The 72,089-nt window shown below is 45.7% G+C and overlaps 2 protein-coding genes across 6 annotated transcripts; both read right to left on the bottom strand.

The window, feature by feature from the left end:
* Positions 1-14,034: 14,034 nt before the first annotated feature.
* DNAJB5 (DnaJ heat shock protein family (Hsp40) member B5) lies at positions 14,035-37,845 on the bottom strand. 4 transcript variants are annotated; one of them, XM_073553124.1, is made up of 5 exons: positions 37,690-37,760; positions 28,354-28,584; positions 26,358-26,606; positions 24,307-24,899; positions 14,035-14,780 (listed from the first exon to the last, which is right to left on the bottom strand). In XM_073553124.1, the coding sequence occupies exons 2-5, from the start codon at positions 28,490-28,492 to the stop codon at positions 14,547-14,549; spliced, it is 1,215 nt and encodes a 404-aa protein (XP_073409225.1). In that variant the 5' UTR covers positions 28,493-28,584; positions 37,690-37,760; the 3' UTR covers positions 14,035-14,546. The 4 variants fall into 4 exon arrangements, with proteins under 4 accessions (XP_073409225.1, XP_073409226.1, XP_073409227.1 ...); XM_073553125.1 differs by lacking the exon at positions 28,354-28,584 and having other exon boundaries at positions 37,690-37,845; XM_073553126.1 differs by lacking the exons at positions 28,354-28,584; positions 37,690-37,760 and adding an exon at positions 37,540-37,674.
* Positions 37,846-38,684: 839 nt separating this feature from the next.
* LOC141056367 (uncharacterized) lies at positions 38,685-47,023 on the bottom strand. Of its 2 annotated transcripts, none has more exons than XR_012221624.1 (2): positions 38,996-40,130; positions 38,685-38,859 (listed from the first exon to the last, which is right to left on the bottom strand). XR_012221624.1 is itself a non-coding variant. In XM_073553123.1 (2 exons), the coding sequence occupies exon 1, from the start codon at positions 45,327-45,329 to the stop codon at positions 44,379-44,381; it is 951 nt and encodes a 316-aa protein (XP_073409224.1). In that variant the 5' UTR covers positions 45,330-47,023; the 3' UTR covers positions 38,685-38,859; positions 42,707-44,378. The 2 variants fall into 2 exon arrangements, 1 of the variants encoding a protein (XP_073409224.1); XM_073553123.1 differs by lacking the exon at positions 38,996-40,130 and adding an exon at positions 42,707-47,023.
* Between the last annotated feature and the right edge of the window lie 25,066 nt (positions 47,024-72,089).

Here is a 72,089-nt window from a genome sequence, read left to right as displayed (position 1 = left end):
AGGGAGCCGTGTCCCAGTTCTATCTGGCGTCCTCGACGCCTCAGCCGATGATTTACCGTCAGGCATCAGCAGGTGCGTTTAACCCTTTCCCGCTGTGGTTTATGTCAACTCTGATGATTTTTTTTTCCACTTTATAATCTTTCCTAGAGATGGTAACAAAATGTCTGAGGGAGGGGATTAGGGGGTTACAGGATGTTGCTGGCGGCCATTTTATTGCACTTCTGAGGTCTCGGGTGAATAGATTGTATTTACTGGGCCTCATATATCTAATATACAGGCCTTGTTGTCCATAGCAAACAACCAGAGCAGAGCTTTCATTTCTTAATCTGCTCTGGAAAAATGAAAGCTGCGCTGTGATTGGTTACTATGGGTGACAGGACAATTTATTTTGTTCGCTTTATTGAGATATTTTATCTTGTATTTCTCCATCGACAGAACAGGGAGGAGGAGAGGGACAACTCCTCCTCCTCCCTGCTTTATCTGTGCACACTGGTTTGTCATTCCCGCTACGAGAGATGCCCGCCATGTGCAGAGGTGTGACAGCCGGCGCTCCTGGGGACAGTAGTGCCAAGATTCAGAAAAATCCCATAACACATTTCTAATAATGACACAAAAGTGGTTGGGAGGGCAACACCGCACTCCTAAGGCCTTATTCACACCAATTTTTTTTTTTCGATCAGAGTGTGGTCCGAATGTCATCCGTTTTTCTCGTACATTGACATAGGAAAAAAAACAAACAATTTCCCCACCTTCTCCTTTGAGACAGTCCATGAAAATCCGACCCGTGAAGTCCCAATTTTTTTTTCATGGACCTATAGACTTGCATTGACTCGGGTCAACATCGGACACGTCGCCAAGATTTTCCGCAGACACGTGAATGGCCCCAAAGATTATCACGAGTGCTATGTGTGGAAAACAGCCCTAATATGAGAAAATCGGAGGTCTCAGGCCTCGTTCACATGGTCAGTATTTTACATCAGTATTTCAGGAGAGGAACAATCGGAGGAACAGTATCAGGCTCGGACTGGCCCATAGGGGAGCAGGGGAATCACCCGGCAGGCCGCTATGCAAACACGGGCCCCCAGCCCTAATATATGGAACTTACTTGGTATAATTCACGATTCACTCTGTACAGAAAAAAGTAGCACCTCATCATTCATTACGCATACTACCTAGTTTATTAAAATATAGAGATATAGCTAAATTTGTGAACGAGGGCAGTGTAATATTTGTATGCAGGTGAAAAGAGGGCCCCCAAAGTCATTGTTACTGGTGGGCCCTTGGCACCCCTGCCCGACACTGAACAGTATAATAGAAACACGTCTCCAACTCCTGATTTTGGCTTACAAATACTGATGTGAAATACTGACCAAATACTGAATGTGTGAATGGAGCCTTAGGCCGGGGTCACACTCGCATCAATACCCCGGTACTCGGGACCGGAGTGTGCGGCTGCATGTATTTCTATGCAGCTGAGCGCTCCGGGGTCCCGAGTATCGGCAGCAGTGCCGGGTATTGATGCGAGTTTCTTGCATTGCAGTTGTGTGACCCCGGCCTCACACTGTCTATGGGAGTAGATCCTGCTGACAGTTTCCCTTTAATAACAGGTAAGTGATGCATGAAAATCACTTAAATTCTTTGCAATTAGTAATCTCTAAGATTATATGTGAACCCGGTGTGTTTTTCGGTAGGTAGACACTTCAGAACACACCAGAGCTTTTCCGGACTTTTTTTTTTATTACTATTTTTCTTTTCTAGTGAGCTGCTTCCAAGCTGCCTGAAGAATGGTCAGGACACTTCTTTAACTGTTTTGCAAGGTAGCCTAGGAAAACAAAAGCTCAAAAGACTGAACATAAACACAGCGAGTCGATTTCACATTGCAGTACATATGTTCACTACTTTAAGTGTTTGATTAGCGCATCTTAAGGCGGACTATGGAGCGTTTCCACCTGAAAAAGACGCTGGTGCACGAATCCCCAGTGTACGCTCACATGAAAATTTTGGATGGTTTTTTTGTGTTGATTTAGTGCCTAAATGCTCATTAAAAAGAAAACCGCTTCAGACTTGCTTGCATCAAGCCTCCCTTTAATTTGAAGCAGAAAATGCGCTTTAAGTGCACGTCGCTTTTTTTTTCTGCGTGTTTACCACGTCTAAAAAAAAAAAAAGTAAGCAGCATGTCAATTCTTTTGAATGTTTCCAGAATGGGTTTTTGCATCAGAAATGTGCCAAAACCTAAACCATATTGTTACACCCAAAATTAAAAATTTCTCAAAAACCACACAGAAAAATATGCCAAAAAACGCATTTTAAAACCTCACCAAAAATCCCACACTTTTTAGAAGCAGTTTTTATGTGTGTTTTTCTGGCTAAAAATATCCAGATCAAAATCTGTGAACATACCCTAAAGGCCACTGTGCCAATCCGGGGCTTTCTCCCCTCTGCAGGATGGAGACTGAACTGTTGCCTGGCACTCAGGGTAATGCTGGGCTGTGTTGGCAGAGGCCTCCCTGCTTCTAATCATATTAACTAAAGAGCTGTCATGTTCTCAAGTGCAAAATGGAAAAAAAAGTCAGCACAAACAGTTGGTGCTATTCATTGCATGTGACTCATACCTCACTATCTATGGAGCAGCCAAGGTGTCAGCGGTGATAAAGAAACTGTCTCTGATGCAGGATTCTAACAGGACCATAATAGGCGTCCTACTGCCAGTCACATATGAAAAGTCTTCTTCAGATTCATATTCTTGTGCATGGGGCAGTTTTATAGCAGTTACATTCTTGTACATAGGAGCAGTATTATAGTAGTTATATTCTTGTACATAGGGGGCAGTATTATAGTAGTTATATTCCTGTACATAGGGGCAGTATTATAGTAGTTATATTCTTATACATAGGTGGCAGTATTATAGTAGTTATATTCTTGTACGTAGGGGGCAGTATTATAGTAGTTATATTCTTGTACATAGGAGCAGTATTATAGTAGTTATATTCTTGTACATAGGGGGCAGTATTGTAATAGTTATATTCTTGTACATAAGGGCAGTATTATAGTAGTTATATTCTTGTACATAGGTGGCAGTATTATAGTAGTTATATTCTTGTACGTAGGGGGCAGTATTATAGTAGTTATATTCCTGTACATAGGGGCAGTATTATAGTAGTTATAGTTGTGCTCAAATATTTACATACCCCGGCAGAATTTTTCCTTTCTTGGCCTTTTTTCAAAGAATATGAATGATAACACCCATACTTTTTCTCCACTCATAGTAAGTCTTTGGGTGAAGCCATTTATTGTCAAACTAGTATGTTTTCTCTTTTTAAATCATAATGACAACCCAAAACATCCAAATGACTTTGTTCAAAAGTTCACATACCCCATTTCTTAATACCGTGTATTGCCCCCTCGAACATCAATGACAGCTGGAAGTCTTTTGTGGTAGTTGTGGATGAGGTTATTTTCTCAGATGGTAAAACTGCCCACTCTTCTTGGCAAAAAGCCTCCAGTTCCTGTAAATTCCTGGGTTGTCTAGCATGAACTGTGCGCTTGAGATCTCCTCAAAGTGGCTCAATGATACTGAGGTCAGGAGACTGAGATGGCCACTCCAGAACCTTCACTTTGTTCTGCTGTAGCCAAGGACAAGTCGACTTGGGCTTGTGTTTTAGATCGTTGTCATGTTGGAACGTCCAAGAATATCCAATGCGCAGCTTCTAGGCTGATGAGTGCAAATTTGCCTCCAGTATTTGCTGATAATGTGCTGCATTCATATTTCCTTCAACTTTGACCAAGTTTCCTGTGCCTTTGTAGCTCACACATCCCCAAAACATTAGCGATCCACCTCCGTGCTGTTAAGGGCTGGCGGAACACACCAAATAATAATATGGTGTTTAGGTGCGTTCGCAGCCCGGGGTCCACCGTGCAGAGGTGTTAACTGCTGCTCGGTAATGGCGGACGCGATATGGCGGTGAAATAATGGCACACACGGGGTTAACCTCACCCAAGGTGTACCGAGGCGAACTCTTATGACTTAGAACCGCACTACCGCAAATAATAGATGCCGTAGCCTGTTTTCGCTCACAGAGCTCGGCAGAGTAAGCGCTAGCGTAACGTCACAGAACTCAGCCCTTAGACAGCAGGACTGAAGTCCCTCTAGACCGCTAGCGCCCGGTACCGCGACTGCGATACCAACAGGGATCAAATAAATGGCGTGTGCAAGTGTGCAGACGGCCGGTATGCACTGTGGCCTACAGGCTAGCCACTAGCAGGCGCTGACTCAGTCTCTAAACCCTAACAACAGACGTATCAAAGGGTAGGGGTTTCATAATGAGTCAGACACCAGATACATGCATCCATCATCATACACACCAAACTATTTGAGTCTATCTTAGCGCATGGCCGAGCGGCCATGCAAACCTTTTATAGCCGCAGGCGTCCGTGATCCTCCTTGCTTCTCGGATGGGCCAATCCGAACACGAGCAGGACCTGAGCACATGACCTTTGATCTCCAATGGGAGATCACTCCACAGGCATGCTCAGTGGCCCGACATGAGGACTTAGTCCCTGGAGGATCTTGCTGCTGAGCAGCATGCATTGCCAAAGCTGAACCAGGGGTGGCAGCAGCAAGCAAACCCACGGAGCTGGTCTGGACAGAGCGCCGGGACCGACGAGTTTGCTGAGCAAGCTCCTCTGCGGCTGGGAAGGAATGGGAGACCGTCGGAGGCAAGGCTCGGGATTCCCGCTGTGCAGCGCCGGAAATCCGACGCCTAACATTACCCCCCCTCCTCTCTGAGCCTCGCTCTGCTCAAACTCTGCAATGAGAAGAGGAGCGTGGATATTCTCCACCAGGTCTGGGCCTCTGGACCATGACCCTTCCAATCCACCAAGTAAAACTTTTTGCCCCGCATCACCTTGCATCCCACGATGGCATTGACCTCAAACTCGTCAGATGACAGATCTGATGTTCTGGCAGCTGGCTCAGAAAACCGAGACATGTGAACTGGCTTGAGGAGAGACACATGAAACGTGTCCGAGATAGCCAAGTGTGGTGGAAGGGCTAGACGGTAGACCACAGGATTAATCTGCTCGAGGACCTTGAAAGGACCGATGTAGCGTGGTGCGAACTTAGCGGATTCCACCCGCAGTCTGATGTTACGGGCAAAGAGCCACACTAAGTCGCTAGGGGCAAAGGTCAGAGCAGGGCGCCGGCGGGTATCAGCGGAGGACCTCATTCTCTCCTTGGAAACCCGGATAGCATCCGGCGTGCGGTCCCAAATGTCACGTGCTTCCACCGCCCAGTCTGCCACCCTAGAGTCGGTGGATGACACGGGCATGGGCACGGGGACGCGCGGATGCTGACCGTAATTTAAGAGAAATGGGGTCTGACCGGTGGAATCGGCTACCGCGTTGTTCAAGGCAAACTCCGCCCACGGCAGTAATGATGCCCAATCATCCTGCCTAGACGAGACAAAATGTCGCAGATATGTCACCAGGGTCTGGTTGGCTCTCTCCACCAACCCATTCGTCTCGGGATGATAGGCCGAAGAGAGATTTAGCTCAATGCTGAGCAGAGAACAGAGCTCTCTCCAGAACCGAGAAGCAAACTGGGGACCCCGGTCGCTGACAATCTTATCCGGCATGCCGTGTAGGCGAAAAACATGTTTAATGAACAATGCTGCTAGGCCTCGTGCCGACGGTAGCCGAGAGAGTGGTACTAGGTGCACCATCTTGGAGAAATGATCGGTGATCACCCAGATGACGGTGCTGCCACTGGACTTGGGCAGACCCACCACAAAGTCCATACCAACCATCTCCCAGGGCCTGTCTGCAACCGGCAGAGGATAGAGTAACCCAGCGGGCCGCTGCCGAGAGGGCCGATTCTAGGCGCAAGAGACGCACGCCTGAATATAGTCCTTGACGTCACGGGCCATATGCGGCCACCAGTACGTCCTCGCCAGTAGTTCAGTGGTCCGTTTGATCCCGAAATGACCTCCCACTCTGGACGAATGAGCCCACGAGAGGACCTCCGGTCGCAGATGGACAGCGACAAAAGTCTTGCCCGGAGGTACAGACTCAAGAGCAACCTGAGCCACGGTCCTCAGGCTCTCCGATGGGACTATCAGTCGAGGCTCCTCCTCCTCCTCCTCTGATGACACCACAGAGCGAGAAAGAGCATCGGCTCGGACGTTCTTCTCCCCGGAGAGAAAATGTAGTGTGAAATGGAACCGGGAGAAGAACAAGGACCATCTGGCCTGACGAGAATTCAGCCGCTGAGCCGTCTGCAAATAGACCAAATTTTTGTGATCGGTGAACACCTGGAAAGGATGGCGAGCCCCCTCCAGGAGATGTCTCCATTCTGAGAAGGCCAGCTTCATTGCTAGCAACTCCCTGTCCCCGATGGAATAATTCCTCTCCGCCGGTGTGAAGGTCTTGGAGAAGAAGAAGCATGGGTGCTTCCGACCTTGCGAGTCCTTCTGGAAAAGGACCGCCCCAGCACCGACGGAGGAGGCATCCACTTCTAGAATGAATGGCTTATCTACATCAGGGCGATGTAGAATGGGAGCGCTAGCAAAATGGGACTTAATGGAGGCGAAGGCCTTGGAGACAGTCTCCGACCACAGTTTGGGGTTCGCACCCTTCTTGGTGAGGGCTACCACGGGTGCAACCAAAGTTGAGAAATGGGGAATGAATTGGCGATAGTAATTTATGAACCCCATAAAGCGCTGCACCGCTTTGAGAGAATGGGGTTCCTGCCAATCCATCACCGCCTGTAGCTTGGCAGGATCCATGGCCAAACCCTGGGCTGAGATGATGTAACCCAGGAAGGGCAAGGACTCCTGCTCAAACACACATTTCTCCAATTTGGCATAGAGGGAGTTGGCCCGCAGGAGATCGAAAACTTTGCGAACATCTCTCCGGTGGGAGTCAATATCTGGAGAAAAAATAAGAATATCATCCAGATAGACTACTACCGAGGTGGCAAGCATATCCCGGAAGATATCGTTCACAAAATCTTCGAAGATGGCTGGGGCGTTACATAGCCCGAAGGGCATCACCAGATATTCATAGTGCCCATCTCTGGTGTTAAATGCCGTCTTCCATTCGTCCCCATCACGGATGCGAATCAGGTTATAGGCTCCCCGCAGATCAAGCTTAGTAAACACTCTCGCTCCCCGAAGCCTATCAAATAGTTCCGATATCAGGGGCAGAGGATACTTGTTCTTAACGGTTATGGCGTTAAGTCCCCTGTAATCGATGCACGGACGTAATTCCCCATTCTTCTTTTGGACAAAGAAGAATCCCGCTCCCGCCGGGGACACCGACTTCCTAATGAATCCCCTTGCCAGATTCTCCCTGATATACTGCGACATGGCCTCTGTCTCTGGGAGAGATAGGGGGTATACTCGACCCCGGGGAGGCTCAGCGCCGGGCAAGAGGTCAATAGGACAGTCGTAAGGGCGGTGCGGCGGAAGGATCTCCGCCACCTTCTTGGAGAAAACGTCTGCATACTGCCGATATGGCTTGGGAAGCGAGGAGAGATCTGCAGGAACCTCAGAAGTAGCGACCTGAATGCAGTCCCTCAGACACCTACCCTCGCAGGACTTACTCCAAGCAAGGATTTTCCCCGAGGACCAGTCTATGTGGGGAGAGTGGGCCCGTAACCAGGGAACCCCTAGGAGGACCTGGTCGATACCTTCTGGCATCACAAGGAGAGACAGCATCTCCTGATGAGACGGAGACAGTGAGAGTCTCAGTGGAGCCGTCTGGTGGGTGATTTGGGACGGGAGTGTCGCCCCATTCACCACCCTAATGGTGACTGGCTGAGGTAGCAAGACCAGAGGGACTGCGTGTTGTTGAGCGAAGGCAGATGACATAAAGTTGCCCTCCGCCCCAGAGTCCACGCAAACCTCCACCATCAGAGTGGAAGACTCAAACTCTAACGCCCCTTTAAACAGGAGCTTGGAGGAGAAATTAGCTGTGTCTAGTAGGCCCCCTCCGATAACCACTAGACGGGGGCGTTTCCCGGCCGCTGTGGGCACTGGTTAGCGTGGTGCCCAGTCTGCCGACAACGGAAGCAGACTGGGGGTACCCGCACGGACCGGGCCCTGAAACCTGTGCGGGACACCTCCATGGCCTCTGGAGGCTCAGGCGGTGGGCCGAGGGGTTCCAGCGGTCTGGCAAAATTTGGAGCCAACTTATAGCGTTGGCGGGACCTGGAGCGCTCCAACCCTCGCTCAGTGAAGCGAACGTCAATCCGGGTGGAGACTGTAATGAGCTCCTCTAGGGTGGTGGGCACCTCCCTGGTGGCCAGGGCGTCCTTGAAATGATCAGCCAGGCCTCTCCAGAATATGGGTATGAGCACCTTATCTGGCCACTCCAGCTCAGAGGCCAGAGTTCTGAAGAGGATGGCATACTGGCTGACCAAAGACGAACCCTGGGTTAGCGCCAGCAACTGGAGTGCCGTATCATGTGTGACCTGAGGTCCCAGGAACACCTGTTTCAGAGCGACCAAGAAGTGGGTGGCACTCTGTACCAGGGGATCCCCACGCTCCCACAGTGGAGTGGCCCATTCCAAGGCCCTGCCCGACAGGAGGGAGATGATAAATCCCACCTTGGCCCGCTCAGAGGGAAATCGTGTAGCCAGCAGCTCTAGGTGAATGGAGCACTGACTCACGAAACCCCTACACGAAGCACTATCCCCTGAGAACTTCTCGGGCAGCGGGAGGCGGGACAAGGTCGGGGCAGGACTGGCCGTGGAGACACGAGCGACAGCCCCTGTAGCTGCCTGAACGGCAACCGAGGTAACATCCGCAGCTGAGGTGGAACGCTCTAGCGCTGCCAATCTACCCTCCAGCTGCTGGATGTACCTATGCAGTCGTTGTTCATCCGCCATTATCGGCCAGACCCTGGCGCTAAGATAATGTTAAGGGCTGGCGGAACACACCAAATAATAAGATGGTGTTTAGGTGCGTTCGCAGCCCGGGGTCCACCGTGCAGAGGTGTTAACTGCTGCTCGGTAATGGCGGACGCGATATGGCGGTTAAATAACGGCACACACGGGGTTAACCTCACCCAAGGTGTACCGAGGCGAACTCTTATGACTTAGAGCCGCACTACCGCAAATAATAGATGCCGTAGCCTGTTTTCGCTCACAGAGCTCGGCAGAGTAAGCGCTAGCGTAACGTCACAGAACTCAGCCCTTAGACAGCAGGACTGAAGTCCCTCTAGACCGCTAGCGCCCGGTACCGCGACTGCGATACCAACAGGGATCAAATAAATGGCGTGTGCAGACAGCCGGTATGCACTGTGGCCTACAGGCTAGCCACTAGCAGGCGCTGACTCTGTCTCTAAACCCTAACAACAGACGTATCAAAGGGTAGGGGTTTCATAATGAGTCAGACACCAGATACATGCATCCATCATCATACACACCAAACTATTTGAGTCTATCTTAGCACATGGCCAAGCGGCCATGCGAACCTTTTATAGCCGCAGGCGTCCGTGATCCTCCTTGCTTCTCGGATGGGCCAATCCGAACACGAGCAGGACCTGAGCACATGACCTTTGATCTCCAATGGGAGATCACTCCACAGGCATGCTCAGTGGCCCGACATGAGGACTTAGTCCCTGGAGGATCTTGCTGCTGAGCAGCATGCATTGCCAAAGCTGAACTAGGGGTGGTGGCAGCAGCAAGCAAACCCACGGAGCTGGTCTGGACAGAGCGCCGGGACCGACGAGTTTGCTGAGCAAGCTCCTCTGTGGCTGGGAAGGAATGGGAGACCGTCGGAGGCAAAGCTCGGGATTCCCGCTGTGCAGCGCCGGAAATCCGACGCCTATCACGTGCTTTACAGTAGTAATGGTGTTCCTTTCATCATAGGCCTTGTTGATCTCTTTCCAAATGTAACATTTATGGTTGTGGCAAAAAGTTCAATTTTGGTCTCATCACTCCAAATTACCTTGCTCAAGAAGTTTTGAGGCTCGTCTCTGTGCTGTTTTGTGTATTGTAGGTGAGATACTTTGTGGCATTTGCGCAGTAATGGCTTTCTTCTGGCGACTCAACCATGCAGCCCACTTTCTTCAAGTGCCTCCTTCTTGTGAATCTTGAAACAGAAACAGCCACACTGCTAGTTTTCAGAGAGTCCAGTATTTCACCTGATATTATACAGAGTTTTTCTTTTTATCCCGAAGAATTTTCCTGGCTGTTGTGGATTAAATTTTTCTTGGTCTACCTTACCGTGGTTTTGTTTTTACAGAGCCCCTGATTTTCCATTTGGTAATCACAGTTTGAACGCTGCTGACTGGTATTAACAATTCCTTAGATATCTTTTTGTATCCCTTTCTTGTTTTATACAGTTCAACTACATTTTCCCATAGATCCATTGACAATTCTTTTGCTTTCCCTATGACTCACAATCCAGAAACGTTAGTGGCTGGATGAAAGGTGCAAGAGTCTGTCTGGATCCCAGAAACTCACTCAGCTTTTATGCACACACACTGACTACAAGCAAACAGGACACAGGTGAGGATGTTACCTTTAGTAGCCATTAAAATCCATTTGTGTCAACTTCTGTGCATGTTATCTGGCCAAAATCACCAGGGTATGTGAACTTGTGATCAGGGTCATTTGGATGTTTTGGGTTGTCATTATGATTTAAAAAGAGAAAACACAGTAGTTTGACAATAAATGGCTTCACCCAACCACTAACCATGAGTGGAGAAAAAGTATTGATGTTATCATTCATATTCTCTGAAAAAGGGCAAAGAAAGCAAACATTCTGCCAGGGTATGCAAACTTTTGAGCACAACTGTATATTCTTACACATGGGAGCAGTATTACAGTAGTTACATTTTTGTATATATACAGTAACTAGGTAGCAGTATACCCTTGTACATAGGGTTCAGTATTATTGTAGCTCCATTCTCCTCTATAGATTTTACTAGCAAAATTCAGAAGATCCATCATAGAAAACAGCACCAGGTCCGATGGCCGCTCTTCTCCCTATCACGTGGCAGCAAGTTGAGCTCTGATTCATGGCCAGTGTTATAGTTGGATGGATTTCATACTTCTGCCCCAGCATCTAAAGATTGATGGATTTATACTTTTAATCTTTTAATTATGTTTACTGCTACAATATTTAAAAGCGCAGACTCCGTCTATACAAGTGCTTTGCGGTGCTACCTGTTTGACATCTTGTCACATACATGCTTATTTTAGGAGCCTCCCTTACAATGAGGTACTGTATATGAATACACCCACGCAAGCCTAGTGTATAAAGAGGAAAATCTAGGTAATAGTCTTTGGGGACCTGAGTTTTAAAGCTATGCAAAAGATGAACTCCAACTACAATAAGACAACCTAGCAGATCGGTATCTGCCCCACTCTCAGAAATCCTGATGACCTTTATATGGCGCATATGGATTGGATGGCATTTGTGTGTCTGTGCCACATCCATTATCTACTACCCAGAGGGAGCAGTTTCTTTAAAAATACACCCTGCAAATTACATTCAATGAATACAGACCACAAGTAATATGAATAGCCAGGGAGTGACATTACTATTGATATAGAAGAGTTAATGGTTTGCTTTATATCCCTTTAATTACCTTTAAGACTTCAACTGCCTTTTGCCTATTATTGCTATGTGTTCTTCTTATGTAGACTAGTAGTCTCTGTCTTCAAGGAAACTATACTTGTTATCATATTTGTTCTCAACAACATGTTCTGGGTACATTGTAAACAAGGTACGACCCTGAGGTGATGGTGGGGGCCAAATGAGCTCCATAAAGTCACATATTGTTGTAAATGGTATAAAAACATGTCTTATATTTCATTACGTCAGATAAAGTGATTTGACCATGGCTTGTGTCTCTGTCTCCAAGCGCTTGCAACAGAAGGGCGGAAAACCTCACAATCCAGACTCACTGGTGATCTGGCATACCTGACACTTGGTCAGAACAAAAAGCAGCTACGACACTATCTTGCTCCTCCTGCAAGTCATTCTTGGGAGTGACCTCACTAGCTACTCGTACAAGTCATTCTTGGACTTGACCTCACTATCCAGCTCCTCCTACAAGTCATTCTTGGGAGTGACATCACTAGTCCTCCTACAAGTCACTCTTGGGAGTGACATCACTATCTAAACCTCCTACAAGTCATTTTTGGGAGTGACAAGTGGTGTTTACCCACGTCCAGGAGGACCAGGCTGCGCTGATATTTTCAACTATTAAGATTATCCTGCGTTACAGCAGCATTCTGACCATTTGATTACTGGCGTTATCAGTGAATAACATAAAAAGCGCCCTCCTTCAAGCTACTTTCAAACATACTAGCACGTAACTGATGAAGGTCTATATTGACCGAAACGTTTTCTGGTACTACAATAAACTGCCTCACCAAGCATTAAGTTGAGTGCCAGGTTTTCATTTTACCATTTTTGGGAGTGACATCACTAGCTCCTTGTTGTGAATTCGCTTTCTGGCCTCCCTCTGGTTATTACTGAAGGTAGTGGAGCTGGTCAGATCGACAGAGGGGTTGTGAGTTCTCTTTCTGGGCTCCCTCTGGTGGTTACTGGAGGTAATGGAGCTGATCTGATTGACAGAGGCTTGCCACCTGATAATGATGATGATGATTGGAGATCTGGGGTTTCAGATTGGGATTTAAGACAGCCGACTCCCTCTATCCCTGCTGGTGATTTGCTTCCTGTTCCTCCTGAGATCTGATTTCTCCAGCTCTGTCCCTGCATGCTCAGCCAAGTGGTTTATTTGCTATTCTGTTTGCATTTGATCCGGTTTTGTCTATCTCTTCTTGGTGCGGGTCAGCCAGCTCCGGCTGGGGCAGTGCTGAATCACCGCCCATGTTACTGCTTGTGCCTGTTTGTTTTATCCCCTATTAGATTGGTCTCTTTTTGCTCTGCTTTCAGAATATACCAGGGTGCTGATATAGTGGGGGGCAAAGTCGTGTGACTTCAGTGTTTTTTGCATCAGACGTGTTGGTCTTTTTGCAGTGTTTTTTGCGTGATTGCAGACAGTGTCTTTCCTTTCCTGTCCTGTCTAGTCAGTGTGGGCCCCATCATTTGCTCAGTCTATTTTCCCGCCTGTGTTTGTGTTTTCATCTTGTCTCACCGACAATATATGTTTGGGGTCTGCTCTGGGGCAGTTACAGTTGTGACAATTTCTGGTCATGGTGGTGTCACTTGGTTATGGTGGGCATTTGCTCTGCATCTGTTTTCTACCAAGAGAGGCAGTTTCTGTAAAACTTAACCCTGTAGTCCACGTTCAATGATGACAGACTGCAGGTACTATGTACATGTTTCTCTTAACAGGAGCCAAGAATTACATTACTATCGAGCTCCTCAATCAGTTTTTGGAAGAGACATCACTATTCACCGTCTCATTCAAGTCCCTTTTGGGAGAGACAACCCTATCCAGCTCCTTCTACAGGTCCCTCACGGTAGTCACATCACTTTTGACCTACAACTACAAGTCCATCTTGGGACTGCTCTCAATGTCAAACTCATTCTACACGTTCCTCTTGGGAGTGATCCATCAATCTCTACCTACAAATCCTTCTTAGGTGTGATATCTCTATCCAGTTCTTCCTACAACTCGATTTTGGGAGAGACATCACTGTTAGTCTCTACCTACAAGTCCATTTTAAGCGTGACATCGCTTCCGATCTACACCTACAAGTATGTCTTGGGAGTGCCTCACTATCAAACTCCTCCTACACGCTCCTCTTGGAAGTGACCTATCAATCTATTCCAACAAGTTCCTCTTGGGGAGGGGATGCCTCTATCCAGCTATCCCTACAAGTCCATTTTGGGAGTGACATCACCATCAGTCTCCACCTCCAAGTACATCTTGGGTGTGCACTCCCTATTGAACTCCTCCTACTCATTCCTCTTGGGAGTGACAACTATCCGGATAATTAGCCCTACAGTTGTAAGGGTGTCCGATAGTGGCGATGTCAGGACCACAATCCATCGGGTGAACAGTTTTAACAATGTCAGATCACCCGTACATACAACACATGGATCAGTCTTTCTAAAATTCACAATTTTTACTTTTTATTTCTGCCCAGTGTGTAGAAATGTCAAAATCATTGGTCACATTAAATTATATTTACAATTATTCTCTTTTTACTTAAAAAAACGTATTCTAAAAGTCCCATAGTTCATTTTCTGAGGCTAAAAATACTGATAAATCGGATTATAAAGGGAATCAAATTACAGCTGTAAGTCCAGAATTCATACATGTTAAAATACAAAGAACTAGTATAGTGCCCGCATAACAGTACACATGGATGCCAGGGCCTGCCCTCTGTGCCCTCAATCATCGTCCTTTGTCACACGGAGATGGCGGGCTCAAACTTTTTTTTTTTTCCAAAGTTTATTGTTTTTATTTTGAGCTTTATAAGTTGTTGTCTTCTGCATAGAATGTGGGTTATAGACTGGTATTCCAGGATTTAGACAATGGAGGTCTCAATTGCAAAACTCTTGGCACAAATCTGTAACTTATTGCATGGGGCCCCGGGCCCCTGTGTACATATAATACTAGGAACATGGCAGGTGTTGTTTGAGGAGTTCACGGGTTGGTTGTGGTATTCTGTCTGGAAATCGTACTTGAAACTCTACTATAAGGTCGCCGCGCTGGGTGGGGACTTTGGGGAAAGGTAATCCTTCACCTCGTAGCCTTTTGACCGTTCCTGGTTTGATGACGTCGCTGCATGGTAGCGGGATGACCCGGCCGTCGATGGTGGGAATGTTGACGGTGCAGCCACACAGAGCCTGGAAAAAAAGAAATATATTGGGTCAATAAGAGGTTAGGGACAGAGAGCGAACTCATTATAAACTATAATAATACAGTAACTTTAAAAATGTGCTGATCTTGTTATAGCAAAAAGATGGTTCGCAGCAGCACAGAGTATTTCAGGGCAAGACAATGCATAATGATTGGCATCATTGACGAGATGGAGATGGCAGGACAGTTGTTCCATACTTAAGGGTGGACTACACTGCAGATGGTGCCCGATGCACCAAACTGACTATAAATGAGGAATATAAGTTATCCAACACGTGAAGAATGAAGTCATGGGCATTCAGTTCCTTTGGTTTTGGCATGTGGAACTGGCCCTTAAATGGGTTGTCCGGCCTTAGGCTCCAAGTCTACAGTCACTCTATGTGAATTCTCAGAGCACACGAATGGGAGGGCGCAGTCATTTGACTGCAAGTAAGTGATCTGCATACTTCTGGCCACATTCTGACTAGACGTGTTTGACCTGACTAGGCCAAGCACGTCTAGTCAGCATGTGACCACATGTACGCAAATCGCATACTTTTGGTCACACGCCTGATGCTGGCGAATCCTGACACGGTCGGGCAACCCATTTTAAGGCTCTGCCTACATGGCTGTGACACAGATCTGTGGGCAGAGATTGCTACAGCAAGGGTGAATGGGTTCGCTCGGCTACCCACAAGGTACCGTGACTGTAACAAGCACCTGACCACATGCCATACAACGATCTTTGGCCGGGTGACCTATGCAGCCAGAGTTGTCTTGTCACCTAAGCTGAAATCTTTGTGAGTCGCCCCATCTGCATGGTAAACTCCCTTTATATCATGATGATGGAGATGCAGCCATTCCTTACAACCTGCGAGTTTTATAGAGGAAAATCAGAAATGAAATGCATCATTACATGTAATTATTTCCAACTACACTCTGTCACTTATGATCTCAGCTCGGCTAATCCTTCTTGTGCCACTCCACCCTTATTAATAACGCCTGCGTAGTCTGTGAATGTTAAAGGTTTAATGCCATATCTCTAGAACATGTCATCACTATCATTAGGATATGCCATCACTTCATGATTGGTGGGGGTCCACCTCATAAGCATAACGGAAAAGTTTAGATCTTTGGCCCCATTAAAGTTTCTCCTGTAGGAAACTGACCCTCACTGACCAAAGATCCTAGTAATCGGAAATACCCCTAATTCACAATATTACACCCCTGTGCACTCAAAGTACTAATTGGCTGTTTCTACATAGTAAATTAAGTTGATGACAATATAGGATTTTATGGTGGCCTTCACTTTGAAAGTGTATTCCTATCACATAAAAGATCTCAGGATTCCTACTGATCCTAAGGACAAAGCTGAGTATTTCCCAGCCCAGCGGCACTCTGTGTAGGAAACTACAGCTCGCCCATTCTCCTAGCTGGGCCATTCTGCAGTTGCCCTGCACAAAAGGGAGGCTGGAGCATCAATATCAGGGCTGTTGAGTGGGTAAGCCAAACCTCCGATTTCTCGACCCCACAGCACTGGTCACAACTGAGCATGTGCATAAAGTGCAGCACAGATTCATCTCCACTCCAACTCCACAGCACTGGTCACTACTGAGCATGTGCATAAAGTGCAGCACAGATTCATCTCATCTATGACCCCACAGCACTGGTCACTACTGAGCATGTGCATAAAGTGCAGCACAGATTCATCTCATCTATGACCCCACAGCACTGGTCACTACTGAGCATGTGCATAAAGTGCAGCACAGATTCATCTCATCTATGACCCCACAGCACTGGTCACTACTGAGCATGTGCATAAAGTGCAGCACAGATTCATCTCATCTATGACCCCACAGCACTGGTCACTACTGAGCATGTACATAACGTGCAGCACAGATTCATCTCCACTCAGACTCCACAGCGCTGGTCACTACTGAGCATGTGCATAGAGAGCAGCACAGATTCATCTCCACTCAGACTCCACAGCGCTGGTCACTACTGAGCATGTGCATAGAGTGCAGCACAGATTCATCTCCACTCAGACTCCACAGCGCTGGTCACTACTGAGCATGTGTATAAAGTGCAGCACAGATTCATCTCCACTCAGACTCCACAGCGCTGGTCACTACTGAGCATGTGCATAGAGTGCAGCACAGATTCATCTCCACTCAGACTCCACAGCGCTGGTCACTACTGAGCATGTGCATAGAGTGCAGCACAGATTCATCTCCACTCAGACTCCACAGCGCTGGTCACTACTGAGCATGTGTATAAAGTGCAGCACAGATTCATCTCCACTCAGACTCCACAGCGCTGGTCACTACTGAGCATGTGCATAGAGTGCAGCACAGATTCATCTCCACTCAGACTCCACAGCGCTGGTCACTACTGAGCATGTGTATAAAGGGCAGCACAGATTCATCTCCACTAAAAGCCGAGATCCTTACATCAGGAACAGAACAGACATTTATAGGACATTTCATAACTCTCCCAAATTCTTATGAAAATATTTACAGCACATCCTTCGTTGCACTACTGTACCTAATGTTTTAGATATTTTAGGAGTTGGAGTAGATCCATTTTATACCGACTCCACCAAAATGGACACAGACTCCGACTCCACAGCCCTGGTCAATGTGCATGGAAAGATTGAGAAGCATCTCTTTAATGAGGGCTTAAAAGTCCCCCCCCCGGTGATAAAATAGTGGCATATCCAATACAACGAATTTAGGAAAGTGATACATTTTTGAAGAAGATTTCTACCAGCTAACACGCTTTACCTACATTAGACTAAGGGCAATTATAGCAAATAATCATTCATGTGAAGATCTGCCACTAAACTACAATTATAGACTATTTTCACCAACTCAGAAGTGTCAGTCTTCACTGTCATGCTGCATTCTAATCATGGACAATAAAGCGCAGGATAAAACTCATTTTGTGGTGCCTGGATCAGTAAGTTCCTGTATCCGATGACAGCCATCTATTAAGGTCCCTAGTTTAGAGTTTTAGCATTATTCCCTCCAACTCTGAAGCTCTCCTTCAAGGCCGCAACCTTCTCCCTACCCCAGATTCAGAGTAATCCCGCCACAGAGGACACAAGATGTAACTGTACAGGGAGACTGCGCCTATCACCAGCGAGGAAAGAAAACTCTGCCCTCCTTAAAAATTTACGTGCCTGGAGCAGAATCTGACCCTGACTATTCCTGGAACTGGAGAGGTGCTAAATATGGACGATGCTGCGACAATGTCCACATCACAATCCCACGGGAGCAAAGCGATCGCTGCTCTGAGGCTCGCACCTTTAATGGTGCACAGTTATTCACCTTGGCATGTTTTCAGGACATGGCTTCATGCAGCTACACAAAGATCCATTAGCTTGCTGGTTAACCCCTGCAACTCAGAGCATGACCGAATCAGAAAAAACGGAAATATGCTAGACAACAATAGTGTGAAATTGTGACCTATTATAACACGGCCCCCTACATATAAGAATATGACAACTATAGGACTGCCACCTATGTACAAGAATATAACTATAATACTGCCACCTATGTACAAGAATATAACTACTATAATACTACTCCTATGTACAAGAATATAACTACTATAATACTGCTCCTATGTACAAGACTATAACTACTATAATACTGCCCCTATGTACAAGAATATAACTACTATAATACTGCTCCTATGTACAAGAATATAACTACTATAATACTTCTCCTATGTACAAGAATATAACTACTATAATACTGCCACCTATGTACAAGAATATAACTACTATAATACTGCTCCTATGTACAAGAATATAACTACTATAATACTGCCCCTATATTCAAGAATATAACTACTATAATACTGCTCCTATGTACAAGAATATAACTGCTATAATACTGCCACCTATGTACAAGAATATAACTACTATAATACTGCTCCTATGTACAAGAGTATAACTACTATAATACTGCTCCTATGTACAAGAGTATAACTACTATAATACTGCCCCTATGTACAAGAATATAACTACTATAATACTGCCCCTATGTACAAGAATATATCTACTATAATACTGCCCCTATGTACAAGAATATAACTACTATAATACTGCCCCTATGTACAAGAATATAACTACTATAATACTGCCCCCATGTACAAGAATATAACTACTATAATACTGCCCCCTATGTACAAGAATATAACTACTATAATACTGCCCCCTATGTACTAGAATATAACTACTATAATACTGCCCCTTATGTACAAGAATATAACTACTATAATACTGCCCCCTATGTATAAGAATATAACTACTATAATACTGCCCCTTATGTACAAGAATATAACTACTATAATACTGCTCCTATGTACAAGAATATAACTACTATAATACTGCCCATATGTACAAGAATATAATTACTATAATACTGCTCCTACAGTCATATGTTAAAGTTTGGGCACCCCTTCTAATGTTAACCTTGTTTCTTTATAACAATTTTGGTTTTTGTAACAGCTATTTCAGTTTCATATATCTAATAACTGATGGACTCAGTTATGTTTCTGGATTCAAATGAGGTTTATTGTACTAACAGAAAATGTGCAATCTGCATTTTAACAAAATTTGACAGGTGCAAAAGTATGGGCACCCTTATTTTTTAAATTTGAACTCTAACTACTTTTTACTGACTTCCTGAAGCACTAAATTGGTTTTGTAACCTCATTGAGCTTTGAACTTCATAGCCAGGTGTATCAAATCATGAGAAAAGGTATTTAAGGTGGCCGCTTGCAAGTAGTTCTCCTATTTGATTCTCCTATGAAGAGTGGCATCATGGGCTCCTCAAAACAACTCTCAAATGATCTGAAAACAAAGATTATTCAACATAGCTTTTCAGGGGAAGGATACAAAAAGTTGTCTCAGAGATTTAACCTGTCAGTTTCCACTGTGAGGAACATAGTAAGGAAATGGAAGAACACAGGTACAGTTCTTGTTAAGCCCAGAAGTGGCAGGCCAAGAAAATTATCAGAAAGGCAGAGAAGAAGAATGGTGAGAACAGTCAAGGACAATCCACAGACCACCTCCAAAGACCGGCAGCATCATCTTGCTGCAGATGGTGTCACTGTGCATCGGTCAACAATACAGCGCGCTTTGCACAAGGAGAAGCAGTATGGGAGAGTGATGCGAAAGAAGCCGTTTCTGCAAGCACGCCACAAACAGAGTCGCCTGAGGTATGCAAAAGCACATTTGGACAAGCCAGTTACATTTTGGAAGAGGGTCCTGTGGACTGATGAAACAAAGATTGAGTTGTTTGGTCATGCAAAAAGGCGTTATGGATGGAGGCTAAAAAACACAGCATTCCAAGAAAAACACTTGCTACCCACAGTAAAATTTGGTGGAGGTTCCATCATGCTTTGGGGCTGTGTGGCCAATGCTGGCACCAGGAATCTTGTTAAAGTTGAGGGTCGCATGGATTCAACTCAGTATCAGCAGATTCTTGACAATAATGTGCAAGAATCAGTGACGAAGTTGAAGTTACGCAGGGGATGGATATTTCAGCAAGACAATGATCCAAAACACCGCTCCAAATCTACTCAGGCATTCATGCAGAGGAACAATTACAATGTTCTGGAATGGCCATCCCAGTCCCCAGACCTGAATATCATTGAACATCTGTGGGATGGTTTGAAGCGGGCTGTCCATGCTCGGCGACCATCAAACTTAACTGAACTGGAATTGTTTTGTAAACAGGAATGGTCACAAATACCTTCATCCAGGAACTCATTAATAGCTACAGGAAGCGACTAGAGGCTGTTATTTTTGCAAAAGGAGGCTCTACAAAATATTAATGTCACTTTTATGTTGAGGTGCCCATACTTTTGCAGCGGTCAAATTTTGTTAAAATGCAGATTGCACATTTTCTGTTAGTACAATAAACCTCATTTGAATCCAGAAATATAACTGAGTCCATCAGTTATTAGATATATGAAACTGAAATAGCTGTTGCAAAAACCAAAATTGTTATAAAGAAAAAAGGTTAAAATTAATAGGGGTGCCCAAACTTTAACATATGACTGTATGTACAAGAATATAACTACTATAATACTGCCCCTATGTACAAGAATATAACTGCTATAATACTGCTCCTATATACAAGAATATAACTGCTATAATACTGCTCCTATGTACAAGAATATAACTGCTATAATACTGCTATGTACAAGAATATAACTACTATAATACTGTCCCCTATGTACAAGAATATAACTACTATAATACTGTCCCCTATGGACAAGAATATAACTACTATAATACTGTCCCCTATGGACAAGAATATAACTACTATAATACTGTCCCCTATGTGCAAGAATATAACTACTATAATACTGCCCCTATGTACAAGAATATAACTACTATAATACTGTCCCCTATGTGCAAGAATATAACTACTATAATACTGCCCCTATGTACAAGAATATAACTACTATAATACTGCCCCCTATGTACAAGAATATAACTACTATAATACTGCCCCCATGTACAAGAATATAACTACTATAATACTGCCCCCATGTACAAGAATATAACTACTATAATACTGCCCCCATGTACAAGAATATAACTACTATAATACTGCTCCTATGTATAAGAATATAACTACTATAATACTGCCCCCATGTACAAGAATATAACTACTATAATACTGCCCCTATGTACAAGAATATAACTACTATAATACTGCTCCTATGTACAAGAATATAACTACTATAATACTGCCCCTATGTGCAAAATAAGGAGAATTTTCATGTCTAACTGGAATGACACTTGAGTAGTATAACTGACTGTGTGTGAAGGTAAGAGTAGTAACAATCAGGACCACATATACACCAGTCATTGTACAGTATGTGTTGAGGCTGCAATGTTCCAGACAGAACACTTAAAGGTCAAAGATCACTTGTCTGGTGTCAGTAACAAGTTACTGATATGTTCCCACTGTCTGATCCCTTTTCCACAAATGATACATTAACTGATTTTAAACTGAAAAAAAGAAAAAATATTTTCCAGCACTCCAAAGCCTCGCTGCACATACATGTGATCGCTTGTTACTCTGGGTATTAATACACATGTGGCTTTTAATAGCTTCTCTGGAAACTCTGCAGTGACCAGGTGGAAGCAAAAAAAAAAAAAAAAAAAAAAAAGGGCTGCCACAGGCAAGGGAATTTCCTTGAGCTGCATTGTGGCGCTGAAGCAAAAGGGTTAGGGACGCACAGAACGGGCAAAGAGAGTAATAATAACCAAACAGAAAAATATGAAGATCAGTATTAGGCAAGTTCCAGACAAACAGGAATACGACACATTGCTACAGTTTTCCTACAATTTTGTATAAACCATTGTGTTTTGACGCAGCTTTGTGGCAATTACAATGAAAAAGCAAACCTGGAAGCAACCCTTACTAGTGAGTAACCACTAACTAAACCCTTGTTAGACAGTAACCTCTGAAGAAGCCCTTACAAGATAGAAACCTCTGAAGCAACTTTACTAGGCAACCTCTGAAGAAGCCCTTTTACTAGAGAGCAACCACTGGAGATGCTCTTATTTGAGCGCAACCACTGAAGCCCTTCCTAGAGAGCAACCACTGAAGAAGCCCTTCCTAGAGAGCAACCACTGAAGAAGCCCTTACTAGAGAGCAACCACTGAAGAAGCCCTTACTAGAGAGCAACCACTGAAGAAGCCCTTACTAGAGAGCAACCACTGAAGAAGCCCTTACTAGAGAGCAATCACTGAAGAAGCCCTTACTAGAGAGCAATCACTGAAGAAGCCCTTACTAGAGAGCAATCTCTGAAGAAGCCCTTCCTAGAGAGCAACCTCTGAAGAAGCCCTTCCTAGAGAGCAACCTCTGAAGAAGCCCTTACTAGACAGCAAACTTCTGTAGAATATCTTATTAGAGAGTAACCTCTGAAGAAGCACTTATTAGAGAGCAATATCTGAATAAGCTCCTATTAAAGAGTTACAAGAACCTTGTAAGTAAACAGTAAGGGTACGTGCACACGCTGCGGAATCCGCACGGATTTTGCAAAAACCGCAGATAATCCGCAGGTCCAAAGACCTGCGGATTATCTGCGGTTTTGCCTGCGGTTTGGTCCTGCGGATTCACTATCTCCACAATGGTGGAGATAGGTTTCCGCAGAAAGAATTGACATGCAATTCTTTCTGCGGATTCAAAACCGCAGCAAATCCGCGCGTTTTTTTCCGCAGCGTCGGCACAGCGTTTTTTTTTTCCCATTCAAATGAATGGTACTGTACACCGCTGCGTGTCCGCAGCGGCCAAAACCGCTGCGGAAACGCAGCGGAATCCGCAGCGTGTGCACACAGCCTTAATCCCTACCGGAATAGCTCACAATGTTATATGTGTCAGATTTAAAATAAGTCCTTTATTAAATGATGAAAATGAAAAACCACCCAGCCGAAGTCATTCATCACGAGATGATGATATAGTGATTCTGTAGAGTCCTCTTTAAATATCACAAGAAGAGTCTACTCCAGAGGCACGCCCAGTGACAGCACTGCTGAGCTCACAGCGTCTCTAAATAAACCCATAACAAGCAGGATCAGGTCCTGGGCTCGTATTGCACGCACAGGGAGCGCTGCCCTACTTAAACTAGGTTCAGATCTCTTCTCGCTCCTACAAAACATCTTTTGACGCTGCGAATGATCGTTCCTGCAAAGAATGTTCCCAGTAAGATCTTCGTCCTTTTCCCGGTGTGATTCACAATGTATGACCAAAATGTGGATAGCTGCATTGGCAAAACGACCACTCACCAATAGAGATGAGCAAAAAGATTTACAGGACCCCACAAGCCACATCAGTAATCCATGGTTGACTGACAAGAGCTTTATGAGCCTCCTCTTACCAGCTGGCATCCTAGTGCCTCTTCTGATTAGCAAGCCCAACGTGACATCATGATTATGTTGCGATGGGCCTACAAAGGACGTTGGCTGGTAGGTTCCCGGTGCTCTGGTCGGCTGCTACTGAATTACCCACGGGGCCACTGGACTTGGAATATATGAATCGTTTTTAGCTGTTCAGTCATCAAACTACTCCGATCTAAATTGTATGGCCACCTTTAGAGAATTATTCAAGGTGTCTCTTGACTTCCTAACTCAGTGGCAACAAGCTAATGACCTGAGGTGGTCACAGGACATTCTATGTCCTGTGACCACCTCAGGTCATTAGCTTGTTGCCACTGAGTTAGGAAGTCAAGAGACACCTTGAATAATTCTCTGTATTCTGCTGTATAAGAGACTGCTCCTCTATGCTACATGCTTGTTTAGGACTGTTGTTCAGCTACTGTAGCCAACGGTCTTTAAAGTTTTGTGTGACATGTTCTTCAAATCTACAAACCCTAATAATAGGCAATATCCTTGTGTGTCTTACCAAATTGGGTCCAGCTACTGGTGCGCCACTAATCAGATATTTGTATATAAGAGTAAAATGCCCTTAAAGTGCAGAAGATGTTTTTAGAAAGCGCACTCACCTCTTTCAAGGTGATCTTGGCTGTATAAATTATGTTGGACCCATCTCTCTTGAAATGTGCATGTGGTTTGTCTTTCAGTAGGAACACAATGTCTGCGGGGATGTTTTCTGATGTGGCATCCCCTTCTTTAGGAAAGGTAATCTTGGTACCCTCCTTCCAACCTTTCTTGATCACCACATTTAGGATCTTGTCCTCAGTTCTTACTGTCCGGCCATCTGGGTTCAATCTTCTCCGTGTGATCTTCATTCGTTTGGTACAGCCGTGATAGATTTCCTCCAATGACACTTTAAGCTCATGAATGACAGGGGGGTCTTGCACTTTCCGTCGATTGTGCAACTGATCTGGGTGCCGCCGGTGGAATCCGTTCACCCCAAAACGCCCAAAGTTACTGAAGGGGTCGTCATCATCATCTTCAATGTCCATGTCTTCGTGGTCGAAGCCATTGCCCATACGGGTGCGACCTGAGCCAAAGAAGATGTCAAAGGGGTTTGAGCCCCCAAAGAAAGAAGCAAAGGTGGCATGAGGGTCCCCGTGGAAAGTGTAATGGAAGGAGTTCCCAGTGTTACCAGATGATCCACCTCCTGTCTTCAGACCTGCATCGGAGACAGAGAATATTAATATTGCCCGGAAAATGTAAACTCTGTATGTGTACCAAATATAACATATGATGTAACTCATCATCTGCCCCTCCTTTCTCATAAGCGGCTGTCCAACATCTGGGACCCCAATCAATCATAAAGTAAATCGCATATCCTAATGATATGCCAACACATTATAATATGGGAATAACCCTTTTAACATTTCGAAGGGAAGAAAACCTCTTCCAGTGACAACATGTAGCTTCATACTGAATACTACACAGTTCTCCTTGTAGGGTCACATAAGAGGTCTTAGCCCTGGAGACATCTAGTCTTGTTTGCAGCAGTCAGATGGTGACGGCTCTGGGCAAGAGGATTGCTTATTGCTCCATATCCCAACTCCAAGCACCACGAAAACATCCTCATGTGCACAAGATCAGACAGAAAGCTGGCTCGGATTATTTCTCAGCATAAACAGTGCGGCCGTTCTGCACAAATAAGTCCTGGTAGGTCCAAGTTATTAATAATTGCTGAAGGGCAATCTGGAGATATCTACATAATGACAGAACAACAGTGGGAACGGATAACAGATGCCAGTGTTCAGTTCTGCTAATACCAGGTTACAGGCAGCCATCTTTTTAAAACATGGGGAGGGTATCATGATTTTGGTCATACGACCAAATACACTTGTGCAAATTGTCTTCTACTCGCTGCTGTGCGGCTATTTTACAACTGCAGTTTGGTTGTAAAAAATCCCCCCAAAAAAATAGCCAAATCGAAGACATGCTATATATGCAACTGGCAGTGACGTGAATGGCAAGTAAACTGAGTGTGACTTGAGACCAGCGACAGAAAGTCAAACATACAGTGGTGGAAAAAGTATTATGCAGCCACCATTTGTGCAAGTTCTACCACGTAAAAAGATGAGAGAGGCCTGTAATTGACATCATAGGTAGACCACAACATGGACGCTTCGAGATGCATCCTCCCTCGCTGCCACCATTGGTCGCTGGAAATGGCACTCTTAGCGCATAACAAACTGCCCTCGAGGAAGCAATAGTGAAAGCGCATCACAGACCACAACTATGAGAGTCAAAATGAGAAAACAAATCCAGAAAATCACCTTGTCTGATTTGGTAAATTGTACAAATTATGGTAGAAAATAAGTATTTGGTCATTAACAAAAGTTCATCTCAATATTTTTGTTATATTTGTTTCCTGTAATCTCCACCAACCATGAGAATAGGCTTTTAAAAGTCTGTATGAATGTAGTGGTAACGAGCATGTGTGACCGCTGTGTACTGGAGTGGTTGTGGTCACCCATGCTCCCTATCATTCACACAGGGGAACTTTGGTCTCTTTGCATGAGATAGGTGGTGGTAGTCTCAGCTGTTACATCCACAGCATTCATGGTCACGCTACTGACATACTTCACAGTCATTGACCCATCCACTCTGGTTTCAGAGTCCTTACCTTCTTCTCCATACTGGTCATACACTGCCCTCTTTTTGGGGTCACTAAGAACATCATAGGCTTCTGCGATTTCCTTGAACTTGTCCTCAGCGTTGGCATCCTTGTTCTTATCTGGGTGGTATTTAAGGGCCATTTTGCGATAGGCTTTCTTGATCTCATCTTCGTTGGCCCCTGAAGGGATGCCCAAGATCTTGTAGTAGTCTTTTCCCATGTCCACTGTTTGAGGTTTCTGATCTAGAATCCTCGCTCCTAGAAGGAACACAATAATGTGATAAATGCATCAATATTCATGACCAGTCAAACCAATATGGTGGAGAAATACTTGTCTAAGCTCATTTTAGAGGAGAGTGGCAAAGCCACCATACACATTAGACTGACGTTAGCTGAACCTGCCGAAATCCACAGGTTTGGCTGACAAGTTTAATGTGTATGGGGAACGCTACAGATAATAGTTAGGAGATGTAAGGATCTGGTATGCCCAATTTCACGGTCTGTCCTTTTGTTTTCTAAGGGATGAGCCACCACCAGAGATGTCTATCAGCAGTTCTCTCAAGAGTGTTCTGTAGCGAGGTGGGCGAAATAGCTGCCGGCCAAACACTCAACCAAACCATTCTTTAGTCGACAGTCTAAAGCAGTCTTCCCCAACTCCGGTCCTCAAGAGCCACCAACGGTTCATGTTTTCAGGATTTCCTTAGTATGGCCCAGGTGATAATTGCAGTACCTGCCTAGGCAATAATTCCATCACCTGGGCCATACTAAAGAAAATCCTGAAAACATGACCTGTTGGTGGCTCTTGAGGCCTGGAGTTGGGGAACACTGGTCAAAAGTATTATGGGGGGGGGGGGGGGGCTTTACAGTCCTACAGTATTAGAGTAATGGAGATTTTGATAAGATCTGCAAATACTTAATGACCTGATTTTCAATTTATTCCTTATATCGAAACGGTCATGTGCCTCTAATTGCACCAGATGACAACAGGGTGCCAATGTTAATTTAGTATTAATTTAAAAGAGTGTTTAGTTTTTATATATATGTCAGTACATGGAGGGCATGGCTAGATGCCAACATATTCAATATATTGTAAAGAAATTTTCTATATGCTGGTAAATCCTTTTCTGAAGAGCTCATCCATCATTCTTCAAAGATAAGGGACCCAAAATATATTATATGCTGACAGATCAATGTATGGCCACCTTTAGCAAGAAAACTAAGTTTAAAGTCTGATCATGTCAAAGTCAATGCAGGAAGATGAGGAAGTTAGTAAGATACTCAGTCAGCCCTGAAGGCATTTGTTAAATCACATTTATAAAAATTGGTTCATGTTCAAGACAACGGACATTTATACGTGCACCTATCAGACTGACAATAGGAATTTTCCTGGGCCAATAATGGTAAGCTTTTAGATCCAAAGGCCAAAAAAACGATTTATGATCCATCTCTCAAACTTGAGCTAAGGGTGGCTATATACATGTTGGATGATCTCCGTTATTGGTGGGACCAGTCAACCGTTTAACGTGAAGATGTGGAAAAGTCATAAGTAGAAAGATGGATCAGGCATGTTGGTTTTAGACATACCTGACCGTTTATTCTCAAAGGAAATAATCCACAAGTAGAGGTATCTGGCAGAGGGTCACTATCATCTCCCTCTCGAGAAACCGGTTGAGTGCCAAGTATATAAAGGTGGGCAGTAGAAATAAACAAGCATTTGAACAACCTTTATCTAAGGATTATAGCTTTCAGCCCAAAAAAGTCAAGGCTACCGCTGTGTAAGGGTGCATCCATGATTGGAGCCATGTATACTGCACACGTGATGGAAAGTTCCCTTGGTAAATTTGCTTTTTAACAGCTGTAAGAAACCAGGCTTCTGTCTTAAAATGGTCATCTTTAGGAAACAGCACCCATTTGTTCCCTCCAACCAGTCATTGAGATACACACTGATTCCACAAACACATATGCATGCAGAAGTCACAGAACCTTAAAGAAATACAGTACCTACCCCCGAAATGAGCAGACAGAATTCCCAAGGTAATCCCCACTCTAAAAAAGGTGGTTTTGCGCTTCTCCTGAGCGCCGTCGCCAATAGACTTGATAAAAAAATCGTTCCCGACTTTTTGTCTGGGTTCGCACTTAAACATGATTTGTGGCCTGCAGATTTGTGGGGTGGGCTAAGAGATCCCACAGGTGCATCAGGATTGCAGGCTTCCTTCTAGGTGTTTTAGGCAGACATCTAGTAGAAGGAAAAAAAAAAGTTTTGGAGGTAGGAAAAACCTAAAAGGTTCAGTGTGTTCAAACGAGAAAAATGGAAGACGTGATGAATGGAGATGACAGTGGTCTTCCGATGAATACTTTCTTGACGATGAAGGGTTTAAGATGATACAGAACACAACGACAACTCAAAATGGACACAGATGATATTTCCAAGACACAATTTGTACTACAATCTGAACTTTTATCCTTCAACCAATAAACTCATCTCTGAGATCATGATCTTATTTCGTGCTCAACTGGATAAACTTGGGGAAAAAATGATGAGAAAACATCTGAAAGATTTTACAAGATGGTGATAACTTATGAGAATATGTGAGGACCCCAACCTAACCAATAAAAATCTTAAATTAAGGTGAATAATGAACTTGTAGAAAAGCATAAGCGCAAGAGATGAGGCTTCCAGAACAAAACGACTCAGAGGCTGAAGACGGACGAGGACGTGAAACATTGTTTAATATGCATCAATGACAATTTCCAATGTCCTATACTAATGATGAACTCTAAAAGAACAAGCTGTTTTATGCAAAGGTACGACAGACAGAACATGGAGGAAAGTTCTTTCTGCTGAGTTAGTAATGACCCCTTTGCACTCCTAAATTGAAAAAACTAGCTCAGCAGGGACAGGATTTTGTGTGATAAGGAAAAGCCCACATATTGTGCTCTGCAAAAGCTCATCATCTGACAATGGAAAACGAGCTGCCCAACTTGCCAGTCTTGTAAGATAGGTTGATGTGCTCCGAGATGTTCGGTGGAGCGCCGCAGCTGTTTCTTCCCATGGAAAACATGAAATATTGTGAGTTGTTGACGTTGTGCATGATTTTTAGTTACATGTATGGGGGGCACAGGTGGTGTTTGTCAGTACTAGAAAATGGCCTCTAGTTCCAGGAGGAAGAAAACGGTTATTATAATGGCACTTCTTTTAGGTAGCTACCCAGTCTGTCAATGTTCGACCTATTCGAGTGTCTTTAAAAACATCATTAGAATTCTGAGCCAAACGAGCAATTCTCATCTGTAGACAGCTGTTTCGGAGTCATTGCTCCTCATCAGTACACAGCTTGGTACTGGTTGGCAGGGAGAGATGTCTTTTGCTACAGCTCACGGAGGCAGTAGTGAATCTCTGCAGATATATAGCTGGTAGCACTACATGTAAAGTGGCATTTACACTGGCCGATGATCTATCAGGTTCTAGTGGTAACGGCCCATCGTTTACAATAAATGAATAATGTGAATGGGTTGAACGACTGAACGATGTGCCCAAAAACACTTATTCATTTTTCATAAAATTACTTAGGAAGAGTGAAAACATCCTCGTTCATCTTTTGAAGATTAAGCAATGTAAATGGAAACTGTTCGCTTGCTCAACGATTAGACCGGCAAAAAGTAGGACTGGAACCACCGCTGTTCAACTATTTCTTGTCTGACATTGTTTGCTGGTTGGGAATGACAATAGCATGGGTCATTGTGTAAAAGAACCCTATCTGCTTCTCTTCCAGGAGAACCTCGAAAGCTGCCAATGCATCTCACCCATTCAGTATCCTACTCTGTACTGAAAGAAAAAGAACTCCTAAAGCGCTGTCTGCACATAGGTGTCCATACAACATCAACAGCTGTCAGCTGATTGACAGCTATCCCTCTCGAATTCCCTACATACATGACCTCAGTTTGGCTAGGTGTGGATATGTTCTCAATCCGGAGAGGGGAGTAAGTTGCTGTCTAGTAGCAGCTTATATCCCCCAAGAACAAAAAGATTTGGCATTAAAATTTAAACATGCCCTATACTTTTTTTTCACGACAGGTAGCTAGGAGTCTTCCATACATACAAGATAGTCAGCTTGTCACTGTAATTGCCTGGTCCGCTTGACTTTGTTCTAATGATTAAGGCCACCTCAATTGGCATTCAAGTGTAACGTCCACCATTCTGTAAGAGGTCATCGTAACCTGTCAGAAGACTATCTCAGGAGGTGCAAAAGATGCCAAATTTACAAAATTAATTCCTACACCGCTGCTCAAAGTTCCAGAACTCAAATTGTAGCACCAGAACTTCAAGAACAGCCATCCAGGTTATTTGCTATGCCAAATCTGTATGTGATCTTCCTACATGGTATGGCACAATGCCAATTTATTTAGCTGCAAAGTCTCAAGGATAGAAACCATTCCCTTATGAATTTGGCCAGACTTCTCAGAATGTTTCTTCAGGATGTATAGCCATGAGAATGTCCTGCTGACCATAATGTTAGGCAATTATCTATGGATGAAACACTTGGGGATTGTCCATGCTCGGTTAGCTTCAATTATCCGGTTATAATGCGGAGTTTAAAAGCCGCTACATCTGCTATAAGGATTTAATTTACCTTCTAAGTTGTTTGAATTAGTTCTGCTAGCATCATCCCTGCAATATTGAGATTTTATGGCCATTAATTCTGCTTTGACCAAGTAAGTACAAAGCCAACCAAAGAAAAATTCTATAGACGAGAGAGAAAAAGGTGACTTTCGACTACGCAGTATGACATCGTGGTGGCTTCTATAGTTAGTTGTGAGAATTTCATGTTTCATAGGGCAGCACGGTGGCTCAGTGGTTAGCACTGTAGCCTTGCGGCGCTGGGTTCAAATCCCACCAAGGACAACATCTGCAAGGAGTTTGTATGTTCTCCCCATGTTTGCGTGGGTGTCCTGTGGGTTCTCCGATTTCTTACCACACTCCATAGACATACTAAATAGGGAATCTAGATTGTGAGCCCCAATGGGGACAGTGTCGATAATGTCTGTGAAGCGCTGCAGAATTGATGGTGCTAAGTGAGTAAAATAATTTTCAAGTTACAGCAATCTCAAGCCAGAGACCCAAGGTCTTCTTGTTCTTGGAGGCAGTCATGGACCTATGTTTAGGGTCTTTCTACAGAAACTCCAACATGGCAATAGATATCTAGAAGTGGATTTCCTCTTTTGCAGATTTTCATTACTTGTCGAAGAGTCATCTCTGTAAGAAGTTTTAACAACCGGACATGTCACATTGCAGATAGATAAATGAAAATCCTATGGTGGGAGGACAAGGCTTTGAGAAGGATGTAAAAGGGTTAAATCCCCTTTATAGCTCACTTCTATGTTCTGGAAACACTATGTGCTCAGATGAGTGTGTGGGCGGTTGAACTGTATTGTATAAATGCTGGGATATCATGCTGAAAGTTCTGTGTAAAGCCCACCTACTTTGTCACTTGCTTTATCTATAGATCCTAAGGAACATCGGGTGCCCTCACCTACTTCTGAGAACATTACACAATGCGTCTGCCGCCCACATGCTGCCCCTATTTCTGAGAATACAAGTGGCAGCTAACAAAGTAGACATGAGGCACAAAACGCCACATACCTCAGTGAAGTTGGTGGAACTGGGGTGCCCACGTCAGGCCCTTCTCGCATAAATAACACTTTCTCAAATCTTGTCCATTTGTCAGGTTGGCTCACATTGGACCAAGTAGAACCAGATTTAGGTATGAAAGCATAACTACGTCATAACTGTGTTTGAGATGCCAGTGTCCCGGAAATACATGCTGTCCGTCTGTACCATAGAGACAAAATGAATGGTGAGGTCCTACAGGGGTAAAGGCCATCCTACGTGTGAGGAGTGGAAAGAGACTGAGGTAGTTGTGAGACTCTTGACCAATTTCTACCATCCACTTCACCCGCTTGGGTGAAAGTTAACTTATTATATAGTTCCAGCTATGTAGTCCATGACGAGCAGGGATAACGATCTGACTTTGCTGCCTCTTCATGGCCTACACAGATGCACTCGTGAGTGGGGGAGCCAAAGTGGTGGCCCAACCGCTGTTGACTTCTATAGGAGTATGATTGTTAGATAAGTTGCATTTATCGAGGAGATCATTCTACTAAAACAGGCATTAGCTGTATCCAATGTGTAAAAAGGCAACTGATGTGTGAATACTTGGCACAAAGTCTTGGGTTTTTTTAGACCTTCGACAACATGGTCGATCACACGATTACAGGTAACCTCTTCTCCGAATCCTTTATTGCCAACGTTCAGTGAAAGTCTCTGAAATGAAACCTCCAGTTTCTCACGGCAGCTGACAAACCCAACCCAACTCAACTTCTTGGGCAATTCCAGGAATTTCTCTACCATGTGTCACCCAGCTGGAAGGAATGACTTCATTGCTGTACGTATCTGACCAATCCTGCTGTTCGGAGGCTATTAATAACATTCCAGGGTGAATGTCTCTTAGTTGCCATCATCACTACTCCCCAGTGTTTTCAGCAATGTGATGTTAAGCATCGCTCTTCTCTGCAAGAACTGATATTCTTGTGCCATGAATCAGCCGTGCAGCTGGAAACATGACCTCAGCCACATCGAAACGAGGACAAAGCCCCGTGTCAGTACTTACTTGCCATCTCCCGCTTCATGCCTTTATTTGGCCGATCTTCAGAGATTTAATCTCAATTTAATATTCGATTCAATTAACAGGGTAGTTTCGAAAACTTTGACCCGATTCAACACTATGAATAGACTCTGATGATACCGAAAAAGTTCCGTAGGTCGACAGAAAATGGTTATAATCGGCCTCTTCAATGTTCAAGATCTCTAGTGTGTGGCCAGGGATTTAGGATCACAATACTGATGGCTTATCCTCCTCAGGATAGGTCTGTAATATTTGATCAGTGGGGACCGACTCTCGACTCCCCCTGAGAAGCTGATTAAAAAGGTCACGACCCTCATGGGAATATTACAGCCTCGCTAATGCTTCCATGGTATCTCAGGTGAGTGCTGCAGACAGAGCAAACCCAGACCCCCACCGATCTGATATCCTAGCTGATCCCCTATTTAGGCAATCCTCAGTCAGTATACCTACACTGTCAGACCCTGAAAACTACCAGGAAAAGAAAAAAACCCTTATCAGGCAGAAAACAGCTGTGCTGCACAAACAGGACTAGGTTTAATATATAACCCAATCCCCAAGGTCTGCAAATGTTTGCAGGAGGCTCCTGCTAAGAATGAAATAACCCCCTGTGCCCCCCATTAGTGGATAGAAGGAAATCACAGCCACCTCTACCTTGAGGAACCTCTGTCTACCTTGAGGAACCTCTGTCGCCTCTGTGGGACCTGTCCAGTAACACAAACTCTTGGACATCCTCCTTGTTCACAGTTTCAGGCCATTTTTAATCGGAGATTTCAGAAAATGAAACATCCAGCAATTTCCAGGCGATTAGCATTTCCAGTTCCACCCGTGATTGGTAAAAAAAAAAAAAAACAGCTAGATGAGTGCAAAAAAAACGGCGGTAGAAGAGAACCAGATGAGAGTGCCATCCTAAAAAGGAAAAGCCGGAAGAACGAGATTCCTGCAAATTATTTCATTTTCTGAGTGAGTCACAGTGACAGGCGCTCGTCTGCCGCTGAGCACGCCGGCGTGAATACAAACGCCACAAGCTGTTAGATGGCTGATTCATAAGAAGGGAGGTCCTGGAAGTTCAGGCAATTATTTAGGCGGATGTACAAATAAGAGGTACGCCGCGGAGTACAGTGTCCCAAGATGAGAGCAAAGTGACTTAACGGCAAAAATCAGACATGCTGTTGTCCTCGTCACCCAATCGTCATGTCTGTATAATCAAGCAGGCACAACTACCATCCTGTATTGCTGTCATGGTGGCTCGGTGGTTAGCACAGTGGCTCAGTGGTTAGTACTGCAGCTTTGCAGCGCTGGGGTCCTGGGTTCAAATCCCACCATGACAATCTGTAAGGAGGTTGTCTGTTCTCCCCGTGTTTGTGTGGGTTTCCTCCGGGTTCTCCGGTTTCCTCCCACACTCTAGACTTACTGATAGGGAATGTAGATTGTGAGCCCCAATGGGGACAGAGATGCAAAGATCTGCGGAATTAATGGAGCTATATAAGCAATGCATAATAATACGCATATTGATCAGAGCACAAGTAGGCCTGGCAGCCATTGGTGGTCACCCTGAAACATAAGAAATAGAGGTCATGGTTACCCTGAAGGGCAAATCTGTCTAGTTACTGATACATCACCTCCTGCCTGATGCCTGAACGATGGCAGGTGACATCTGTAGTTTGGGTCGTAGATATCAATAAGCCATAATAATAAAACCACTGAACAGAGAACTGCCCGATGTTGATGTGTTGGAAGCAGGAAACATGGGCACGCGTAAGTAGGTTCTCCAAAATGACCTGCAGGGTGTTTCCATATGCAGTGATTAGCAGCTACTGAAGGTGGTCCAATGAAAGGATGACCGAGGACAGAAAGCGAGCCGGTGTGGTCCGATCTCCCAGAAGAGCGACTGTAGCACATGCTCGGGAAGGTTACTGCCAGGTACACAGTTGTCTTTCAGTCTGTGGGGCTGTGTAGTCACAGATTTATCAGAGCACCCATGCTGACCACAGTCCATTCCCGAAAATGCCTACAATGGAATTGGACCATGGAGCAACTACACGTAACAGGGCTCTCCAGGCAAAGGGTATAAGTGAATAATCCTAAAAAAGGTCGTCAATATCAGACGGAGTGGGGTCCGTCATCTGACACCCCCAAGATCAGCTGTGATTAGCTCCATCCTTCAAAAGAATAGAAGCCGATCTGCAGCACCCAGCAGTGACTGCTACCCACTGATCCGAGCTGCGTAGAGGTTACATCTATCCTGAGCCAGAAGCAATAACAGCTGATCGATGGAGGTGTCGGGGTCGGACTCCAAGCGATCAGCTACTGATCGGTCATCAATATCGCACACCCAGAGAACCCCTTTAACTAAAATAGCCTTAAAAGTTTCAAAGAAAAAGGAAAAATGGCATGAAAAAAAAAAAAAAAACCTTCTCTAGCTCCCAATTTTTTTTTTATCAGATATGATACTACAAAGTCTGGACAGATCCAAAGCTTCCACCTCCTACGACAATCAATCAGTAATTGAGCAATTAAGATGTTTTCATGCAAATGATCAGCAATTAGTGTGAACTGCTGTGTAACGAAAACATCCGGATGGGATCCCAGCTCTGGGATTTCTGGGAATTGGGAGTCGGGGGAGGGGACACATTCCAGTGCTAGATATAGCTCGCAGCGATGGGCAGGGAGGGTCGATGGGCAGGGAGGGTCGATGGGCAGGGAGGGTCGCTCTGCACAGCACAGATGGGCATGGAAAGCGCTGCAAACCCAACACTTGTGCCAGGCGGAATTGGATCCGTGCTCGTCCCACATGGCACGGCCAATCTGAGGCGACGAGGAGGAACCTTAATTCCATGGCTACCCCGCAGGAGAACAGGGAAAGCGCCGAGACCCTTACAGGAGCGAGCCCAAATGCCCCATTGGGTTTGGATCTAATGCAAATGCAGTCCTATGTAAAAATCATTGCTGTGACACTGGCTTCACAAGTAGAAGCCCTTATACTGTTAATGTATCCATTCACCCAACCGAGATAACAAGACATGACATCACTGCCCCCCACCTCATCTGTAATTAGGGGGATGAGGTCGGGGAGGGGGCTCGGATTTTCCCCTGGTCGCTGGGAGACGTGAATGGACTGCGAGCGCTGTGCAGCGTTCCCCGCCGTCCTCCCTATGAATGAAGCCTCTCCGGCGTGGTAATTCCCAGTCACGTTACCAGGCATGAACTCATTGGTGAGGACATGGCGGAAAGAGATGGCGAATCTGCCAGTGGAACGGGGACACAAATGTACCCGATGGAGGGGGGATCGCTGACTATACGGAGGGGGGGGAGACCACTGACTATACGGAGGGGGGGGGAGACCACTGACTATACGGAGGGGGGGGAGACCACTGACTATACGGAGGGGGGGGGGGAGACCACTGACTATACGGAGGGGGGGGGGGGGAGACCACTGACTATACGGAGGGGGGGGGGGGGAGACCACTGACTATACGGAGGGGGGGGGGAGACCACTGACTATACGGAGGGGGGGGGGGAGACCACTGACTATACGGAGGGGGGGGGGAGACCACTGACTATACGGAGGGGGGGGGGAGACCACTGACTATACGGAGGGGGGGGGGAGACCACTGACTATACGGAGGGGGGGGGGGAGACCACTGACTATACGGAGGGGGGGGGGGAGACCACTGACTATACGGAGGGGGGGGGGGGGAGACCACTGACTATACGGAGGGGGGGGAGACCACTGACTATACGGAGGGGGGGGGGGGGAGACCACTGACTATACGGAGGGGGGGGGAGTCCACTGACTATACGGAGGGGGGGGGGGAGACCACTGACTATACGGAGGGGGGGGGGAGACCACTGACTATACGGAGGGGGGGGGGGGAGACCACTGACTATACGGAGGGGGGGAGACCACTGACTATACGGAGGGGGGGAGACCACTGACTATACGGAGGGGGGGAGACCACTGACTATACGGACGGGGGGAGACCACTGACTATACGGACGGGGGGAGACCACTGACTATACGGACGGGGGGAGACCACTGACTATACGGACGGGGGGAGACCACTGACTATGGAGGGGGGGGATCACTGACTATGGAGGGGGGGGGGGGATCACTGACTATGGGGACTGGTCAGAAGAGCTCTGGTCCGTCCCGTGATTCCCGGCTGTACACACACGGGGACACACTACGGGGTCCCCAGGACTGTTCATGATGTCACTACTGATAGAAGCCGCCCAAACCGCTTGTCCTAAGAGAAGGTCCCTAGGAGGCTGGGGGACACTATGCTGCCTGTCTGCCCCTGCAGGATCCGCTCTGTACCAGCACAGGCTGCAGGGGAGGAGATAATAGGTCACAGAGATCTTCCTGATCGACGCCAGGGTCACAGGACAATTCGAGGGGTCATTATTTCCAGTTGCCTATATAATATGAACACTGGGTGAGAGCAGAGGATGGAGGGTGATGGTGCTCACCACACAATAGTAGGGCGTTCTCTATAGTGTAGCATGCGGACCTGCCAGTCCCAGATCCTCCTTCACAGGGTCTGCAGGCAGCAGGTGAACCTCCTCCTCCCTCCTGCCGGTGATCTGACACTGACTGCAGTGATACATGACAGACAGGCACAAATAGTCACTCACGCATGCGCAGATCAGCGCTCACTTACCCGTCCGCCGCCCGGCTGCCTTCTCAGCGCCCAACTGAATCCCAGACTCCAGAGACAGCCGGCAACTACCAGCAGTGACGTCACGGGAAGCCCGCCCACGCACCCTGGTGCAAGTCGATTTCATTGGCCGCAGGCTCTCACATCCCTCCAATCACCGCTTGGCTCTACACAGCGGTTTTTTTTTTTTTATTATTTCGCCGAGTAGGCGGGGCCACGTCAGTTTTTATTCAGAAACCGTTACACGCGCTGTGCTCAGGCGCTGATGATTGGCGACGCGGCTTCTGAGCCGTGATTGGTCAGCTCCCAGCTTGTAGCTCATAGTCTGATTGGCTGTGGGTGTTCTGACGTCACGCGTTACTTTATATATGTATATGGACGTGGTGAAGGCAGCTAGCTGGGTGCTAAGCTTTGCTTGCCCACAGGTCGTGATGTCACCAGGAAGCCTGACGTCACGGAGAAGGTGTAGGGTGACATCAAGTGATAGTTCTAGTCAGGCTCGGACTGGTCCACAGGGTAACAGTGGAATCCCCCGGTGGGCCGCTGTGCAGATCTGGGCCTCCAACACTACTGTACGGGCAGTACTTGGCATAATTCACTCGACTCACTCCGTACAGAAAAAAAGTAGCACCTCATCATTCAGTAACCAAACTACCCAGTTTATTATTATATAGAGGTATAGGTAAATTTGTGAACAAGGGTAGTGTAATAGTTGTATGCAGATGAAAAGTGGGCCCACCCCCCCCACAGTCAACGTTACTGGTGGGCCCTTGGCACCCCAGTCCGATACTGGTTATAGTTCATGGTGGAGAAGCTCAGGTTTTCCATGTACTGTGCAGCTCCCAGGAGTGGCTGTCTGGGGCTGCCGGAGACGCTGTCTGGCTTTACACGTTAGGGCTCACACTTCATCTTAAAGGGGGTGTCCACTACTACGACTTCCCCTTCTTGAGCTAAATGTTTGGCCTAGATACAATAATAAAGCCTATACTCGCCTCCCGTGCCGGCGCCCTTCCAGCGGTGCCAGCGCTCGCTCTCCTGGGGTTTGCATGTGGTGCCAGTGCCCAATTTATGTGGGTTTCCTCCTGGTTTCCTCCGGTTTCCTCCCGCATTCCACAGACACACCGATAGGTAAAGTAGATTGTGAGCCCCAATGGGGACAGTGTCTGTAAAGTGCTAAAGAAAGGTAAAAGTCAAAAATAAAGAACACTTTTTATATTGTGCAAATTTAAAGGGAACCTGTGATCAGGATTTTGCTGCCTAAATTACAGACAGTGTCAGGTTAGAGCTGTTATACTGATTAAAATGACACCTGGGGTCAAGAAATCCGTCTTGTGGTTCTGTGTAAGCAGTGTTAGGGTACGTGCCCACGATCCGGAGTTGCTGCGGGTTGGACGCTGTGTAAGGAGATAAACCGGACCGCAGGTACCTGCATTCCAGGTTCGGAACTAGAAAGGCTGCATCCTTTGTTACCAGGGGGAAGCCTGAGTGGGGCGGACCTTCCCCTGCTGCCGGAGGGAAGGAGAGAGACAGAGCTTCCTGCTGACCCAGAGAGGCGGGGAGAGCCAGAAAAGGGCGCGCAGCAGAGCATAAAAGGAAAAAGCACGCAAAGCTGGGCAGTCTGGCGCAGGAGGGGAGCAGAGCAGAGAGCAGCGTGCAGAGCGGTGAGCAGCGCGCTCTGCTTCCCCCCCAGAGAGTAACGGTGTGGCGATGAGCCATATAGAAGGATCTCCCATCGCCTGCAGAGAGAGCTGTGCAGAGCAGAGCCTCACACACAGAGCAGAGCTGAGCCGGGTGTTGCAGCAGCGAGAGAGAGAAGTGCTCTGTCCGGGGAGCACCAGCCCCACACAGACCAGCGACCGTTGTCACCCACCGCCAACTGCGGGGACCAGAGAGAGAGAGACGGGCAGTGTGTGCCTGTTGGCTGACATAAAGCCAGGAGCTAGACACTCCAGGATCGTGAGTACCGTGCGTGTGCCGCCTGAGAGAGACCAGTAGCGTGACCGTAACCTACACCCTGACTGTGCTAGTAAATCTCGGCCCCAGACACCTGTGACTTCATTTGGCCTTCGTATACTTGCAAAGCCATTCTGGGCTCGTACAGGACTGTGGCCCTTACTGTTGTTCAGCCACTACAGTAGGGGCAGTGGAAGGTACCGGAGACCGACCACTGTTACTAGAAGAAGGGGTATTGTCACTTACTTGGCCCCACTGGAAAGGACATCGCGCCAGCCGCTGTCAGCGCAATCGAGTACGCAGCCGGAGCTGCAGATTTAGGACTTCCTAACACGCTCACTACTGAACTGCTGTTAACTGTACCGTTGTACCTCACCTTGCAAAATCCGTTGTCATTTATATTGTTTAACCTTTTACCTCCCTGCGTGGAGTATTCCCCTGTAAATAAACCTGTTAACCCTTGCTCTGCCTGCGTCCCGTCACTGCAACCCGCGTTCCTGCTCGTAGCTGCGTACTTATGCAGCTTCAAACCCGCAGTGTCCAGATGTTACACATAGTTTACTTTGCGTCCAGAGACGCCCGCGGCTCACCCGCAGACACTGGCATGCGGCACATCTCTCCAGACCGCAGTATGTCACTTTCTCTTGCAGAGACACTAGAAAATTTTCACCAGTAGAATGTATTGAATGTGGTGAATCCGCACAGTTCAGTGGAGACGTGTGATTTACCTGTGTTCAATAGACAGCAGCGCTTTGGACACAGCGAAAACGCTCTATGCCCAAAGCACTGCTAGTGTCGGATTGTGGGCACCCGGCCTTAGAATTTTGCCGCTAATGATACACCCGTGCTGCGGGGCAGGACTGTAGGCAGAGTCTTATCTTCCCGCTCTAAGCCAGAGACACCAAGGAAAGACCTTCCCACAGGCCGCACCGAAGCCCAAACATGTTCCTCATCATAGAGACAGACAGACTGCGCTTCGGGGTGGCCTGTGGGCAGGTCTTTCCTTGGTCTTTCCTTTCTAATCAATTTAACACTTTCAACCTGACATTACCTGAAGTTTACTTAGCAAAATCCTGCTGAAAGGTTCACTTTAATGAATTGTGTGCACCATTTTGAAAACTTTGGAGGAAAAAAAAAAGGCAACAAATATCATAAAACAAAAAAAACAGTATTGGCAAATGCAAATGAGCAAATGAGGAGTGGGGTTATGAGTTATACAGATTAAAGGCTGGGAGCATCAGATCACTACCTGCACCGCCATTATGAACAGGTAATTGAAGCTCGTTATCTGATGGAGAGCAGACATGGAGAGTGTACACAGAGTAATTACAGGTAGTCACTAGTCATCAATGTTGGATAATCATTTGGACCAGCAAATGTGCCCCTGTATGCCTCCTTTGGCACAAAGGTTTTAAACGTAGGGGCATCAAAGATTTCATCTTGAGCAGCTGCTCTTTCATTGCTGCATAGACAGGAAATGATAAAACAATATTATACTTTTTTTTTAATTATAATTCTAATTTTACAGAATCCAGGGTGAATGACGTACGCAGCACGTCCTGTGCAGAGGTTATGTGGCCTTCACAGAAGAACATATGAGGGTTGTGTCCTCCATGGTCACCGGTCTGAGGACACAACTTTTAACTGTGGGTTTACCTAAAAGGGTAAAGGGTTGACCAAACCCTAAAATTTCCCAAATCAAAAGAAAAAAATTGTCCAGAATAATGGAACGTTCGGTGTTGCAGAAGGCGTTCTTTGTATAGTAACTGGCAGAAACCACTTCCTAAATCTGTTATACGTAAGTAACATTCTACCACTGTCTTGTGCAAACCATGTAAAGGAATCAGTACAAACCTGGAATTGCCCCCAGCCAGCCCTCTTGTCTGTAAATGCGTCGGCCTAATGAAATGAGCAAGTCAGCCAGCCCACTCACACAACGTTCTTGTGCTCTACACAAGTCTAAATCAAAACATACAATGAGAATAAAAAGAGACCACTAAACCTGACAGGACCAAGAGCAGTTATGCTCGAAACGCGTAGACCCATGTCCTTTAATTCTCTTTGTATGCTTTTAATTGGTGGAACATGCAGATTATGTTGAGAGTGAATAAAGACCATAGATAGTTTAAATATCCTCATAATATGGATTTACCGCTAAAAATTGTATATCAGAAACTTGCAATGCCAAAATGTACAAAATTATTTTTATTAATCCATAAGATTACATACTGTATATAATCAAGACAATAATAGTGTAGAAAAATCCTTATACCAAATTACAAAAGATACAAAAATTGAGGTTACACTACAAAAAAGTCCTAAAATAAGAAAAGAGGTACTGACTTGTGGATAGGCAAATTCCAATCCCATAAATCATAGCCTAATCAATGTATAGGCATGGGAATATTACCGAGCACATAGTCATCCTAAAGTAGTTGGTAAACACTATAAGTGCATGTACAAGGGTGATAGAAAGGCCTTTTACCCATTAGTTAGCATGTCTAGTCGTTGCATCGCAGCCCTGATGCGCGTTTCGCTATTGCTTCCTCGGGGGGGCAATTTGTTATGCGCTAAGAGTGCCATTTCCAGCGGCGAATGGTGGCACCTGTGGAGGGTGCATCTCGCCACGTCCAGCGAGCACATGAGGGCGGGACTTCCGCTACCAGAACCAGTGTCGTGGTAACGGTGCGAATAGGGAACAACTGTTCTATTGATGTCAGTGGAACGCACCGCTCTGTGTACACATCTTCTGTCACGTTTGTGGATTTGAAGTGCCGGCCTCATGCGCTACCAGCGGCAGAGAAACAGTAGCCTCATGAGACGTCATGTGAGAAAACAAGGGTAACCATACTGAATAAGGGCAGAAGAGGGGGCAAAGACCTGAAAGTACAATTGTCATACCCAAATCTTAATAAAAGATAGGGGAACCTAGATCGTGTATAATACAATAAATATCCATAGCAATAGGTTCAGATTATAACATTTTCTATAAGAAATGCATAACACTGCGTAATGCAATAGTGCAATATCCAATGTATATGTAACACATAACAAGATCACCCCTTACGCCCACAAGTTGAATGACGCATTCGAAGCCATCCAGGGAGATTTTCTTTATGGTGATTTAATACATCAGAATCGAGGCACATAGTCCAGTGCTGAATCGCCATCCACTAATAAAATACGTGAAAAACACAAAAAGACACAGAATTAAAGTCAATATAAAAGATACTCCACAGGCATAAAATCAAACTGAACTTGCTGAAAAGCCGAGGGTCCGTAGAGCTAGGACGCACATTATAAAAAGGATGAGACGCTCGAAGGGGTCACGGTTCCCAATTTCACAATCCAGCGACACTCGAGCTGTGCCAGCCTGGGTTTGAGATCACCCCCTCTGATACCACCGTGGACACGATCGATTCCACGTTTCCTAAGTTAATCAGGGCTGCAGGTATGATGCAGCTTGAAGTGGCGGGGGACCGTTTTTAGAGACGCCATGTCATCCTCAGACTGAGCTGCCCTGATATCCCTGACATGTTCCCTAGTGCGTATCCTCATTACTTATATACTTGTATTGTGCGAGACTGTGCACATCCTGTCGACATGTGACCGCATGTATGCGGGACCAAAGGATCTCGACAGCGCATGCTGTGGATGCCATTAAGTAATACATACAATGTTTGCCAGTTTTTCTTGGTTTCATTCGGTGATTTTCATAGGCTGCCATTGCTGGAGCCCAAGAGCTCAGCTCCCTGAGACGTGAGCCGTCCGCTCCTTCATCGATGATCGGCAGCCTGTTTACATGGCGAGATTATCTGGAATGCTCGCTAGGCGATCATCTTCCAGTGAAAGTGAAGCCTTAAGGGCCCATTACCCATAGCAATATCGCTGTAACATCACTGGCTTTGTGATGCAGCAGCGATATCGCTACATGTGATACTTACCTCCGACCGGCTCCCCCGCTGTCCATCGCTGATCGCGCGAGAACGTCCTGGATCATTTCTCGTCGTCAGCTTCCTGCTGGACTTCCTGCTGTGACGACGAGCGACGCGTGGAGCCGGGCGGGAGGACGTCAGGATCGCCGCGTCTGACAGGTAAGTAGCGACCCCCGACCCCTGCGATGTCGCTGGTGAGATCTGCCTGTGTGGCAGCTCACTAGTGACCACTTAGCGATGCACCGGCGATCCATATCGTTGTCGGGATCGCTGGTGCATCGCTTAGTGTAACGGTACCCTTACTGTAGCGAAGCTGGTACATGTCAGATTTCAGCTCTGGAGGTGATAATCGGGGGGTGAGTCACTGCTGGATCTGCTGGAGAAGGATGAGAAATATGTTAAACAGGAGAATTGTGTCATTTGCTGATGTCAGGCTGGTGAAGATCCCCCACAACAGTGGGATGTCACACGTGGGATTAACGAAGCGCGATAACGAGTTATACGTGATCCCACTGAGAGACAATGAGCGAAGTGCCGGATAAAGGTGAGCTGTGAATAACATGAGGGGAGCCATTCACTGATCTCCATGGCAACCATGGCCGCTGACTGCCGGCATCCCCGGGTAACCACGGCCCGCAGGGAAATTACACATGATTGCAAGGTCGGTACAGATAGTAGCTCACTGGCGGACACAGACAGAAAGGGGACCCAGTGCAAGAACAGTATATGGGTCCTTTGTAGCCCAAGAGCTCCTGAAAATGTGAAATTGCACCTGCTTTGGAGGTAGAAATGGCCCCTCACTTCTTAGGGTCCTGTGTAACTGCACAGGCCGCACCAAGATATGTCCGCCCCTGCAGTAGCCAATAGGCTTATGTGGAGACATAATGTTACATAGAGGTGTATGAGGTTATATGGAGGTGTACTGGTTATACAGAGAGGTCTGAGGTTATATGGAGGTGCACTGGTTATACAGAGAGGTCTGAGGTTATATGGAGGTGTACTGATTATACAGAGCGGTATGAGGTTATATGGAGGTGTACTGATTATACAGAGCGGTATGAGGTTATATGGAGGTGTACTGATTATACAGAGCGGTATGAGGTTATATGGAGGTGAACTGGTTATACAGAGAGGTCTGAGGTTATATGGAGGTGTACTGGTTATACAGAGAGGTCTGAGGTTATATGGAGGTGTACTGGTTATACAGAGAGGTCTGAGGTTATATGGAGGTGCACTGGTTATACAGAGAGGTCTGAGGTTATATGGAGGTGTACTGATTATACAGAGCGGTATGAGGTTATATGGAGGTGTACTGATTATACAGAGCGGTATGAGGTTATATGGAGGTGTACTGATTATACAGAGCGGTATGAGGTTATATGGAGGTGAACTGGTTATACAGAGAGGTCTGAGGTTATATGGAGGTGTACTGGTTATACAGAGAGGTCTGAGGTTATATGGAGGTGTACTGGTTATACAGAGAGGTCTGAGGTTATATGAATGTGCACTGGTTATACAGAGAGGTCTGAGGTTATATGGAGGTGTACTGAGTGCACTGATTATACAGAGCGGTATGAGAGTGTGGGGAAGGTGACTTGACGGACAGACGTGACTGGTAGTAGGAGGGGACGGTTTGTGCACTAGAGACAGAGATTGACAGGATAGAAGGGTGATAGCTGGGAAAGGTGGATAGGAGAGTGCAGTACCTAGAAATGACCACAAGATGGCAGGGGGGAGTAGCTTAGGACTCAACATCAGCTTATGGCTTGAGAAACGCTTAGTCAGGGGGGTGGGGAGATAGGAACCCAGGAGGGGAATTCCCGGTGAGAGAGGGGATAAATAGAACAGGATAGGGTTCCAGGCAGGTTAGTCCCGGGAGGAGCTCGGTAGAAGACGGAGAACAGTGAAGAGCTCGACTAGGGGACCGACAGGAAAGAGACAGTCAGGGGGGTGGCCCTGACCCGACGGACCGCAGAACAGACGAGGCCCTGGGGGTACCGATTGGACGACGACCTCGGGCAGGTGAAGCGCTGACGGTAGATTGGTCTAGGACAGCCCCAGCAAAAGATCCGCGAGGGACGTTACTTCGACTGGAGCAAAGGTGCAGGTACCCGGGCCTGGAGACAGAGAACTGTAAAGAGGCTGCGGTGCGTGGTTGTGGTCGTCAGGAGGACGACGAATAAATCCTGAACTGTTACAACCGAAATCTGTCTCTGCCTCGTCCTTGCATCGCCTGGTGTCTGTGTCATCCGTACAGGGTAAGCAGTGGTCCACCCCCCCAATTCCGGCCCCTACCACATTTGGCGTAGTCGGCAGGATCTCCGCCGCTAATATGACATCTTCTGCGGCAGGCCTGCGCCAGGAGGACTGTTCACCTGCGGATTACAAATACCGGTGGATTACAAGTTTGCTCCCCTGTGGATTACAAATCTGAGACTTTGTTCCGGACCATTGGCTGTCATCGGAGGATCCGGAACGGAAAAAAAAACTTTGCGAGATGGTGCCCGAGTGGAATGCCAATTGGGACTGTGGCTGGACCCATCCAAAGAAAACCCGAATGAGACTCTGTGCCCCTGCGACGCGGGTGATCTGCGAGCAGGAGGGGGGTGGTGCTGAAGTGGATTACCCAGGGCGGAAGCTGGAGGAACTGTCGCCGGCCATCCCTGCGGAACTATCCGGCCTGGAGGCTGGTCTTGCCGAAGGGCGGGATGAAGAGCAGCGGCGGGCGCCAGACGAGCTGCTTCCCGGACTGACTCCTGGGAGAGCGGAGGAACAACCTGCAGAAAGCCACTGCGCCGGGGGAAGGTGAGAGTTCCCCTGGCTCTGCCGGCGGCTCCGCAAGCGGCCCCCACCACTCGGCCTCCCCGCGCGGCCTCCCGTTTTACAGCGGCCCCGGTTGCGGAGGGCTCTGTGGCCTCCGCTGGGCCAACCGACGCTCTCACCCACCACCCTGAGCCACCCCGCCCGGTGACGTATCGGGCCACGTCGCCGTTGCGAAACCATCGCGTGGCCGACGCTGCTGCGTTCCACCTGGCAGCAGCGGTTTACCACCCGAAGCCTGCCGCCACTCCGGCCTCCTCTGCGGCCTCCTCACCAGTGCCGGCAGCCACTCCGGCCCTGTCTGCAACTCCGGTTGCCGCCTCTGGTTCGATTGCGGCGCCGGCCGCGGCCTACCCGGCGGCACCCGCGGCCGCCTTTGTCTCGCTCATGGTTCCAGCTGCGGCCTGCTCACCGATATCCGGATTGCGACTTCGGCCGGGTCATCGGGCTCCGCCGCCTCTGCGGAGCTGTCTGCCATCCACACTAGCAGGCCCCAGCTTCGCCGCTCCGCTTCTCACCGGTCAACGACTCCGGTCCCTCCCCTGCGGTTGGAACTGCAGGAGCTGGGGGCCGGATGGAGCGAAGCCGCCACGTCGACAGAGATGAGCGCGTCCACGCCACCACCGGTGGTGGACTGCTGGTTCCCAAGCAGAGAAATGGCGCGGAACCACTTTCGGCCCCTTATACCCCTTTTGACTCATCTCTCAGGAGGGAGGTGACCCCTGAGCCCTGGGCAAAAAGAACACTCGGGGCTCAGGAACTGTCGAGACATCCTGGGAACCTCACGGCTGTGGGGTTCCCCTGCTGGACTTGCGCAACATCAGCGGTCAGGAGATGGCCCGGACTATCGTGATTTCGCTGTGCTGTTGTGCAGGCCCCAAGAGCACAGTTCGACGTCCATGATAAGGGACATGTTTTATTGTTGATTGTTTGCTCCTGGCATAGCGGGGATGTGGGAGAGGAAGTACTCATGTTAAAGGGAGGGGGGAGTATTTATGTTCTGTTTTAAAATGTTATGTTGATAGAAAAAAAAAAAAACAGAAAAAACAAACAAGGGAAAAGGGGTTACCCCTGTTGGGTAACTCATATTGTTATTAAGGTAGAGATAACAGTATGTTAAAGCTGATTTAATGAGTAGTGTGTTTAAAAAAAAAAATGTGTGTAACAGGTTCCGGGTACTAGGTAGATGTGATGAAGACGCCGACCATGACTCTTTTTACGTGAAGGATGAAGAGACAAAGAACATTGAACCAGACAGTGGTCCGTCAGTCAGGTCCCCGACACCACAGACACCCCAAAAGGACAGGCGGGCGCCAATGATGACCAGGTAGGTGAAAGGCCTCGGTCATGGCGTTCCGGACAGCTGAATGTAGTGGAAGGGGAGAGTAGTGGGAGGTTCACGCCGTAGAGTAGTCTGGGTGGACCTCGCCAACCTGAATGAAGTTGTCACGTGGCGTGCGCGCTGGCGAGTAGTATGGTGCTCCCGGTTTAGTTCGGCCCCAGTGGGCAGCGGGTTTGGCCCAACGACCGGTCCGACAACAGACTGTGGACAAGCTTCAGAACGACGTAGGTAGGATTATGATTGTCGGGACGACAATGGACAAAGGGAGGAGTGTGGGGAAGGTGACTTGACGGACAGAAGTGACTGGTAGTAGGAGGGGACGGTTTGTGCACTAGAGACGGAGATTGACAGGATAGAAGGGTGACAGCTGGGAAAGGTGGATAGGAGAGTGCAGTACCAAGAAATGACCACAAGATAGCAGGGGGGAGTAGCTTAGGACTCAACATCAGCTTATGGCTTGAGAAACGCTTAGTCATGGGGGGCGGGGAGATAGGAACCCAGGAGGGGAATTCCCGGTGAGAGAGGGGATAAATAGAACAGGATAGGGTTCCATGCAGGTTATTCCCAAGAGGAGCTCGCTTGGTAGAAGACGGAGAACAGTGAACAGCTCGACTAGGGGAACGACAGGAAAGAGACAGTCGAGGGTGTCCCTGACCCGACGGACCGCAGAACAGACGAGGCCCTGGGGGTACCGATTGGACGACGACCTCGGACAGGTGAAGCGCTGGCGATAGATTGGTCTAGGACAGCCCCAGCGAAAGATCCACGAGGGACGTTACTTCGACTGGAGCAAAGGTGCAGGTACCCAGGCCTGGAGACAGAGAACTGTAAAGAGGCTGCGGTGCGTGGTTGTGGTCGTCAGGAGGACGACAAATAAATCCGGGACTGTTACAACTGAAATCTGTCTCCGCCTCGTCCTTGCATCACCTGGTATCTGTGTCATCCGGACAGGGTAAGCAGTGGTCCACCTCCCAATTCCGGCCCCTACCACAAGGTTATATGGAGGTGTACTGGTTATACAGAGAGGTCTGAGGTTATATGGAGGTGTACTGATTACACAGAGAGGTATGTAGTTATATGGAGGTGTACTGGTTACATAGAGAGGTATGTAGTTATATGGAGGTGTACTGGTTACATAGAGAGGTATGTAGTTATATGGAGGTGTACTGGTTACATAGAGAGGTATGATGTTATATGGAGGTGTACTGGTTATACAGAGAGGTATGAGGTTATATGGAGGTGTACTGGTTATAGAGAGAGGTATGAAGTTATATAGAGGTGTACTGGTTATAGAGGTATATATGAGGCTATATGAAGGTGTAATGTTATATAGGTATATACAAATTTATATGGAGGTGTACTGGTTATATATTTGTCTATGAGGTTATATGGAGGTGTACTGGTCATTTGGAGGTGTGAGGTGGCTATATGGAGGTGTACGGGTCATTTGGTGATGTGAGGTGGCTATATGGAGGTGTACGGGTCATTTGGTGATGTGAGGTGGTTATATGAAGGTGTACGGGTCATTTGGTGATGTGAGGTGGTTATATGGAGGTGTACGGGTCATTTGGTGATGTGAGATGGTTATATAGAAGTGTACGGATCATTTGGTGATGTGAGGTGGTTATATGGAGGTGTACTGGTCATTTGGTGATGTGAGGTGGTTATATGGAGGTGTACGGGTCATTTGGTGATGTGAGGTGGTTGTATGGAGGTGTACGGGTCATTTGGTGATGTGAGGTGGTTGTATGGAGGTGTACTGGTCATTTGGTGATGTGAGGTGGTTATATGGAGGTGTACGGGTCATTTGGTGATGTGAGGTGGTTATATGGAGGTGTACGGGTCATTTGGTGATGTGAGGTGGTTGTATGGAGGTGTACGGGTCATTTGGTGATGTGAGGTGGTTGTATGGAGGTGTACGGGACATTTGGTGGTGTGAGGTGGTTGTATGGAGGTGTACGGGTCATTTGGTGATGTGAGGTAGTTATATGGAGGTGTACGGGTCATTTGGTGATGTGAGGTGGTTGTATGGAGGTGTACGGGACATTTGGTGGCGTGAGGTGGTTATATGATGATATGAGGGCAGTCTCAAACTGGCCCATAGGGGAACAGTGGAATCCCCCCGGTGGGCCTCTGTGCAGATCTGGGCCCCCAACCCCACTGTATGGGCAGTATTTGGCATAATTCACTCTGTACAGAAAAAAAGCAGCATCTCATCATTCATTAACCAAACTACTCAGTTTATTATTATATAGAGATATAGGTAAATTTGTGAACGAGTGTAGTGTAATATTTGTATGTAGGTGAAAAGTGGGCCCCCCCCCAAAATCATTGTTACTGGTGGGTCCTTGGCACCGCAGTCTGACACTGTATGAGGGTATGCACTTTAGTGTCTGGGTGTCACATATGCATAAACCCTTTATATGCTGTCAGTTTGGGCTGTGGAGAGCGGGTCTATGCACTCTACCAGCTGTGTTCCTGTGTGGGTGGATTTAATACGTCTCCGTCCTCATTTCAACCTGCCTAATTTGTCTCCGTGTCCTCGCCTCCCTCCAAACCTCTGTCTGATGCTATTTCAGGTCTTAGCGGATGATCTGAAGAGACAGACAGTTCTGACTGTCAGACAGCTGATCAGGTAACCGTGGTCCCCTAAGGAGACAGCTGGATATATGAGACCCCTGTAGCTTGTATACAGTTCATACAGCCGCATATCCTGAAAATTAAAGGAATGTTCCCATAATAGTCATTTATCTTTTAATCATGGTATCAGGGGGTCCCACCACAAGGACCCCATGATAACTAGAAGTGATGGTCCATTAGGCCATGAAGTAATAGAGAGGCGGTGCGGTGGTCCTGTACCTCTGTTCTGGTATTGGATGGGCCCTTCGCAGTTACACACCTGTCTGACATCGCTTTTCTTGCAAAACAGATTACTTTCGCTGATGAAAAGTGATAACAGACATCGACATTTCCTGTTTGTGCGTATGCGCCAAATGTTACCGTGCAGCATCTGTGCAGTGGGAATGTGGCCAGGGATTTAATGGTTAAAGGGAACCAGTCATTTTGTTATCTAATGCTATTTTCCTGCAGATATAGGGTTAATCTGCAGGTTAATAGCTTTACAGTGCTGTACTGAAAGGGTGTCTACCAGGAGAAAATAAACTTTACTCCTCCCAACTGGCTTTCAGTCATGGAGGTGTGTGTGAACAGGTTACTTGGATGTAACAACACAGACAGTGGAATACTGTAGTAGTCAACCAACGGTGGTTATTTCACACAAAAAGGAGATTTTCACTGTATATGTACTGTATATGGAAGTACACAAAATATTATGTGTAATAACAGGAATAATATCAACGCTCTCTTTACACACACTGTCCTTATTAGCTAGTAGTTTGGCACCTAGTAGAGCCTGTACATCTCTACTGAATAGGCTCCACTGTTGTGAGTTCATTTTTCCCTTCACCAGTGAGGTCTGATGAACTCCCTCTTCTGGCGAAGGAAGGTAGTGAGGCTAATTACCAAACAGCTGAGCAGGTAGATGATGACTGGGTCACAGGAACTGATGACTGGATATAAGGCAGCCGACGCCCTGCTGCCTTGCCGGTGATTTTCCTGCTGGATTCTTGGAGACCAGTCTGATTTCTGCTTCTCAAAGCTAAGTTTTGCTCTGCCTTTTGTACACTTTAGTTCTGGTTTTGTTTGCCTTGTTTTTTTGGAGTTCAGCCATCCCCGGCCGGGGGTGAGCTGAATTCCATTTTTGTCTCTGATCTGTTGATCTTTGTCTTTGTCTTCAGAATATACCTGAGTGCTGATATAGTCTTTTGAAGCCTAGCGACTTCAGGGCCTGTTTCTCCTATCAGTCTGTTGGTACATTTTTGGATAGGGTTTTTGCGGATTGCAGACAGCAGCTTTTCTATCCTGTCCTATTTAGTTAGCTTGGGCCCCATCATTTGCTCAACCTATCTTTCTATCTGTGTTAGTGTTTTTCATCTTGCTTCACAGTCATTATATGTTGGGGGCTGCCTATTGATTTGGGGTCTGCTCTGGGGCAGTTTAGATTTCCCCTTTCTGTCTTTAGGCTAATTTAGTTCTCCGGCTGTGATCGAGGGGTCTAGGGCACCGTAGGAACCCCCCACGGCTACTGCTAGTTGTTGTGGATAGGTTCAGGGGTCTGCAATCCGATAGCTGCCAACTTCTCTGGTTTTCTGGACTTAGCTATTATTTTTGTTTTTTCCTCCTTCGGTGACTCATCCATAACACTCCACTCCAAGTACTAGGCCCGTCATCACTGTATGTTTGTCTAGGTGCACCTGGCTGTTACACTGGCCCTAATGGGGTCTCCAATACTTGCCGTTAGGCCCCAAGTCCCCAGTATGTCAATATGTGAGTCACTTGATACCCAGTGTATTTGCCTTACTGGCTGCCTGCGTTCCGTGAAGCGTGGCTTGGCACACTCTCAGTGCCGTACGTCTACCCTGGAAATAATGTCCTGATTTGCCCAATACTCCTCTTCAGTACGACTGCCGCTCCATCCCGTCCAACGATCAGTGTCCAACCTTCGGTGTTTGACCTGCGGAGTCTGTATGTCGGGTCTTCACCTGCAGAGTCTGGACGTCGGGTCTTCACCTGCGGAGTCTGGACGTCGGGTCGTGACCTGCGGAATCTGGATGTCGGGTCTTGACTGGCGTAGTCTGGACGTCGGTTCTTGACCAAGGACTTCTGCTCCGGTACCAAGTCACTCTCTGATAGCTCTATTCTGGGGAAGCCCACAAGCTTGTTGCACTGCGCAGGCGTTCTCCCCGTCTCACATCCTGGCGCCAAATACTTTCCTGCTTCGTCATCCCGGTTTCTTACATTTATCAACTGCACCACAACTGTCACCTGACTTGACAACCCCTTTAAGCTCTTCTCTCCGAGAATACTCTCCCCAACTTTGAGTTCCTGCCTGTTATGTTCAACGTCACGAAACAATCACTGACCTCAGGGAGACCAGTCAACACTGCGGCAGCCGGCAAAGGTGCTCAATCACAGTCGAATCGTAGGTGCATTGCTCCCTGGGAAATACGAATATGCAAATAAAGTCCGTGGAGCCTCATTTAAGACTCTCAAACACGGGACTAGCCAGATCTTCCTCCAGGGAAGGACCCAGCCAAGGAGTGGCTCCTTTCGGAAACCACCATTACCACCATATTAAGTAGCCCTTTAAGTCAATATCCAGCTCTTTACGAATTTACAGATATGACAAGGGAAATACCAAGGCCAGGTATCCATCCACAGACAGCTGTTTTGGGGTGTTGCCCCTCATCAGTGTGGAGTAGGATTCTGGCTAGGTGGGAGCAATGCCTAGTAGACCAACATCATGAAACAAACACTGACCTCAGTCAAAGAAAACACTGCAGCAGCCGGCAAATAACTACTATAATACTGCCCCTATGTACAAGAATATAACTACTATAATACTGCCCATATGTACAAGAATATAACTACTGTAATACTGATCCTATGTACAAGAATATAACTACTATAATACTGCCCCTATGTACAAGAATATAACTACTATAATACTGCCCCTATGTACAATAATATAATTACTATAATACTGCCCCTATGTACAAGAATATAACTACTATAATACTGCTCCTATGTACAAGAATAGAACTACTATAATAATTCTATGTACAAGAATATGACTGCTATAATACTGCCTCCTATGTACAAGAATATAACTACTATAATACTGCTCCTATATACAAGAATAGAACTACTATAATACTGCTCCCTATGTACAAGAATATAACTACTATAATACTGCTCCTATGTACAAGAATGTAACTGCTATAATACTGCTCCTATGTACAAGAATATAACTACTATAATACTGCCCCTATGTACAATATAACTACTATAATACTGCTCCTATGTACAAGAATAGAACTACTATAATACTGCTCCTATATACAAGAATAGAACTACTATAATACTGCTCCCTATGTACAAGAATATAACTACTATAATACTGCTCCTATGTACAAGAATGTAACTGCTATAATACTGCTCCTATGTACAAGAATATAACTACTATAATACTGCCCCTATGTACAATATAACTACTATAATACTGCCCCTATGTACCAGAATATAACTACTATAATACTGTCCCTATGTACAAGAATATAATTACTATAATACTGCCCCTATGTATAATATAACAACTTTAATACTGCCCCTATGTACCAGAAAATAACTACTATAATACTGCCCCTATGTACAAGAATGTAACCACAATAATACTGTCCCCTATGTACAAGAATATAACAACTATAATACTGCCTCCTATGTACAAGAATATAACTACTAAAACGCTGCCCCTATGTACAAGAATATAACTACTATAATACTGCCCCCTATGTACAAGAATATAACTACTATAATACTGCCCCCTATGTACAAGAATATAACTACTATAATAATTCTCCTATGTACAAGAATATAACTACTAAAACGCTGCCCCTATGTACAAGAATATAACTACTATAATACTGCCCCCTATGTACAAGAATATAACTACTATAATACTGCCCCCTATGTACAAGAATATAACTACTATAATAATTCTCCTATGTACAAGAATATAACTGCTATAATACTGCTCCTATGTACAAGAATATAACTGCTATAATACTGCCCCTATGTACAAGACTATAACTACTATAATACTGCTCCTGTATACAAGAATATAACTACTATAATACTGCTCCTATGTACAAGAATATAGTTACTATAATACTGCCCCTATGTACAAGAATATAACTACTATAATACTGCCCGCTATGTACAAGAATATAACTACTATAATACTGCCCCTATGTACAAGAATATAATTACTATAATACTCCCCGTATGTACAATAATATAATTACTATAATACTGCCCCTATGTACAAGAATATAACTACTATAATACTGCTCCTATGTGCAAGAATAGAACTACTATAATAATTCTATGTACAAGAATATGACTGCTATAATACTGCTCCTATATACAAGAATAGAACTACTATAATACTGCTCCCTATGTACAAGAATATAACTACTATAATACTGCTCCTATGTACAAGAATAGAACTACTATAATACTGCTCCTATATACAAGAATAGAACTACTATAATACTGCTCCCTATGTACAAGAATATAACTACTATAATACTGCTCCTATGTACAAGAATGTAACTGCTATAATACTACTCCTATGTACAAGAATATAACTACTATAATACTGCCCCTATGTACAATATAACTACTATAATACTGCCCCTATGTACCAGAATATAACTACTATAATACTGTCCCTATGTACAAGAATATAATTACTATAATACTGCCCCTATGTATAATATAACAACTTTAATACTGCCCCTATGTACCAGAAAATAACTACTATAATACTGCCCCTATGTACAAGAATGTAACCACAATAATACGGTCCCCTATGTACAAGAATATAACAACTATAATACTGCCCCCTATGTACAAGAATATAACTACTAAAACGCTGCCCCTATGTACAAGAATATAACTACTATAATACTGCCCCCTATGTACAAGAATATAACTACTATAATACTGCCCCCTATGTACAAGAATATAACTACTATAATAATTCTCCTATGTACAAGAATATAACTACTATAATACTGCCCCTATGTACAAGAATATAACTGCTATAATACTGCTCCTATGTACAAGAATATAACTGCTATAATACTGCCCCTATGTACAAGACTATAACTACTATAATACTGCCCCTATGTACAAGACTATAACTACTATAATACTGCTCCTGTATACAAGAATATAACTACTATAATACTGCTCCTATGTACAAGAATATAGTTACTATAATACTGCCCCTATGTACAAGAATATAACTACTATAATACTGCCCGCTATGTACAAGAATATAACTACTATAATACTGCCTCCTAGCTGTGAGGTTGTGTGTTTGTAGCTCTCCTGATGTCTGGAGCAAGCCCAGGGGGAGGCCACCCTGGGCGGGGTAACTCCCCAAGCAAGGCCCAGGCTTCCAGGCCTACACTTGGAAGTAACACTCAAGTTGTGTCTAAGGCGGATGCAAGTCCCAAAGTTGTTTCTGAGGGAAAGAGAGCTCAGAATGGAAGTAGCAGCAGCAGCAGCAGCAGCAAGAAAGGTGAAGCTGTGAAAGTGCAAAAAGTAAGGGAACAAGGAAAAGCCCTGGCTGTGGGTAAGAAAGTTCCAGTTAAGCAGTCGGCCAGCCAAGGCAAGCAGAGTGAAGGACAACTAGGAGAAATCCAGAAGAAATCTACTGGTGAGAAGCTGATTGGAGGAAAGCAGCCTGCAGCCCATGAGGTGCCATCACCAACTTCAGGTGTGCAGCTGACTCCCAGCAGACAGAGGAGAACCTCACTGGAGAGGCAGACGCTCCAGGAGAACCTGCAGCAGAAGCATGTGGTGGCCAGCATGGCGAGCTCTGGGCGCACAAGGTCGCAGTCAGGTGGCAGCAGTAAAAGTGCTGTGGAGCTAGGAACCACGAAACCAGCGGTGGTGAAAGTTAAGGAGACGTCTGGTTTCAAGCATCCAGGGACATTGCTGAAAGCAGGATCCCAGGAGGAGACGCCATGTGCACCTGAGCTTCAGGTCGCAGAGGAGATCCCAGGACTGGTCAAGAGGCTCGGTGAGTTACAGCAGCACAAAGACTTGCTGCAGAAGCAAATAGAAATGGGCTATAATGTAAAGGCTGCTAATCCTGGTGGGGATCACACCTTTTGTGATCAGACTCTGAACATGCTTGGCATACAGCTGGCAAAAGTGGTGACGGACATGGACTGGAGAGGATGGGGCCCCTGGCAGAGACTTATAGGAACCAGGAACTGTTTATGTCACACAAGCAGGACTCTGCAGGTTCCAGCTCAGACATTGTCCCAGGTGGGCCCCAGAAGCCGGTGCGGCCAGTGCTGCAGCCTGCAAGTTTCTGCTTCCAAAAGGGTCAAATACTGCAGCCGCAGCAGCCTGCGGCAGACCCCAAGCAGCAGCATGTTATGCAGATTCCAGCAGGTGTACCACAAGTCTCAGAATGCCCAGCAGAGCAGCCTGCAGCAGATTTCAAGCAGCAGCATGGACTGCACTTTCCAGCAGAGGGACTACAAGTCTCAGAATGCCAAGCACAACAGTTGGGAAGTGGACATGTGCCGGTCATTACTGATGGTGCCCAGCAGGGCTCTGATGCTGGGGATAACCGCGCTGTATCTGGGGGGTCGGGGGCTTGGGGAAGCACAGTATCTTTGGTGGACGCTGCACAGTCTGATAATGACTTTGATGCTGATGATAACAATGTGCATGATAATGTCTGTGATTTCCCACCTTTAAATTCAAGCACACAAGGTGTGGCTGCCCCTCCTGCTGCAGACCTTCACCCCGTCAGTCAACCCAATGTGACCCCGCACGGTCCCCCCAGTAATGCCTGGAGTCGTGGTGCTCCGTCCTTTACCTCTGGTACCAATTATACAGGCCAGGCGTTTAAACGGAGAAACGTGGTGCGTTTCCGGCACAGAGGTGCCAAGGAGGATCTGCCGGACAGGAGGTTTGTCGTCAGGGAGCTCTTGTGCCACCAGATGGGGTTTGTGCCAGTCAGCATCCTGGCAGTGATTAATCTTCCAGACAGGCAGGGCTATGATGTCATCTTTAAGCTCATGTCTGACCTGGACAGATTCTGGTCCAGTTTCCCCAAGTTTAGAGACACGGAGGGCTGGAGTAAGTTCAGCTTTATTCCTATCTCTAAGCCAGATACCGTTACTGTTAGTGTCATCTTCTGGAATGAGTCTGTTCCCCCACAGGACATTGTGGTGTGGCTCCGGAGGCATTGTGACCTGGTCTCTGACCTCACCAAAAGCAGAGACAGTGATGGTATCTGGACTGGAGGGTGGCGGGTTTTGGTGAAACTGCGCCAATGCAATAACATCACGGCCCATTTACCCAACTCCTTCTTTATTGGGAGGGAGAGGGGTGTGTGTTTCTATCCTGGGCAGCCTCGTAAGTGCTTTAAATGTGGCAAGGCAGGTCACCTGGCAAATACCTGTACTGTGGTGAAGTGCAGCCTGTGTGGGGAGGTCGGCCATCTAGCTGCAGACTGCCAGAACATCAGGTGCAACCTCTGTGGTAAGATCGGCCACCCTCACAGGGACTGTCCAGACGCCTGGCACAATATCTGTAAGGACTTTCCTGACGAGGACTTGGTGGCAGGTGCAGAGATTCTGGAGGAGGCAGCTTTACTGTCAGGGGAAATACTGACCAGACCAGAGGTCCACCAGGGGTCTACTCAGCTAACACCAGAGCAGCAGGGTTCAGAGAGTGAACAGGGGAGTATGGAGGTTGTACCTCAGGGGCAGCGGTCACAGGAAGGCATTACTTCAGTGCTACCATCTGTGTCTGAAGAGAACAGCAATAATCAGAAAAGGAAGAAAAAGGACAAGGCCTCCCGTAAACCTGAGGAGTATGACACTGGCCAAGGAGCCGGGAAGAAATTCCAGAGTTCTGCAGGTGTAATGGTCGTATCTAACAGGTTTGATGTTCTGTCTGAGTCTGACGGCGATTTTGAAGATGACCTTAAGAGAATTGACGCAGAGTGTGATAGGGACGTAGAGGACTGTCCTCCGCCAAAGCGGAAGCCCTTACCTGAGGGCACTCGGGTAGAGTCTGAGATGGAGACCGGTGGTGAACAGAATAACTCCGACTCAGATCTGTGACGCTGTTAACCAGATAATGTCCAAACTCAGATAGGGAAAATCATTAGGAGAAATTAGGAAATGTTAAGATAGAGAAGGATGAGTCACTGGGTAGGAACATGATTAGCTCTGTTTGCAAGTGTTTTTTTTTTTTTTTTTTCTCTCCTCAAACTAGGAGTATGGACTCTAAGTTAATTTGATATGTATAAACTGGATATGTAATGAATGTATGTACAGTCCTAGTGAATTCAGTTTTGTATTATTGGAGGAATGTTATTTGTATTTGTTTTTACAATAAAAATTGCCCCTATGTACAAGAATATAACTGCTATAATACTGCTCCTATGTACAAGAATATAACTGCTATAATACTGCCCCTATGTACAAGACTATAACTACTATAATACTGCTCCTATATACAAGAATATAACTACTATAATACTGCTCCTATGTACAAGAATATAGTTAATTTAATACTGCCCCTATGTACAAGAATATAACTACTATAATACTGCCTCCATGTACAAGAATATAACTACTATAATACTGCTCCTATGTACAAGAATATAACTACTATAATACTGCCCCTATGTACCAGAATATAACTACTATAATACTGTCCCTATGTACAAGAATATAACTACTATAATACTGCCCCTATGTACAAGAATATAACTACTATAATACTGCCCCCTATGTACAAGAATACAACTACTATAATACTGCCTCCATGTACAAAAATATAACTACTATAATACTGCTCCTATGTACAAGAATATAACTACTATAATACTGCCCCTATGTACAAGAATATAGCTACTATAATACTGCCCCTATGTACAAGAATGTAACCACAATAATACTGTCCCCTATGTACAAGAATATAACAACTATAATACTGCCCCCTATGTACAAGAATATAACTACTATAATACTGCCCCTATGTACAAGAATATAACTACTATAATACTGCCCCCTATGTACAAGAATACAACTACTATAATACTGCCTCCATGTACAAGAATATAACTACTATAATACTGCCCCCTATGTACAAGAATACAACTACTATAATACTGCCTCCATGTACAAGAATATAACTACTATAATACTGCCCCTATGTACAAGAATATAACTACTATAATACTGCCCCTATGTACAAGAATATAGCTACTATAATACTGCCCCTATGTACAAGACTATAACTACTATAAGGCTGGGTTCACACGTAGCGGAACTCTCGCGGAAATTACCGCGAGAGTTCCGGAATTCCATTCCGCGGGAAAATCGCATTTTAAATTCCCGCGATTTTCCCGCGGAAAAACTAGCATTTTGCAAGCGTAATTAGCTTGCAAAATGCTAGCATTTTCCAAGCGATCTGTAGCATCGCTTGGAGAACTGATTGACAGGTTGGTCTCACTCGTCAAACATAGTGCTTGACAAGTGTCACCAACTTTTTACTACTGAGGCCGCCTATGCAGCATCAGTAGTAAAAAATAAAATGTAAAAAATAATTAAAAAAAATAAAAAATGGTGTTATTCTTACCTTCCGACGTCCCGCGCAGCGTTCCCGCCTCTCTCCACGCTCCCGTTCTCAGTAATCCTTTGCGAAAATGCCCACGATGACGTACGCTCTCGCGGTAATTCGCGATGACGTCGCGCGAATGACCGGGACACTTCGCGATCCCGCGAGAACAGACATCATCGCGGGCATGTTCGCAAAGGAGTACTGGGAACGGGAGCGTGGAGAGAGGCGGGAAGGCTGCGCGGGACGTCGGAAGGTGAGAATAACAATATTTTTTATTTTAAATTCTATTTTTTACAGGGATATGGTACCCAAAGCCCGGAGGACAGTCTCCTCTCCTCAGGACCGTGGGTACCATCCGCAATTGTTCTGCTTACTTTTTGCATGGTGGGCGCAGCCACATGCGGAAAGTAAGCAGAAAAATGCATTCCTATGGGTGCGGGATCGCCGCGATTCCGCAAAATTGATGAGCATGCAGCGTTTTATACCGCGAAGCGATTCCGCCGCGGTAAAAACGGCAGCATTAGCACAGCATTGCAGAATCCCATAGGAATGCATGGGATGCTTATTTTTCGCGGTTAAAACCGCCGCGGAAACGTGAAAAAAACGCCACGTGTGACCTCAGCCTAATACTGCTCCTATGTACAAGAATATAACTACTATAATACTGCCCCTATGTACAAGAATATAACTACTATAATACTGCCCCCTATGTACAAGAATAAAACTACTATAATACTGCTCCAATGTACGAGAATATAGCTACTATAATACTGCCCCTATGTACAAGAATATAACTACTATAATACTGCTCCTATGCACAAGAATATAACTACTATAATACTGCCCCTATGTACAAGAATATAATTACTATAATACTCCCCGTATGTACAATAATATAATTACTATAATACTGCCCCTATGTACAAGAATATAACTACTATAATACTGCTCCTATGTACAAGAATAGAATTACTATAATAATTCTATGTACAAGACTATGACTGCTATAATACTGCCTCCTATGTACAAGAATATAACTACTATAATACTGCTCCTATGAACAAGAATATAACTACTATAATACTGCCCCCTATGTACAAGAATATAACTACTATAATACTGCTCCTATGTACAAGAATATAACTACTATAATACTGCCCCTATGTACAAGAATATAGCTACTATAATACTGCTCCTATGTACAAGAATAGAATTACTATAATAATTCTATGTACAAGAATATGACTGCTATAATACTGCCTCCTATGTACAAGAATATAACTACTATAATACTGCTCCTATATACAAGAATAGAACTACTATAATACTGCTCCCTATGTACAAGAATATAACTACTATAATACTGCTCCTATGTACAAGAATGTAACTGCTATAATACTGCTCCTATGTACAAGAATATAACTACTATAATACTGCCCCTATGTACAATATAACTACTATAATACTGCTCCTATGTACAAGAATAGAACTACTATAATACTGCTCCCTATGTACAAGAATATAACTACTATAATACTGCTCCCTATGTACAAGAATATAACTACTATAATACTGCCCCCTATGTACAAGAATATAACTACTATAATACTGCCCCTATGTACAAGAATATAACTACTATAATACTGCCCCTATGTACAAGAATATAACTACTATAATACTGCCCCCTATGTACAAGAATATAACTACTATAATACTGCCCCTATGTATAATATAACAACTTTAATACTGCCCCTATGTACCAGAAAATAACTACTATAATACTGCCCCCTATGTACAAGAATATAACTACTATAATACTGCCCCCTATGTACAAGAATATAACTACTATAATAATTCTCCTATGTACAAGAATATAACTACTATAATACTGCCCCTATGTACAAGAATATAACTGCTATAATACTGCTCCTATGTACAAGAATATAACTGCTATAATACTGCCCCTATGTACAAGACTATAACTACTATAATACTGCTCCTATATACAAGAATATAACTACTATAATACTGCTCCTATGTACAAGAATATAGTTACTATAATACTGCCCCTATGTACAAGAATATAACAACTATAATACTGCCCGCTATGTACAAGAATATAACTACTACAATACTGCCTCCATGTACAAGAATATAACTACTATAATACTGCTCCTATGTACAAGAATATAACTACTATAATACTGCCCCTATGTACAATATAACTACTATAATACTGCCCCTATGTACCAGAATATAACTACTATAATACTGTCCCTATGTACAAGAATATAATTACTATAATACTTCCCCTATGTATAATATAACAACTTTAATACTGCCCCTATGTACCAGAAAATAACTACTATAATACTGCCCCTATGTACAAGAATATAACTGCTATAATACTGCTCCTATGTACAAGAATATAACTGCTATAATACTGCCCCTATGTACAAGACTATAACTACTATAATACTGCTCCTATATACAAGAATATAACTACTATAATACTGCTCCTATGTACAAGAATATAGTTAATATAATACTGCCCCTATGTACAAGAATATAACTACTATAATACTGCTCCTATGTACAAGAATATAACTACTATAATACTGCTCCTATGTACAAGAATATAACTACTATAATACTGCCCCTATGTACCAGAATATAACTACTATAATACTGTCCCTATGTACAAGAATATAACTACTATAATACTGCCCCCTATGTACAAGAATATAACTACTATAATACTGCCCCCTATGTACAAGAATATAACTACTATAATACTGGCCCTATGTACAAGAATATAACTACTATAATACTGCCCCCTATGTACAAGAATATAACTACTATAATACTGCCCCCTATGTACAAGAATATAACTACTATAATACTGCCCCCTATGTACAAGAATATAACTACTGTAATAATTCTCCTATGTACAAGAATATAACTACTATAATACTGCCCCTATGTACAAGAATATAACTGCTATAATACTGCTCCTATGTACAAGAATATAACTGCTATAATACTGCCCCTATGTACAAGACTATAACTACTATAATACTGCTCCTATATACAAGAATATAACTACTATAATACTGCTCCTATGTACAAGAATATAATTACTATAATACTGCCCCTATGTACAAGAATAGAACTACTATAATACTGCCCCCTATGTACAAGATTATAACTACTATAATACTGCCTCCATGTACAAGAATATAACTACTATAATACTGTCCCCATGTACAAGAATATAACTACTATAATACTGCCCCTATGTACAAGAATATAACTACTATAATACTGCCCCTATGTACAAGAATATAGCTACTATAATACTGCCCCTATGTACAAGACTATAACTACTATAAGGCTGGGTTCACACGTAGCGGAACTCTCGCGGAAATTACCGCGAGAGTTCCGGAATTCCATTCCGCGGGAAAATCGCATTTTAAATTCCCGCGATTTTCCCGCGGAAAAACTAGCATTTTGCAAGCGTAATTTTAAAAAAAATAAAAAATGGTGTTATTCTTACCTTCCGACGTCCCGCGCAGCGTTTCCGCCTCTCTCCACGCTCCCGTTCTCAGTAATCCTTTGCGAAAATGCCCGCGATGACGTACGCTCTCGCGGGATCGCGACGTCTCGCGGTAATTCGCAATGACGTCGCGCGAATGACCGCGAGACTTCGCGATCCCGCGAGAACAGACATCATCGCGGGCATGTTCGCAAAGGAGTACTGGGAACGGGAGCGTGGAGAGAGGCGGGAAGCCTGCGCGGGACGTCGGAAGGTGAGAATAACAATATTTTTTATTTTAAATTCTATTTTTTACAGGGATATGGTACCCAAAGCCCGGAGGACAGTCTCCTCTCCTCAGGACCGTGGGTACCATCCGCAATTGTTCTGCTTACTTTTTGCATGGTGGGCGCAGCCACATGCGGAAAGTAAGCAGAAAAATGCATTCCTATGGGTGCGGGATCGCCGCGATTCCGCAAAATTAATGAGCATGCAGCGTTTTATACCGCGAAGCGATTCCGCCGCCTTAAAAACCGCAGCATTAGCACAGCATTGCGGAATCCCATAGGAATGCATGGGATGCTTATTTTTCGCGGCAAAATCGCGCGGTTAAAACCGCCGCGGAAACGTGAAAAGAACGCCATGTGTGACCTCAGCCTAATACTGCTCCTATGTACAAGAATATAACTACTATAATACTGCCCTATGTAAAAGAATATAACTGCTCTAATTCTGCCACCTATGTACAAGAATATAACTACTATAATACTGCCCCCTATGTACAAGAATATAACTACTATAATACTGCTCCTATGTACAAGAATTTAACTACTATAATACTGCCCCTATGTACAAGAATATAACTACTATAATACTGCCCCTATGTACAAGAATATAACTACTATAATACTGCCCCTATGTACAAGAATATAACTACTATAATACTGCCCCTATGTACAAGAATATAACTACTATAATACTGCCCCCTATGTACAAGAATATAACTACTATAATACTGCCCCTATGTACAATAATATAACTACTATAATACTGCTCCTATGTACAAGAATATAACTACTCTAATACTGCTCCTATGTACAAGAATATAACTACTATAATACTGCCCCCTATGTACAAGAATATAACTACTATAATACTGCTCCTATGTACAAGAATATAACTACTATAATACTACCCCTATGTACAAGAATATAACTACTATAATACTGCTCCTATGTACAAGAATATAACTACTATAATACTGCCCCTATGTACAAGAATATAACTACTATAATACTGCCCCCTATGTACAAGAATATAACTACTATAATACTGCTCCTATGTACAAGAATATAACTACTATAATACTGCCCCCTACGTACAAGAATATAACTACTATAATACTGCCCCCTATGTACAAGAATATAACTACTATAATACTGCTCCTATGTACAAGAATATAACTACTATAATGCTGCCCCTATGTACAAGAATATAACTACTATAATACTGCCTCCTAGCTGTGAGGTTGTGTGTCAGTGGTTCTCCTGATGTCTGGAGCAAGCCCAGGGAGGGGCCACCCTGGGCGGGGAAGCTCCCCTGGCAAGGTCCAGGCTTCCCGGCCTACACTGGGACTAGCCTCCCAAGCTTCTACTAATGGGAATGTTAATCCCAAAGCCACTGTGAGTCCAGTGAATGCAGCGAGTCAAAGCTGCAGCAGTTCGGTGAAGGAGGAAAAGGTTGTGACCAAAGTTTTGGGAGGAAAACCTTCTCCAGTTCCAGGAAAGAAGCAAGAAGGAAAAGTCTCAGTGAGTGATGGAAACCAGCAGAATGTGAAGTCTTGTAGCTCCCTAGTCAGTAAGCAGCTCCTGCCAGGTGCACAGGTGAGATCGGCCCCAGCTGTGCAGATCACCTCTGCTGCTTCCAGGCAGAGACGGACGTCTTTGGAAAGGCAGACAATGCAGGAAAACCTACAGCAGCATGGCAGTATGGCGCGGTCAGGACGCACACGGTCACAGTCAGGTGGCAGCGATAAACCTGCTGCGGAGCCTGCATCCAGCCAAGGGGCCACAAAACCATCCGTGGTGGACCTGCACAAGACGGTCTTCAAAACCCCTGTACCCGTGGTCAAGACTAAGCCTGTGGGGCCGGCGCGTGCACCCGAGCTGCAGCTAGCGGATGAGATACCGGGACTTGTCCGAAAACTGGGTGAGTTACAGCAGCAAAAAAAAGCGCTGCAAATGGAGGTAGACTTTATCTATAGTCTAAAGACCACTAATCCTGCCAGTAATGACGCGTATGACCTGAGACTGAACACACTGGGTGTACAGCTGGCGAGTGTTGTGCAGGACACTGAATCTGTGCTGGAGAGCATGGGGCCCCTGGCAGAGACCTACAGGAATCGGGAGCGGTTCGCCTCCTATAAGCAGGACTGTGCTGTAGAGGCCAGGACCCCTGATGTTCAGGACGGGACCCCCCAGCAGCGGACACGGCCAGTGTTACAGGCTGCCCGCTTCTGCTTCCAGGAGGGAAAACAACTGCAGCAGCAGCAGGCAGCTCAGTGTGAACAGGAGCATACACTTCAGTCTCCAGCAGAGGCACCACAGGTCCCAGAATGCCCCACACAGGAGCAGGACAGTATTTGTGAGACTGTTTGTGCTGATGAGGCTGAGGCAGCCGAGTGTGAACAAGAGCACACACTGCAGACTCCAGCAGAGGAACCACAGGTCCCAGAATGCCCCACACAGGAGCAGGACAGTATTTGTGAGACTGTTTGTGCTGATGAGGCTGAGGCAGCCGAGTGTGAACAGGAGCACACACTTCAGACTGCAGCAGAGGCACCAGAGGTCCCAGAGTGCCCCACACAGGAACAGGACAGTATTTGTGAGACTGCTTGTGCTGATGAGGCCGAGGCTGAGGCTGAAGCACAGACTGTGGCTGGGGATGCTTTGCCCATGGGGTTGGGGGTTGGAGGGGTTTCACATTCTGTAATGGACGTCGCACTGTCTGATAATGATGCTGCTTATGATAATGTGCATGATATGTGTGATTATCCCCCTTTGCCATCTAGTCCACAAGGTGTGACAGCCCCCCCTGCTGCAGGCCCTCTCCCTGTCAGTCAGCCCAGTGTGACCCGGCAGGTGCCCCCCAGGAATGCCTGGAGCCGCGGCGCCCCTTCCTTCACTTGCAGCGCCAGGTACACCGGCCAGACATTCAAGCGCATTAATGTGGTGCGGTTTAAATACATTGGTGCCAAGGAGGATCTGCCACAACGCAGGTATGTGGTGAGAGAGCTGCTCTGCGGCCAGATGAGGTTTGTGGCAAATGAGATACTGGCAGTGTCTAATCTTCAGGACAGGCAGGGCTACGTGGTCAGCTTCAAGCTCACGTCTGACCTGGATAGATTCTGGGCCAATTACCCCAAGGTCAGAGATGCTGAGGGCTGGAATAAGTTTGTGTTGGTTCCTATCTCCAGGCCGGACACTGTCACAGTAAACATCACGTTCTGGAATGAGGCCGTACCTCCACAGGACATCGAGGTGTGGCTCCGGAGACACTGTGACCTCGTCTCTGGACTCACCAAGGTCAGAGATGAGGATGGTATCTGGACAATGGGTTGGAGGGTCTTGGTAAAATTACGGCAATGTAATAACATCACTGCCCACTTACCCAACTCCTTCTTCATTGGGAGGGAGAAGGGAAGATGTTATTATCCCGGGCAACCCAGAAAGTGCTTCAAATGTGGTGGGAAAGGTCATCTGGCTAACGCCTGTACTGTGGTGAAGTGCAGTCTGTGTGGGGCAATCGGCCATGTCGCTGCAGACTGCCGGGACGTCAGGTGCAACCTCTGTGGTAGGATGGGCCACCCTCACAGGGACTGTCCAGATGCCTGGCACAACATCTGCAGAGTCTTCCCTGATGAGTTAGTGATGGCAGGGGCAGAGGCTCAGGAGGATGAGGATGTGGTGGCAGGGACACATGAGGAGGAGGATTTAATGTCAGGAGAGATGTTGACCAGCTCAGATGCCCACCAGGAGTCCACTCAGGCAGCACCAGAGAAGCAGGGTGCAGAGGGGAACATGGAGATCGTCCATCAGGTCCAGCAGCCTCAGATAGCCCCCCCTTCAGCATCGCTGTCTGTATCTGATGACTGGAGCATTAATAATAATAAAAGGAAGAAAAAGAACACATCCTCCCGTAAACCTGAGGCAGAATATGACACTGGTCAGATTGCTAATAAGAAGGTTCAGAATTCTGCAGGAGTGATGGTCGTGTCTAACAAGTATGGAGTTTTATCTGACTCCAATGGTGACGATTATGAGGAAGAGTTGAGGAAAGTTGATGCTAAGTGTGACAGGGACATAGAGGACCATCCCCCGCCAAAGCGGAAGCCCTTATCTGTGGTCCCTCAGGTAGAGTCTGACATGGACACCAGTGGTGGACAGAATATCTCTGACTCATGATGATGGCTGTTACTCTGCTCCTTCTATATTGTGTTGTGATGGCGGGGTTCTCATTGACAGTGACCTCGAGCAATGTGAATAGCATTAAGCTGAGGAGAACTAGACACACGGTGTATGAACATCTCAAATATCTGGACACAGATGTCATCTTCCTGCAGGAGACACGACTGACATCTCTGGGGCTTATGAGAGAGGCTGAGAGGGAATGGCGGTCCGGTCCTTCTTTCTGGTCACTGGCTGTGGAGCCTTACGCCAGGGTCGCTGTCCTGTTTAACACCAATGATGTGCATAGGATGACAGAGGTGGTCATGGGAAGATGTCTGGTCCTAGAAGTCACTATCCATGGGAGGCGACTCCGGCTTATTAACATCTATGGGCCACAGACAGTGACTGACAGGATCCAGCTGTTTAATGACGTCAAGCCTTACCTCTTCACTTCTCTTCCAGTGGTGATGGTGGGGGACTTTAATGCCATAATGACATCAGGTGACAGCTCCTCAGGCAGGGCAGTGACCAGGGACGGTAAGGTCCTACATAACGTCATAATGCAGGCAGGACTGACTGACGTTTTCACACAGGGTGGGCGACAGCCAAAATTCACATATTCATGTTCCAACAGGAGCAGTAGAATAGATTTTGCTTTTGTCAGTCCTACTGAGGCTGTCGGCGCCCTGAGTGAGAAGGTCGTCCCTTACTCTGATCACCTTGCCTTGTGCTTCTCTTTGGGTTCCTCTAACCGTCCGGACATTGGTAGGGGGTTGTGGAAGCTCAATTCCAGTCTCCTGGATGATGCCTATGTTCAGAGCCATGTTCACTCCCTTATCCAGCTTCATCTAGACAGGGTTGACTTCTATGACAACATGACCGACTGGTGGGAGGACGTCAAGGAGGATATCAGATCCCTCTTAAAGAGACTGTCAGTTAATAAAGGGAGGAATAAGTACAGCCAGTACCTGAAGCTGCGCAAAGATTTGGAGTCACTGTATTCGGCGGGCAGGGATGACAAAGTGAAGATCGACCGGCTGAAATCTGAGATAAAGCAGTATCAGTATAGCAGGTATACCTCCCTGGTTCTTGAACGGGATTATGGGTCCTTAGGGGCCCCTGATCCCTTTGAGAATTGCAGGGAGAGGGTGGCCAAAAAAATGGTCACGGGTCTCACCGACTCCCAGGGTGTATTGCAGGATTCACGGGAGGGTATCCTGGAGGTGGTGAGATCTTACTATGCTGACTTGTTTCAGAGGAAAGTTTTGGATAAAGATAAGATGACTCAATTCTTGGAGGCAACTCCAGTGCCTGATACTAATGATCTGGACTTCTCTCCTTTGAAAGCAGAAATAACGGTGGAGGAAGTTAAGGAGGCCATTGATAAGTTGCATCTGAAGAAGGCACCAGGTCCAGATGGTATAACGGCAGAATTTTATAAGAAATTCAGAGACCTCTTGGCTCCAATTCTCGTGGATGTGTATAGAAATTGTCTAGAAAATCACCAGATGCCTCCATCCATGAGAGTGTCCTCGTTATTTCTGCTGTCTAAAGGTAAAGAGCTGAGAGACATCAAGAACTAGAGGCTGATTGCCCTCTTGAATGTGGACATGAAGATTCTAGCAAAGATCCTATTTTCTAGATTAGTCTGTTTGTCCCCGGCACTGTTGGTAGGCTCTCAGTTTGGCACAGTAAAAGGGCGGAACATCTCTGGAGCGGTCATCTCGATACGAGAGATGTTTGAGAGATGTAAAGCTCTGCGGTGTGGGAGATATGTTGTTAGTCTGGACCAGGCTAAAGCCTTTGACAGGGTTGATCACGACTATCTGTGGGCCACTTTGTCAAAGTACGGTATTCCGGGACAATTTGTGGATTAGCTGAAGACGTTGTACAGAGAGGCGGTGAGCTTTCCTCTGATTAATGGTTGGCAGGGTGACACTTTTGGAGTTGGGGCGGGGGTGAGACAGGGCTGCCCAATGAGTCCGCTCCTGTATGTTTTTGCCCTAGACCCGTTTCTGAGGTCACTGCAGGAGTGCGATTTTCAGGGGGTGCCGGTCCCCCACTGCCCTCTCTGAATGTTGTTGCCTATGCGGACGATGTGACGCTGGTGATCTCCAATCCTCGTGAGGTGCAGATGTTATCTGCGTCCATCAGAAGCTACTCAGAGGCCTCCGGGTCTCTTGTCAACCTTGAAAAGAGTCAAGCTCTGTGGACATTAGATACTGAGCCCAGCTTTGATCTGCCGCAGTTTTCCAAAGCCTCCACCCACATTAAGATCCTAGGGGTTAAATTTGGGAGGGATGATAATGCCACGCTAAATTGGGAGGAGAAATTGGAAACCGGAAATGCAAAGGTTCAGCGATGGAAGAACTGGAGGCTGACTTACAGAGAAAGGGTCACAATGTTGACGACGTACCTGGTCCCCGTTTTTTTGTATGTTTCTGTCGCTTTCCCTTTGCCAGAATCTTTCTCAGCGAGGCTCTTCAGCCTGTTCTTCCAGCTCTTGTGGGGGAATAGGTTGAACCTAATAAAGAGGGGAATAACGTACCTACGGCGGAGAGAGGGTGGGCTGGATATGTTGAATCCAAGGGTTTTCTTTGACTCCTTGTTTCTAAAGGTGAATTTTGGGAACATGGACTCAAACAGTAGCGGCCTGTGGGTAAATAGTATCAGGTGACCACCTCCCCCAGTATCTGGACTATGGACTGAAGTGTGTTAGGAGGTGGGGACTGGAGAGGTCTTACATTGAGAGCAATACCAGAAGAGACCTGTATGCTCGTGTATGTAGGACTTTCTTCTACTCTCCACTGGCCCTAAGAGATTGTGTCACCACCACCCTGCAGGAAAGCCTTAGGGTCATAAACGGGAAACGGCAACCTCCTAAACTGTTTGATGTCACTTGGCTTTCACTGCATAGTCGGCTCTTTGTCAGAGGGAACCTGAAACATCTGTGTGTCTCTGATCGGAATTGTCCCCTTGGTTGTCAGTAGGAGGAGACTATGGAGCACTTTATATGTGATTGCTGGGGAGGGAGGAAGATCTGGGAGGAAGTGTCAGATAATCTAAAAATCCCCAGACTGCGGTCCCTAAAGTATCCTGACATAATCTATGGTGTCCCCTCCACTGTTAGTGACATCAACAGAGAGACGATGTACATTATAATCAGTGTCATCATATATTATCACTGGCACATGAGAACCCGGGTGTCACTGCACAATGAGCTGTTCGATCACACCGCTGCCGCCAATCAGGTTAAGTCAGAACTCCGGTGGATAAAATCACTGGAAGTTGGAAGGAGTCCAGGACAGATAACGTTATGGAGAAACGTAAAATTCAGTTAGAAAATATGATGATTTTTTTTTTTTTTTTTCTAACTTTCTTTTTCTATCCCCAGGTGTGGACACTTTAATTTATTTATGAATATGATCTGATTATGTAATGCTGTGTATATATTACCTAAGTGGTTTGTGTTTTGTAATACTGGATGATTTTTGTTTTATTATAATTGTATTTATGTTTGGTTTATAATAAAAATTGCCCCTATGTACAAGAATATAACTACTGTAATACTGCCACTATGTACAAGAATATAACTACTATAATACTGCTCCTATGAACAAGAATATAACTACTATAATACTGCCCCCTATGTACAAGAATATAACTACTATAATACTGCCCCCTATGTACAAGAATATAACTACTATAATACTGCTCCTATGTACAAGAATATAACTACTATAATACTGCCCCTATGTACAAGAATATAGCTACTATAATACTGCCCCTATGTACAAGAATATAGCTACTATAATACTGCCCCTATGTACAAGAATATAACTACTATAATACTGCCCCTATGTACAAGAATATAACTACTATAATACTGCTCCTATGTACAAGAATATAACTACTATAATACTGCCCCTATGTACAAGAATATAACTACTATAATATTGCCCCTATGTACAAGAATATAACTACTATAATACTGCTCCTATGTACAAGAATATAACTACTATAATACTGCCCCCTATGTACAAGAATATAACTACTCTAATTCTGCCACCTATGTACAAGAA

This window comes from Dendrobates tinctorius, unplaced genomic scaffold (assembly GCF_039654945.1).
Source record: "Dendrobates tinctorius isolate UK_male_01 unplaced genomic scaffold, ASM3965494v1 ptg000197l, whole genome shotgun sequence".
Lineage (NCBI taxonomy): Eukaryota > Metazoa > Chordata > Amphibia > Anura > Dendrobatidae > Dendrobates > Dendrobates tinctorius.
The sequence above is the reverse complement of the archived record's forward strand: the minus strand, read 5'-3'. Positions and strand labels throughout refer to the sequence as shown.

Coding starts and splice junctions, on each gene's coding strand:
- DNAJB5 (XM_073553124.1), bottom strand. CDS start 28,492: ATGTTTAAGTGCGAACCCAGACAAAAAGTCGGGAACGATTTTTTTATC. Junction 26,607..28,353: donor TCTGTCTGCTCATTTCGGGG/GTAGGTACTGTA, acceptor TGTTCCTTCTAG/GAGCGAGGATTCTAGATCAG. Junction 24,900..26,357: donor TGACCAGTATGGAGAAGAAG/GTAAGGACTCTG, acceptor TCTCCGATGCAG/GTCTGAAGACAGGAGGTGGA.
- LOC141056367 (XM_073553123.1), bottom strand. CDS start 45,329: ATGTTGAGTCCTAAGCTACTCCCCCCTGCCATCTTGTGGTCATTTCTA.